Source organism: Trichosurus vulpecula, chromosome 4 (genome assembly GCF_011100635.1).
Source record: "Trichosurus vulpecula isolate mTriVul1 chromosome 4, mTriVul1.pri, whole genome shotgun sequence".
Lineage (NCBI taxonomy): Eukaryota > Metazoa > Chordata > Mammalia > Diprotodontia > Phalangeridae > Trichosurus > Trichosurus vulpecula.
The window spans coordinates 352999750-353071838 of NC_050576.1; the positions used below are offsets into that span (position 1 = coordinate 352999750).

General features: G+C 36.9%; 1 pseudogene; it reads right to left on the reverse strand.

Moving 5' to 3' along the window:
- Positions 1 to 4638: 4638 nt before the first annotated feature.
- On the reverse strand, positions 4639 to 16220 carry LOC118847235 (annotated as a pseudogene).
- Positions 16221 to 72089: the final 55869 nt, after the last annotated feature.

Consider the following 72089-nt stretch of genomic DNA (forward strand, 5'->3'; position numbering starts at 1 on the left):
AAACAGAGACAATATAAACAGAGCAAACACAGGGAGATCAACGGGCTGGCCTCTAATCTGCCTGATCAAATCACAATAGTTACCAGAGAGAGAGGTCCATTGCTACCCAGAGTCTCCACACCAACATTATTCCAGTGAGCTAGAGTCCCAAACAAAATGTTAACCTTTGAGTTTATCTACCCTTCTTAGGCTTCATACTGAATCAGCATAAGTGTGTGGGCCAGGGGCTTCACACCTAGTTAGCCAAAGGGTGTGGGCCTGAAGTTTTGCATGTAGTAAGATTTAATCAAAAGCATTTGATTACTTTTGTGTTCTAAAAGAGAAAACAGTTAAAAAAAAGTCCTACCTTAATTACCAATACACCATTATTGGCCAAACAGTGAGAGCCAGAGTGATTTGAGTTTTAGGCATAGTAAAGCAGCTCTATTTGAATCCCAATGGCCTTTATCAAAGCTTGATTTCCCAGAGCTCTAATTCAAGAAATCATAAATGAAACTACATAGGACAGAAGAGATAACTGATAATAGTACTAATGAAAGAATAAATAAATAGGAAAGAGGAAAAATAATCTAGCTTCCAAACACCAAGATATTTTGTGAGGTTTAAGTCATCAAAATTTATAGTCCTTTGGGAAGAGCAGCCAAATGTAAGAATATCATTACCCCTATAGACAGAGGGAAGGAAGGAAAGAAAGAAGGAAGGAAGGAAGGAAGGAAGGAAGGAAGGAAGGAAGGAAGGGAGGAAAGAAGGAAGGAAAGAAGGAAGGAAAGAAGGAAGGAAGGAAGGAAGGAAGGAAGGAAGGAAGGAAGGAAGGGAGGAAAGAAGGAAGGAAAGAAGGAAGGAAAGAAGGAAGGAAGGAAGGAAGGAAGGAAGGAAGGAAGGAAGGAAGGAAGGAAGGAAAGGAGTATTGTCCAACTAGCACTGCCTACTTGGGTGTAAAATAGGGCAGCTACTTCTACTTACAGGTGGTGGCTTGTCCTTCATTCTCAAAGAGGACGAATGACATCAGGGGTGTGATGTCTTGACTTGGTAGTGGATTAGATTTAAGTGAGGCAGGGCTGTTCAAAATCATCTTCCCAGAGTCATCAGAGGACAGTGGCAAGACATAGGTCAGGATGACTAGAGATGACCCCCATTAAGCATAAATTTCCTTGTTTATCTGTGTAATATTAGAAAGAGAAATTTAACAAATTAAAGAAACAGTAAATCTATTTTCAAGGGAAGTGGGCAATTTAAAAATGAAGAAATTTAGAAGGAAATTCTAGTGATACATGTTTTTTGTGAAAATAAAATAGATAAAGGAATTTTAACAGATTCATTCTGTGGCAAAATATTATCTTGATATATAAATCAGGGAGAGAAAAAGCAGGAAAAGAATATTATGCACAAAATTTTCTAATAAATATTGATGCAAATATTAAATTAAATACTAGCAAAGAGATAAAAGCAATATAACACAAAGATTATAAAGTATAACCAGGGTGGATTTAAACTATGAAGGCAGGGCTTGTTCAATTTTAGGAAAACTATAAATGTTTTCATTTATCTGTTTTCATTATCAAACTGTCAATAATCATTTTTTTCGATAGATGATGAAAAACCTTTTTTTTTTAAATTTTAAATGCAACACTTCATCCTGTGAAAAACACTAGAGAGTTTAGGAATAAATAAACGGTGTTTTCTTTTTTTTGTTTTAAAGATTAATTTATTTATTTTTAGTTTTCAACATTCATTTCCACAAGATTTTATGTTACACATTTTCTCCCCATTGCTCACCTCACCCCACCCCAAGACGGCATTTATTCTGATTGCCCTTTTCCCCAGTCTGCCCTCCCTTCTATCATTCCACTACCCTCCCACCTTTTCCCTTACTTTTTTATAGGGCAAGATAGATTTCTCTACATCATTACCGGTATGTCTTATTTCCCAGTTGCATGTACAAATAGTTTTTAACATTTGTTTTTACAACTCTGAGTTCCAAGTTCTTTCCCTTCTTCCTTCCACACACCCCCTCCATGAGAAGGCAAACAATTCAATGTAATTTATGTTTATCATTGTGCAAAACACGTTCATAATAGTTATGTTGAAAAGACTTACTATATTTGTGTCCTTCCTATCCCATCCCCCATTTATTCAATATTCTCCTTTGACACTCTCCCTTTTCAAAAATGTTTACTTTGACTCTTCTCTCCCCCAATCTATCCTCTCTTTTATCATGCCCTTCTTCTTCCCTCCCCCCTACTTTCCTGTAGGTTAAGATACATAATTGGGTGTATATGTTATTCCTTCCTTAAGCCAAATCCAATGAGAGTAAGATTCACTCATTCCCTTTCACCACCCCTCCCTTCCCTTGTATTATAACAGCTTTTTCTTGCCACTTTTATGGGGGATAATTTACCCCATTCTATCATTCCCTTTCTCCTTCTCCCAATATAATCTTCTCCCACCCTTTAATTTTTTTTTAGATACCCCTTCATATTCAACTCACCCTATGTTCTCTGTATATATACATATATATGTATATACATATGTGTGTGTGTGTGTGTGTGTGTGTGTGTGTGTGTGTGTGTGTGTATTCTCTTCACCACCCTAATACTGAGGAAGGTCTCATGAGTTACAAATATAATTTTTCCATGTAGGAATGTAAACAGTTCAACTTTAAAAAGTCCCTTATGATTTCTCTTTCCTGTTTACCTTTTCATGCTTCTATTGACTCTTGTATTTGAAAGTCAAATTTTCTCTTCAGCTCTGGTGTTTTCACCAAGAATGCTTAAAAATCCTCTATTTCATTGAAAATCCATTTTTCCCCTGAAGTATTATACTCAGTTTTGCTGGTAAGTGATTCTTGGTTTTAATCCTAGTTCCTTTGATCTCCAGGTGTATCATATTCCAAGTCTTTTGATCACTTAATGTAGAAGCCACTAGATCTTGTGTTTTCCTGTTTGTATTTCCACAATACTCAAATTGTTTCTTTCTGGCTGCTTGCAATATTTTTTCCTTGACCTAGGAACTCTGGAATTTGGCTACAATATTCTTAGGAATTTTCCTCTTGTGATCTTTTTTCTATAGGTGATTGGTAGATTCTTTCCATTTTTATTTTACCTTCTGGTTCTAGAATATCAGGGCAGTTTTTCTTGATAGTTTCTTGAGAGATGATATTTAGGATCTTTTTTGGATCATGGTTTTCAGGTAGCCCTATAATTTTAAAATTATCTCTCCTGGATCTATTTTCCAGGTCAGGGTTTTCTCAATGAGATATTTCACATTATCTTCCATTTTTTTTCATTCTTTTGATTCTGTTTTATAATTTCTTCATTTCTCATAAAGTCATTAACTTCCATTTACTTTATTCTAATTTTTAAGGAATTATTTTCTTCAGTGAACTTTTGGACCTCCTTTACCATTTGGCCAATTCTGTTTTTTAAGACATTCCTCTCCTAATTGGTTTTTGGACCCTTTTTTTCGACATTTCATTTAGTCTATCTTTTAAGGTCTTATTTCCTTCAGTATTTTTTGGGGGACTCATTTGACAAGGTATTAACTCACTTTTTCTTGATTTTATTATATCACTCTCATTGCTCTTCCCAATTTTTCCTCTACTTCTCTTACTTCATTTTCAAAATGCTTTTGAGCTCTTCCATGGCCAGAGACCAATTCATATTTTTGCTTGTAGGCTTTTGATGTAGGATCTTTGACTTTGTTGTCTTCTTCTGGATGTATGTTTTGATCTTCTTTGACCCCAAAGTAAGATTCTATAGTTTGTGTTTTTTAATCCTATCTGCTCATTTTTTCAGCCAATTACTTGACTTTTGAGTTCTTTTTCCAGGTAGGACTCTGTTTACAGAGGGGAGAGTACTCTGTCCCAAGATTCAGGGATTTTGCGCTGCTGTTTATGAACTACTTGTAGACATCTGTAAATTTTCAGTTCTTATGAGGTGATATGATCCAAGGAGAAGTGTTTACTTCTCTCCTGTCCTGTGCTCTGGTCTGTGAGTTACCTCAATCATTCTTTTCTGTCTTGGAACTTCTAGGAGAACCCCCTCTCCACACGCATCACAATCTCTTCCATACCAGTTCTCGTCTTCACCCCAAGACCACTAACCATGACTGCAACACAGATCCAAGCAGGGCAAAGCAAGAGAATCCTGCCTCAATGCCAGTAAAGAGATCACTGCGCTCCAGCTCTGATCAGCTGCTTGATTCCCCTCACTGACTGTGGGCCTGGAGCTCTGGAAGCAGCTGCTGCCACTGTTGCAACCACCTCCACTGCCTGGGCCTGGGACTGCATACTTCTTTCACCCAGGCCAAACAGAGTTTTCACACTGACTTACTAAGATTTCTTTGGTGTTTGTGGGTTGAGAAGTCTGAAAACTTCCACAGCTCGGTGATTCAGTCCCCTAAGGCCTGCTCTGCCCAGCCTGCTCTGGCCTGGTCTGTGTTGATGTGACCAATACTGGGTTGCACTCTCCTCCCAGCAAGGTGCAATAGACCCTTCCCAACAACCATCAAGGCTTTCTTGGGCTGAAGACTTTTTTCACTCTGTCGTTTTGTGGATTCTGTACCTCTAGAATTTATTTAGAGTCATTTTTTACAGATGTTTGGAGGGATTTGGGGGAGAGCTCAAGTAAGTCCCTGCTTTTACTCAGCCAACTTGGTTCCACCCCGGAATGGTGTTTTCCTTAAAAAGATGAGTAATATTCTTTAAAATTAAGAACCAACATAATATGTAAGGGAGACAAACTAAAATCTTATCCAGTAAGATGAAGAGTGAAGCAATTGTTTCAATTATCACCTTTATTATTCATTATTATACTGGGAATATCGGCTATAGCAATAAGATGAAAAAAGGAAGTAAAAGGAATAAGCATAGGCAAAGAAGAAACTAAACTATCACTTCTTTCAGTTAATATCAAGGTTTACTTAGAGAATTTTAATGATTCAACTGAAAAAGAAATAATATCATCTAAGTTGCAGGAAAGAAAATATACCCACATAAATTGTCCATGATTTGATATATTATTAAAAAAATGCAGCAGGAAGAGATGAAATGAAAATTTCCACTTAAAATGACTACATATGGTATGGTATAGTTGTAACTCTACCTGCCACCACACAGAGGAATTTTATGAACACAATTACAAATTGTATTTTACATAAATAAAAGTGTACCTAAATAATTGGAGAGATATTGATTGCTCATAAATAAGCTGACCCAATATAATAAAAATGAAAATACCCCCTAAATAATTTACTTTTCCAACTGTACATCGAAAATATATCAAAGAACTATGTTATTATGCTAAAATGATATCTGGAGGGAAAAAAAGCCAAGAATATCAAGGTAATCAGAGAACTACAATGGCAAGCAAAGGGCTCTAGGAGTATGTGCTATCAATCTATATTACAAAGCTATAAATGTTAACATAGTTTAGTTTTAGATAAGAAATAGATTAACCAATTGAATATATTAAAACATGTAAAAAAATTAGCACAGTAATCTAGAGCTTGCTAAACCTAATGATCCTAGCTATTGGGGAATGAATTCACCATTTGATAAAGTGTTTATAAAACTGGAAAACCATAGAGCAAAATATAAATGTAAGCCACCATTTTAACACCATATACTTAGATAAGCTGCAAATGAATGTGCCATTTAAACATGAAGGATTACATCAAATTAGAAGAGTATAAAATAAATTGCTTGTTAAAAATATGAATGAGGAAGAATTCATGACCAAATAAGAGACAGAAAGATATGGAGGAGAAAAAGTGGAAAAAAAATATATCATTGAATTTAAAAGGTTTTATAAGAACAAAACCAATGCAGGCAAAAATTCAAAGAGAAGAAAGTTATTGAGGAAAATCTTTGAAATCAGTTTCTCTGATAAAGATCTTCTTTATAAGAAACATGGGGAACTGAGTCAAATTTATTAAAAACAAAAAACAAACAAAAATTAAACCTTTCCTCAACTGATGAATCTTAACAAAAAATGCAAATAGGCAATTTTAAGAAGAATAACTTCAAACTACCATTTGCCACATGAAAAAATGCTCTAAATCATTAATAATTAGATAAATACAAATTGGAAATACTGTGAAGTATCAGTTCACACCCCTCAGATTTGCTGTCGACAAAAAACAGAAAATGATAAATGCTGGAGGGGTTGTGGGATACCAGATTCTTCAATTCAGCTTTGGTGGAGCTATGAACAGATCTGACCATATTGGAAAGTAATTTGGAGCTATGTCCCCAAAAGCTATTAAAATAGCCATATCATTTGTCCCAGCTATACCACTGCTAACCAATATTCACAAAAATATTTTAGTAGCTTTTTAAAAAGCAAATAATAGTAAACTGAGCAGATAGCCATCAATTGGGGAATGATTAAAAAACTATAATAAGAATGTGAATATTATTGAGCTGTAAAGAATGGTTTATCAAAGAGATGGTTTCAGAAAAAAAAAACTGGTAAGATCTGGTTGAATTGATAGAGAGTAAAGCAAGCAGAACCAGGAGAACAATTTATACAATAAAACTTTTGTAAGAAAAATTAGCTCTGAAAGATTTAGCAATGCTGATGAACACAATGACCAACCATAATTCCCAAAGAATCACAATGATATATGGTATCTTACACCATATGGAGAAATAATGGACTCAGAGTACAGAATGAAATGTATTCCTTTGCTTCCTTCTTATTTTTTGCATAAGGCTGATGTGGGAATTTGTTTTGCATGACCATATATATTGTATTAGGCTTTGTTTTTCTTTCCTTCTCAATGAGAGAGGATAAAGAGGGGTTGAGAGAGAATTTAAATTAGAAAATAAAGCTAAATCAAGCTGAAAAGTGAGTGTGTGTGTGTGTGTGTGTGTGTGTGTGTGTAGGGGAAAAAGAATTCTATAGGGAAGTTAGCCCTGGAAGGATGAAAAGATTCAAAGAATAAAATTCTGAAGGAAGAACAGAATCTCCCACCTCAAACACCACCAAACTATTTGAACAAATGAAATGGAGGAGTTGCTGAATGAGAGTGGCATCAGTGTAGAAAGAAGTCATTGACCAAATTATGTTATACTTATTTAAGGAAAAGAGAATTTTTTTTTGCTTTATATTTCAACTTGTAAATTATTTGTCCCAAAATTTTATATGTTTTCTATCATTCTTGTTTCTTTTCTCCTATCCTAGTCTTTATGGTGACTATGATGCTTTGGAAATAATCTGCTAGGCTGACAACAGGGAAGGCTTTTTTTTCTTGTTTACTGAGAAGGAATAATAACCAATTCAATGATGTAGAAGTGTATGTATGTAGATTTTCTATTATCTGCAAAGGGAAATGAATGAGCACAGAGTAAGAAACACGATAGAAGTATTTGCTCCATTACGGGCAGCAGCACAATTGTCACAATACTCAAAGCCTGAACTTCATGAAGAATGTTCTTAAAAGCCTTTGAGAGCACTTTGCTCTAGTATTTACAGACAAACAAAATCAAAGTGATGAGCTAATATATGAGGAAAAAATGACAAGTGAAATAACTGCATATAAATGTAGTGTAGATGTGTCATATGCATAGTTTTTATATTGCACACTTTGGTTATCTGCACAATTTTTTTTGACTAGCACATCTTGTAAAAAGATGTCTACACTCTCACTACAACCTCTTCTGCCTGGTGCAATGTATTTGGCATCTTTTCTTTCTTTAGATATTTGAAAATCAGTCTTTCAGTAGACTCAAAATTCTGTCAGCTGCAGCACTGATTTTCTTAGTGTTATAATTAAGTCAACCATTACTTATGAAGCACCTACTCTGTGTCAGGAAATGTGTTCATTAATAGGGATAGAATGGAAGCCAAAAACAGTTTGTGCACTCAAGGAGTTCACAATCAAATAAGGAAGATGAATTGCCAAAACACGTACAAACATAATATATACAGGACAAATAGAAAATGATCCTTGAAGGAAGGCACAGCAAGCATTTATGGGGCTTGAGAAAGGCTCTTTTTTTCAAAGGTGAATTTTAGCTGAGATTTAAGGATATCAGAGTAGTCTAGAGGCAGTGGTAAGGAGGTAGAAAATTCAGTCAAGGGGACAGGGAAAAGGCACAGATTTAGGAAATTGGGTGTTTTTACAGGCAACAGCCAGGAATCCAATGTCACCAGATCTTTGTATGTAGTAAGCATTAAAGTGTAAGAAGATTAAAAAGATTAAAAGAAGGCACAGGTTATGAAGGGATTTAAAAGGCAAACAGAAGATTTCAAATTTGATGTTACAGGTAATAGTTAGACACTGGGTTTTATTGAATCAGACAGTGGCATGTTCAGACCTATGAGTTACAAAGATGACTTTGATGGTCAAGTGGAGGGGGGGTTATATTAGGAAGGCAGAATTAATGATTTCAAAGAGAATCTCATATGTGCCTGAAAGGTTCGGAACCGCAAGATATAAAGAATTCTCTAGGCAGAAGGCAGGAGAACTAAAGTATGTATTTACACTCTACAGTAACAGGCCCACAAACCAGCGTCCCCATTTTGATATTTTGATCAAAAGCTTCCAGGCCCAATAAGTCCGCCTCACAAGAGTGAACAGGAGGCCACAGAGAAGCAAGATGGTATAAGGCAAAATCATATACATGCTTCCCCTCTACGGTAAGAAGATTACCCACTGGCCTCCGGTCCTTACTCAGCACTCCTCGCTCCACGTGGGTCAGCTCTGCTACTGGCAGCTCAGCTTTGGCTGTAGGCATCTCCGGCTCCAACTGGAAAAGGAAAAGGGATCTTCAAGCTGTCCTCTCCCCTCTTATAGAGTTTTTGACATCATCAAGCACCACCTGAATGACCAGAGCTGATTGGTTCTTGAGTTGGCCCCTCCCCCTAGCATAGACTAGGTTAACACCCAACAGGGCATGGCTCTGGAGTTAACACCTCCCCTCAGCCAGCCCCATGACTCATCACACAGGAAGTTCTCTGCTCGAAGGCCATGAGTCTCTGGACTTCCTGTCCCAGAAGAGGTCACACAGGAAGTTCTCTGCTCCCAGCTATGGCCCAGTGAGTCTCAATGAGGTAAGCTGAGTCACTCAAAGAAAACAAAGGCCACTCTGGCTACACTCCACCCCTCACAATGTTCTAGGATGCACAATCCAATCATAATTTAAATTAAATTATATATCCTACAACATTGTGAGCCAGTTACGCAGGAAACTAAAACATATCATTCACAATAAAGCAAAACATATCATTCAGTGACATTCCCAAATATTGGTTTACGATTCAAATGTGATCCACCCCTATGTCCCAGCAAGATAATCTCTTCAATCAATCATCCACAAAATAATTATTAATTCAAATGTCCACCCCTAGATCTTTGTAACATAGGATCAATAATATCATAACAATAAAACAATATAGAAAGGATAACACAAAATAAGTACTCAGAACACTATCATCATTCCCTCCCACCTCGAAAGATTGGGGCTCAAAATCTTCGGGTAAGGGGTGAAGGTCTCATTTTTCATAGCTTTTTCTTGCTGAAATTGGATGTAGAGGTATCCCTGCCCCAAAGAGTCCCATTCCAGAGGTCAGTTCTTTAGCGAGCTAGCAGGAATTCCGAGAATGCTACATGCTTAGGCAGTCACCGGAAACTGCAGGGTGCTTAAGCCTGCAGGAGACAGAACTAGAGATAAGGTTAACCAAAACAAAGAACAAAAAGAGTAGGCAAGTTTGGGCTATTATCCTTCAAATAAAATCATCTCTCAGTTTAGTTGAAATTTCGGTTATGCAGAGATCCAATATCAGAGCCAAACTCAGATGGGAAATGTTTCTTTTTAAACAGAACACAATGAGGAAACTAAGCCAAGAGTATCCCACCCTAGGTGGAGACTAGGATTGTCCTCCCAGCCTTTCCCCAGATGTACAAGGGAAACCAGGAGGATCTCATCCTAGTTGGAGACTAGGATTGTCCTCCCAGCCTTTCCCCAGATGTACAAGGGAAACCAGGAGGATCCCATCCTAGATACAGACTAGGATTGTCCTCCCTGACTTTCCCCAGATGTACAAGCTTTCATCCGTTAATCACACAAAGTCACCTTCCCTCTGAGTGGCTTGTGGCAATTACCAGCATCGGCCATACCTGTGGGGTCCGTGAATCTAATATTATAGCCCTATTCATAGTAAAATATATGGTTCAGGGGTACGATTTGGTAATTATCTTCCCCCGAATAAACCACTGTTACAGTGTTGTCCTTCCCATGGGCTATGACTTCTGCAGCCTTTGGAATATCATCTGGCTTCCATTTTACCCATACCTTAGCTCCCAACTTTATTCTATCAATGGAGCAAGCCCCTTTTGCCCTTCTAGTAGTTATTTTGGGAGGAGGGTCAGTTTTCACAAAGGGTATTTTTTCACAGGGAATAATAATCACTTGAACTATCCTATCATTCCTACCAAATTGTACAGGTTTTTTACCCAAATTCTGGAGTGTCACAACAATTTCTTTTTGATAATTTGAATCTATCACTCCAGCCAATACATGTACTCCTTGAGCTTCTAATCCTGGTTTAGGTAATATCCATCCAAAATGATTCTTGGGGATTCTCATACATACTCCAGTAGGGGTTTTTCTTATTTCTTTCCTATTCAACCTAAAATTCACTATACAATGTAAATCATATCCTGCCAAACCAGGTGTTCCTGGACATGGTAGGGGGACATCTTCCCTCACAGTCCAAAATTCAGTATTTTGGATCTGTTCTCTAATCTGCAAATTTGAGGTCATCGTTCTGGCTAGAGGTGTACTCCCCACTAAGGGCCTATTACTCAAATTATGTAAGGCAATAGACAAATTATCCTTCCAATGTCGATATGAATTATTAGAGCTTAATTTTCTCCGCTGTTCTTTCAACAATCCATTCATTCTTTCAATCAGCCCAGATGCTTGTGGGTAATATGGAATATGATATATCCATTCTATATTATTCAACACACAATATGTTTTCACTTCTTTGCCCTTGAAATGTGACCCACTGTCACTTTGAATCTACATTGGGGTTCCATATTATAAACTTACAATATCTAGGGTTTTACAGGTATTTTTCTGAGTTGCATCCTTATAAGGACAAGACACTAGTACACCTGAATAGGTGTCAACACACGTACATACATATTTACATCCTTTATCCTGGGGTAGTGGGCCAATATAATCTATCTGCCAAATTTGGGCTGGAACTTTTCCCCTCACTATTTCTCCAGTTACTATCCTAGGAAGAGTTTGTTCTTTTTCTAATTGACATATACGACACCCCTCTGTTATTTGTTTTAACAACGCATGAAAGATACTGATATCTCGATCCTGTGCCCATCGGTGGGTGGCCTGGACCCCTAAATGGCCGGCAGTCTGGTGGACCCATCTTGCTAAGGCTGGGTCATCAGATGGAGTTGGAGTAGAGACAATACATTCAGTGGCAATCTTTGCTAGTCGATCCACGTGTGCATTTTACTCACGTTCTGGTGTGGTCAGGGTCGCGTGAGCATCAACATGAAAAACTGACAAATCCTTAAACAAAGGCATGTCCCATATATTTTCCCATAACTCTTTACCCCAAACTTGTTTGCCATGAATCTCCCAATTCTGATTCCTCCATATAGGCATCCAAGTAGCTAATCCATTAGCTACCGCCCATGAGTCAGTAAATATATGACACTGTCCTCCCTTCTCCGTTCTGACGGCCTGATTCACTGCCATCAGTTCAGCATATTGGCTACTTCCCCCTATCCCAGAACTTTCCAGAGTTCACCTAGTACAGGGGTTATAGGCTACTGCTTTCCAATGTCTCTTCTGTCCTAAATATTTTGCTGTCCTGTCAGTAAACCAAGCATGTTTCTTCTGTTCTACATTTAGTCCATCATACCCATTATTCCATTTCACTAAGGATGGTACCATCTCTTGCTTAGATTCAAGGGGTTTTTCATTTCTCTCAGTGCCAATGTTTGCCACCAATTCATGTAAAGCAGAAACTCCACTTTTGCCTGCTGTGGACCTATTCTGAATATACCACTTCCATTTGATTATGCTTGCCTCTTGTGCATGTCCAATTCTGTGAGAAGCTGGGGTACTCATTACCCAAGTCATAATTGGAATTCCTGGTCTTAATATCACTTCATGACCCAGTGTTAGTTGCTCAGTTTCTACTAAAGCCCAATATGCAGCTAACAGCCACTTCTCAAAAGGTGTATACTGCGCTCCAGATGAGGGCAGATTCCTTGACCAAAAGCCTAAAGGTACCCTTCAGCTCTGTTGCTTTTGCCACAGACTCCAATTTGCATAGTCATCTTGTACAGTCACTTGTAACTCCACTGGCCCATTTTGCATAGGCCATAAGTCCAGAGCTAATTGTAGAGCAGCCTTTGCTTCCTCAAAAGCTCTACTTTGTTCAAGGCCCCAATCAAATTCATATTTCTTTCTGGTGACTTTATACAAGGGTTTTAAAATCTGTCCCAAATGTGTGATGTGGTGTCTCCAATAACCAAATAGCCCTATGAAGTTTTGGGCCTCTTTCTTATTAGTAGGGGTGGGAAAATCCTGGACTTTTTGTCGAGCTTGTGGGAAAATTTCTCGCAGTCCTCTATTCCACTGTATCCCCAAGACTTTTACGGTTTGAGCTGGCCCTTGAACCTTTGCGGGGTTGATTTCCCATCCTTTGCTTTTCATATGGTCAATTAATAATGCTAAACTCTCCTCCACTTCTTTTATATTCTTTCCCTGTATCATGATGTAATCTATGTAATGTGTAAGCTGTACACCAGGTAGCTTTAATTTATCCAAATGTTCAGCTACAATCCTGTGGCAAATAGTTGGGCTATGAATATATCCTTGTGGCAGGCGTGTAAATGTATACTGTCAGCCTTGCCAAGTAAAAGCAAACTGGTTCCATTGCTTGGGGTCTATTGGGATCATAAAGAAGACATTGGCCAAATCAATAACTGCATACCAAGTCCCTTCATGTTTTTGTATTCTCTCTATTAAAGTAACCGTGTCTGGAACAGCAGCATACAAGTGAGGAGTCACTTTGTTCAGCTGTCTATAATCCACTGTCATCCTCCATGTCCCATCTGACTTTTGGACCAGCCGGACAGGGTTGTTCCATTGAGTAGTTGTAGGGACTAACACTCCTGCTTCAACACATTCTCTTATAGTGTTGGCAATTTCTTCTTGCCCACCTGGCACACGATATTGCCTCAAAGTAATTACTTCAGAAGGTTCAGGCAAAGTGATTGGATCCATCTTGATTTTCCCCACTAAGACTACATTAATGCCTATTTTCCTCACAGCAAATTGGTATTTCCCTTCAGGTAAATTTAAGGTCATACCCTTCAAAATATCTATTCCAATGATGTATTCAGGAATAGGCACAATAACCACACTATATTCTTTCTTGGACAACTGTCCAATTTTCATCATCAATTTAACTTGTCTGGCTGATATTTCAGTTCCTCCTAGTCCTGTGATGGTAATAGGAGTTCCATGGCTGAACTTGTCTGGATTCCCATAGATAAGGATGACCTCAGCCCCAGTATCTATTAATGCCCTAGTTACCGTACTTGACCCATTTTTCCAATATATGGTCAAGTTAATGTGAGGTCTGCAATCCAGCTTGTGTATTTCCTTAATTTGGGCTGGGGCACGGCCTGTTTCCTAGTATTCCGTAGCATGTTATTCACTTGGGTATGAAGGTTCAATGTCTGTAGCATTTGCAGGAGGAGTTCTTATTTCCCTATCTCTCCTGTTATTGAGTTCTTTATCTCGGTACATTCTGTACAATTCATTGGTTGGAATGCCATCTATCATTTCAAAACCTACCCCTGCTCTCAATAGAGCAGTGAACATTTCTTTCCTTGTCACTCCATTTTGGCACCAAGTTTGCTGGCTATTCACCCTTCTCTCTCGAGGAGATCTATCCCTTCCCCAGTCTCCTAAGTCATGTAACTGTAAAATCTTATTTATCACCTCTGTAAGATGGCTCCCTACTTCCCCAAGTAACAGATCCAAAATTAGTTGTTTATAAGCAGGGGGAGCTGTCCTAATTATTAGATTCCTATGAGGGATTCCTATGGGATCATTGCAATATTTGTCTGCAGTTCCTGTCATGATAGCAGTCTTCATTACCTCCTCCTTTAGTCTCGTGATACAATCTTTAAGTGAATACCAGGGTCTGTGCTCAGTGGGCCACATAGAATCATTAGTTTAGCTCTTATTGCATCCCACAGCAGCTAACGCCAACAGAGTAGTCCTGCTAGCATCATCTCCTCGCTGTTGATGTTCCCTAAAAGCTTGCTGAATTAGAGGATCGTGGTTGATACCTATGAATCTCATACAGTCCCTCTTATCTACCAATATTCCACCGGCCCCTTGATCACTGAGCCTTACCATCCAAGATATTAATGGTTCTCCTACTCTTTGGTTGAATCTACTCAAAATATCTGTGACCTCTTGCGGTGAGAAATCTTCCTGAATTTCCCTCCTAACTAAATTGCCACCTCAGGTTTCTGTCCTCCTCCTTTCTATGGGATGAACGCTTGTCTGAGTATTTAACCATCTCCCATTCTCTGTGCGAGGGATGTCCTGAACCCTAATAGCATTTTCTGTCTCAGCCCCTAACATTGTCTCATTTTCCCCCCACTCACTTCCCCTGCCACCATGGCAAGGACAAATCAGGCAGTCAGGCTTGGTCTGGGCTGAGTTGGGATGCACTCTTGGCTTATTTGGCCTCCTGTTGCTCCTAGCCACATTAATAGAAAAGTTCTCATCTGAGTCAGTGGGTTCTTGAGCAGCAGTTTGCTCTCCTGCTATCTGAGATTCCCCTTCTTGCCGTGGGGTAGGAGTGCCCCCATCTCTTTCACTTAATCTCAATCTTTCATATACTAGCCGGTAGGCTGATAACACTATCCAGCTTTGCCTTGATAGTGATGTCCCTGACTGAATCCCAACCTCTTGTAAACACCTTTCCAAATCCTTAGGATCTCCTCTCCGTAGGCTTGGTTCCCAGTTTTCACAGGGTCCCGCTTTTTTAGCCAATTCCTTTGCTAGGGAGGAATAAAATGAATCCTCCCACCCTGGGATATTCATCTCTTCCTCTGAAGTTCTTCTGCTTCTGAATAGAGATCTTATACCTTGCAATCCCATCCACCTTGTCGCCAAATATATTAGGAAGGCAGAATTTATGATTTCAAAGAGAATCTCATATATGCCTGAAAGGTTCGGAACTGCAGGATATAAGGAATTCTCTAGGCAGAAGGCAGGAGAACTAAAGCATGTATTTACACTCTACAGTAACAGGCCCACAAACCAGCATCCCCATTTTGATATTTTCATCAAAAGCTTCCAGGCCCAATAAGTCTGCCTCACGAGAGTGAACAGAAGGCCACAGAGAAGCAAGATGGTATAAGGCAAAATCATATACATGCTTCCCCTCTACGGTAAGAAGATTACCCACTGGTCTCTGGTCCTTACTCAGCACTCCTTGCTCCACGTGGGTCAGCTCTGCTACCGGCAGCTCAGCTTTGGCTGTAGGCATCTCTGGCTCCAACTGGAAAAGGAAAAGGGATCTTCAAGCTGTCCTCTCCCCTCTTATAGAGTTTTTGACATCATTAAGCACCACCTGAATGACCAGAGCTGATTGGTTCTTGAGTTGGCCCCTCCCCCTAGCATAGACTAGGTTAGCACACCTCCCCTCAGCTAGGCCCAGGCAAACTGGATGTGTAGGGTACATCTCTTTCTTGCTGATATCAAATGCTTCTGATAAGCTCCTTGAGAATTATCTATTGTTTGTTTCTGGTCATCACTACACACTACTTCAGCAAGATAACCAAAGTATTCTCCCTTCATTTTCAGATATAAGACCTTGCTCTCTGGATTAGTCATATTGGCTATTAAAAATTTATCCAACAATTTCAGGATGGTGATGCACATGGATCTTAACTCATGCTCCACTTTTTCCTTGTAGTCCTTGATTAGCTGCATCTTCTTGTCCCTGGTGTCAGTTTTCTGCTCAGAGCTGGAAATGACCCTCCAGGCTGACCTTTGCCCCTGACTTGTAGGCCATGTAGATCAGGTTGTGCTCTTCCTTGTAGAACTCAGCCCTCTGCTCGATTACCACATTCATGCAGGTGGCCATGTCATCATAGCACTCAGTCTGCTCAGCCAGCTTGCCCTTCTGGATAATCTCAGTCTTCTCTATAGTGGACAGGTTTCGGGAGGGAGTGGGGACAGTGGTGGTGACAGAAACAATAGGGCTTCTGGGAGAGGGAGAAGAGCACTGAGGCTGGAGGCAGAAGAGAATCCACCCAGAGAGTCCTCGAAAGCTTTCACCTTCACCACCTTCAATCACCTCTACGTTGATCTGCTTTAGGCTTTAGCAAAGGAGCCTCCTCTCAAATAGTGATTTTTATTGTCATTCCATTAACTATAAAACAAACTTATTCTAAATCCCTGTGAAAAACATATACTTTGAACTTCAAATTACCTGAAACATTTTTTATCTTGCAACTTTAGCCATCACTAAAATGTAATTATCAATTTATCCTAGTTTCCTCAGGAAAGAATAGTAACTATTAATAGTAACATTTATATTGCACTTCAAGGTTTGCAATGCTTTTATATATGTTAACTTTTTTGATACATATAACAACCATGTTAGATAAGTCCTGTTGTCTACATTTTATAAATTAGGAAATTAATGCAGAGAAAGGTTAAGTGACTTGCCCAGAGCATCAACATAGCTAATAAATACATATATGAGGAAGGATTCAAATACAAGTCTTCATGACTCCAGGTCCACCTCTGGAACTTGTTTGTTACTGGGTGAAGAAATCACATTTGGAGTGATAGCAGTTAAATTAATATTCATTTACAGGCTATACAACTGTGTAATTGTTATTGCCCTGTAATTAAATTTTTACCATATTGCAATCACCACTATAGAAGTAGAAAGGGTCTCTAAGGGAAAGAGGTTTTTAGTTAGTTTATTTGTTTTGTTTTGTTTTTTTATCTGTATCACAGATTAGTATGGCACAAGAAATAATCATCTAATGGCCTTCCTACTGCTCAGTTAACCTTGTTCTTAAACAGTAGATATAGTTAATTGCTAGGAATATGCTTACTTCTTTTGCAATTTACTAGAATTGTCCAGAACATCTATCTGCTGGTATAATATTCAATAACCCAGGGTCAATTCTATGTTCTGATGACTGATGACAGATTTCATTATACAGAATATTATAAATATGCATTTTATTTATTCCATTAAATATATCCAAGTTAAATATTAAAAACATAGCATTCAATTTTAGAAATTTTGTGTTTCAAATTATCTCTCTCCAGGGGCAGCTAGGTGGTGCAGCGATTAGAGAACTGGCCCAGGAGTCAAGAGGACCTGAGTTCAAATCCAGCCTCAGACACTTGACACATGTACCAGCTGTGTGACCTTGGGCAATTCACTTAACCTGAATTGTCCTGCCAAAAAAAAGCCAAAAACGCAAATTATCTCTCTCCTTCCCACCTTTCCTTTGCCCCTTGAGAAGGCAAAGAATATGATTTAGAGTACGCATATGAAGTTATGCGAAACATATTTCAATTTTAGCCATGTGTAGTGCTAATGTGATACCCACAACAGCTGCACACCAGAAAGCCAAATCCATCATAGCGACAAAGAAATCTATACACATTATCAATGCAGAGATGGCTGCCATCCCCAAGCCTTCCATCCCTTGGGGTCTTCCCACAAATGAACTCCCTTAAGCAAAATCACTCCCTCTCTCACTCGTGCTAGCTCCTGTATTCTCTCTGCCTGCCTCCTCCCTCTCCAGCCTGCAACTCCCACATCTCTCTCCCAGCTCTGACTCACTTCAACTTCCTGCTCCACTGGTTTGGCAAGCTCCTTCTACCATAGACTTATGTGACTCAGGTAACTCACATGAGCCTATTAATGGATGGGAAAGATCTTCCCATTTTCATTAGCATAACACCATGTTGCAAAAGAAATTATACACTCAAAACAAAGAAAGATAAAGAAAGAAAGAAAAAAAAATAAAAATATGCTTCAATCTTCACTGAAAGATTACCAGAGCTCTCTCTGAAAGTAGATATGAATTTTCATCATGGGTTCTTTCAAATTTTCTTGGATCATTGTCTTGATCAGAGAAGACTGGTCTTTCACTGTTGATCATTCTTCCTTTATTACTTACATAAGCTATTTTAATAAATAAAACAGAGTTAACATTTAGAAAATATGAAAAAGGGTAAGTTGTGTTAAGGATTGACAAAATATTAATAAATTCATATGTAATTAAATATATGTCAGAAAAATGAAAGTAATTTTATGATATGCTGAATTTACTTTTGCTTTAGTTATTTCTCTGAATTTTGCTTCATATAATTAAAGGAACAAGAATTTTCCAATTTTCATGTCACATATCCATCATCACTCAATATTGCCAGTGCTTATTAATATATGCATATGTAAGGTTTCACATAAGCATACTTATATAATATAATGCTAACCTTCTGTATCCCAATATTATAGAGAAATCTGCAAGCTTCCTTTGCATCTAAGTGTATTAAACACAGTCTTTCCTCTTGGCCGTTTTCCAAGTGACATATTGAGGATACAATTTGGAATTAGCATGACAGTTTATGTTTAGTATCCATGTCATGCAATGAACTTTGCACAATTTTCTGCCATACTATTCCAAAGGAGAAGGATCAGTATAACTGGTGCCTGGAAAGAATAAAACAGAAAGATGATTCAACCAAGAAAGGGGTAAAGGATGGGGAGTAGAATTTCAATAAAACACCAAAATATTTGGATTTGTTAAATTTAAGGACAAGCACCAAGAAAAAAAAAGATAATCATCAAGTCATCGGGGACAAGGAAATGAATGGGAGGAGAAAGTATATTAAGAAAAGTTAAATAAGGTGACTGCTCATGTTAACAAAAAGTTTTGTATAGCAATTTTTCCCTTTTCAATTATGTTGTGCAAAGGGCAGAAGAGAAAGACAGAGACAGAGACAGAGAGAGAGATGCATAACAGTGGATTTATATATATACATACACAAATACATACAGACATATGCTTATACATATACATACATATGTGTATATGAATCTTTATGCATATGTATACATACAAATATATACATATATGTGTATATACAGATATGTGTGTGTGCATTTATATATGTATATATGTATACATGTATGTATGTATTCTAAAAGTCTAATCTACTCTGATTCAAATATACACCGTCATAATACTTTCACTCAATTGTTGAGGGAGATCAGCCCCTGAGGAAGCAAAGGTCATCAATGGACAACTGAAGCTTCAATTTCAATGTATTTTTAGTGTAAGAACTTGATAAAATTCCATATTTTTCATGAATGATATCTATTGATACAGGATGCAAAAAAAAATTGACTGAATAAAAAGGTGGGATGATCATATAGTGAGAATACAGGATGACAGATGAATAGCCTGTGACTGTGCAACTTTGATGCAGGAAAGGAAAGACATAAGCCAATCAAACTGATGTAAATCCCTTATGGAAGACTGGCTATAGGAAGAAAAGAGTTGCAGAGGATAAGGCAGGAATGGGCTATGATCTGTACCTATAAAATGAGAAGGGGCATGTGAATCAATGAGCTCATAGACCTATCAAAGAGTGGAACCAGCAGGAAAGAGAAAGAGTAATTTCATAGCAGGTGAAGAATGAAGGGAACAGCAGAAACCTATAAACCATCTTAATCACTTCTTAGAGGCCAAAACTTCATTGCTAAAGCAAATGACAGAACCTTACTACCTTTCATAAAATAAATATGGAGAAAATGTTATTTTCCACAGCCAATGAATGAAAAATAACTCATTGTTTAGCTTTACTTCTCTTACCTAAAAAAAAAAACTATATGAATTAGAATGAAAAAAGTTAAACTTTTTTATTTTATAACCTGTCCTTTGAATCTTGTAACACTTAAAAACCCATGTGCAAGAATTCATTAATTATAGTTGCAGTTAGAAAAGATCTTATGCACATCCTGAATCATACCTAAGATAAATGATGAATCCAATGAAAAGTTATGTGTTCACTGAAGGGGAGAATTTGGCTCACGGTGCTTGAATTCAAGATTTTGATTTAACTGAATGTTCTCAGCAAAAATTTCCTTCATGTTTCAGCAGGATGGTTCTTATTTGATTCCTAAAATAATTATTCTCTCCCCTTTCCTACCTATTAGATATTATATCATGGAGAAAGTGAAAGTGCATCTTTCTTGACACATTCTGCTGCTTCTGCAAGCATTTCAGATTATTTTCTTTGCAAAACTTGCCAAAAAACATGACAAGATTTGTTAGAGTAGTTAAAATAGGTACTATTTTCTTAGTAGAACCTGCTATCATGTTCATAGATGTATGAAATTCAGAACATTTGGAAAACATTTTAAGTATAAGCAATGGCTAGATGTAGGGGGGAAACTCATACTCATAAAGCAAGACCTAAAGAGAGCTTCTTCAGTAGTAGCTTAAAGCAAAAATGTCATGGGAAGGTTTCAGAGAGATGAAACAGCATAAGTGAAATTGCTGCTTGCAACATCATAAATCATAAGAAGAGCCATAGAAGAGATAGGGATTGGAAATTAAATCAAATAAAGGAGTACCAAAAATGGAAATCAATGATACAAGGTGGGGAGTGCTCAAGATCATGGAATTACTCTGAAGTCTTTTTAATCGGGCTCAAATATTTGAGTTTATTCATTTTCTCCACCTGAGAGCGGTAAAGCAGCCAATTCCCTTGTCTCCCATATCTCCTGGATTCATATTGCTAATGCCATTGCAATGGTTCAAAATATGTTTGTGTGATCTTGTCTGTTTTGGTGACAAGAAGGAGGTGAAGATGCATGACTTCTGGGAGAGAGCTGAAATGGCGGAATAAACAGTAAGTTGCTCTTGCTATCCAATAGTGACTTCTGAAAAAAAAAATAGTGTCTCAGGAAAAATCCTGGAACAGCAGAAAAGATGGTATCTCTTAGCCCAGGAAACTTAGGGGACCAATAAGAAAGGTCCATTTCACTTGGATAAAATGGTAGCATATTCCAAGGCAGGAAGCATCCCAGAAAGCCAGCAGCAGCAAGCCACAACTGAACAGGGATCTTAAGGGAGACATTAGCACCTAGGGTGGTGAAGCAGGGGAACACCAATACCATGACCCTCCTCCCACCCCCATGTGCCTTAGCATAGCAAGGGGAACCAGCAGACTCCAGCTTAGAGAAGCATGTATCCCCCAGCAGCCAGAAATCTTCATGCTCCAGCACAACCGCAGGCAGGCAGGTGCCCCCTGCAGCTGGCCTTCCCCATGCTACAGCACAGCTCGAGGTAGGCAGGTAGACATCCACATGCTTCAGCAAAGCCCAACATGAGGAGGCATCTTCTAGTAGCTAGACCTCCACATGCTTCTGAGTAGCCCAGGATAAGCACAAAGAAACCCCAACAGGTCTCAGCACACCACAGAAACCACCACTAGGAGCCCACTCAGCCCTGGGTAAGCTGAAAGACCCCTAAAGCCTTCAGTTTGCACCACCTAGCCCCAGCAAACAAAGCCAGTGACTGGGTACCTTGCCTCAGCACAAGAAGCTTGGGACAGTGTCCCCTGTACCCCAGAAGGAGGACTCAATTTTAAAAGCCAGGAAATAGGCAAACAAGATAAGTAAAAAGAGAAAATGAACAATGAACAGAGACTCTTTTATGAGGGCAGGGAAAATCAAAACAAAAACTCAGAAGAGAACAACATTGTTGATATACCTAAATCCACAACCTCAAAGGGCAATATGAACAGGTCTCAAGACCAGAAAGCCTTTTGGAAGAGCTCAAGAAGGATTTTAAAAGTCAGATAAGAGATGTAGAAAAGAAATTGTGAAAAGAAACGAGAGGCATGTAAGAGAGAGTCAAAAACTTGGAAAAGGAAGAAAAAATTGACTGTAGCAAACAAATCCTTTTTTATTTTTAGTTTATTACACTCACTTCCACAAGTTTTGGGGTTCCAAATTTTTCCCCCTCCTCTCCTCTCCCCCCCAAGATGGCAAGTAATCAGATATAAGTTCTACATATACCTTCACATCAAACTTATTTTCACAATAGTAGTGTTGTAAAGAAGAATTGTAACCAATGGAATGAACCATGAGAAAGAAGAAACAAAATGAGAGAGAGAGAGAGAGAGAGAGAGAGAGAAAGAGAGAGATATCGCAAATAGTTTGCTTTAACCTGAATTCAGAATCCATAATTCTTTCTCTCATGAGTCTTTTGGAACTGTCTTAGAACCTTGCATTGCTGAGAAGAATCAAGTCTATCAAACTTAGTCATCACAGATACCATGTGTGTGTTATTGTATGTAATGTTCTCCTGGTTCTGCTCTACTCAGCAATAAATCAGACAAGTCTTTTGAGGCTACTGTGAAGTTCAGCTGCTCCTCATTTCTTATAGCACAACAGTATTCCATTATATTCATATACCACAACTTACTTAGCCATTCCCCAATTAATGGGAATCTGCTTGATTTACAATTCTTTGCCACCACAAAAACAGCTGCTAGAAATGTTTTTGTACATATGAGTCCTTTTCCTGCTTGTATGATCTCTTTGGGATATAACCCTGGAAGTGGTATTGCTAGATTAAAAGGTATGCACATTTCTATAGCCTTTTGGGCATAGTTACGAATTTCTCTCCAGAATTGTTGGATCAGTTCACAACTCCACCAACAATGTAACAGTGTTCCTATTTTCCCACTTTCCTAGAATAAATCCCTACCTGGTCATAGTGTATTATTCTCATGATCAGTTGCTGTAATCCTTTTTACTAATATTTTATTTAAAATTTTTGCATTGATACTCATTAGGGAAATTGGTCTATAATTTTCTTTCTCTGTTTTAATTCTTCCTGGTTTAGGTATTAGTACCATATTTGTGTCATAAAAATCTGGGAGGACTCCTTCTTTGCCTATTTTCCCAAATAGTCTATAATAAAGTATTGGAATTAACTGTCCTGTAAATGTTTGGTAGAATTTGTTTATATGTCCATCTGGCCCTGGAGATTTTTTCTAGGGAGTTCATTGATGGCTTGTTCAATTACTTTTTCTGGGATGGTGTTATTAGGCATTTTACCTCTTCTTCTGTTAACCTGGGGAATTTACATATTTTTGTAAATATTCATCCATTTCCCTAACGTCATCAAATTTATGGGCATACAATTGGGCAAAATAATGCCTAATTATTGTTTTAATTCCTCAACTTTGGAAGTGAATTCACCCTTTTCGTTTTTGATACTGGTAATTTGATTTTCTTCTTTCTTTTTTTCATCAAATTGACCAAAGGTTTATCAATTTTATTGTTTTCTTTTTAATAAAACCAGCTCTTAGTTTTATTTATTAGTTCAATAGTTTCTATGGTTTCAGTTTTATTAATCTCTGCTTTGGTTTTCAGCATTTCTCATTTGATATCTAATCGGTGATTTTCAATTTGTTCTTTGGCTAGTTTTTTTCAGTTGCATGCCCAATTCACTGATCTCTTTTTTCTCTATTTTATTCATGTAAGCATTCAGAGACATAAAACTTCACCTAATAACTATTTTCACCACATCCCACTAGTTGGGTATATTGTCTCAATATTGTCATTCACTTCAATGAAGTTGTTGATTGTTTCTATGATTTGTTGTTTGACCCACTATTCTTTAGGGTTAGATTATTTAGTTCCCTGTTAATTTTTAGTTTATTTTTCCATGGTCCTATATTACAAATAATTTTTATTGCATCATGATATGAAAAAGAAGCTTTGACTATTTCTGCCTTTCTGCACTGGATTTTAAGGTTTTTCATCCTCTTACATGATCAGGTTTTGTGCATGCAGCATGTACTGCTGAGAAAAAGTTATATTCCTTTCTATCCCCATTCGGTTTTCCCCAGAGGTCTATCATATCTATGTTTTATAAAATTCTATTCAGCTCCTTAATGTCCTCCTTGTTTTTTTGAGGTTAGATTTATTAAGCTCAGAGCAGGGCAGGTTGAGGTCCCCACTAGTATAGTTTTGCTGTCTATTTCTTCCTGTAACTTCCTGAACTTCTCCTCTAGGAATTTGGATGCTGTACCACTTGGGGCATATATGTTAAACAATGATATTGCTTCATTATTTATGGTGCCTTTTAGCAGGATATAGTTTCCTTCCTTATCTCTTTTAATTAGATCTGTCTTTGCTTTTGTTTTGTCTGAGATTAGGATTGCTACCCCTGCTTTTTTTTTTTTGCTTCAGCTGACGCATAATATATTCTATTCCAGCCTTTAACCTTTACCCTGTGTATATCCCCCTGTTCCAAGTGTGGTTCTTGTAAACAACATATTGTAGGATTTGGGTTTTTAATCCATTATGCTCTCCACCTTTGTTTTATAGGAGAGTTCATCCCGTTCACATTCACTGTTATGATTACTGTCTGTGTCTGTATTCCATTTAGAGCATTTTTTCGTATGACCAGAGATAGTTTTAATGTCTTCATCTTACAACAGCCTGTTCATATCTTTTTGAACATTTATTAATTGGGGAATGACTTGTAATATTATAAATTTAACTCAGTTCCCTATATAATTTAGAAATGGGGCCTTTATCAGAGGCACTTGCTGTAAAGATTGTTTCCCAGCTTTCTGCTTCCCTCTACTTTTGTTTACATTGGCTTAGTTTCTGCAAAACACTTTTCAATCTAACCTACTCAAAATTATGCATTTTTCATTTTATAATGTTAATTTTCTCATGTTTGGTCATGAATTCTTTTCCTTCTTTCCCAAGTCTGACAGGTAAACTATTATTTCTTTTCCTAATTTGCCTTATATCTATATCACCCTTTATGTCTACATCATGTACTCATTCAGACCTTATCTTGTTATACCTTGTAAGATATTAATCTATGCCTAGTTTTTGCCATACCAGAGTCAATGGTATGTGAGCTGAGTTCTATTCAATTGGATGATGGTTAGGACTGTATAAAAAGAGAGCCCAGAACTGGAAACAGCAGAACTGGGAGCAGCAGAGAGTGGTAGGATTCAGAAGCAGAAATCAAGAAAATATTGAAACAGCAGACACAAATAGAGGCAACATTGAGAGAGACTGCAGAGTGGAAAGTGCTGAACAAGAGAGGGTTGTGGAGATCAAGGAACTCGGAGTCAGCAGAGCTGCAGGAGAGTGTTGAGTAGAGAGTTAGGATTCATGAGTGACCTTTTATAGGAAGGCTCTAGCAGCAGGGGAGGCTACAGTTTGGCCTGGTTCCTTGCTATAATATTTTGTTATAATTTCCTTGTTACTACAGTGAGGTGGGCTTACTAGTTTTGGAATATTATTGCTACCATATCAAATTTGGCTCATTGGTGCTTGTATTTGATCCTCTGGAGTCTAAATAAATATTATACTTCTGCCTTCTACCTAGAGAATTCTTTATATTTCATGATTCTGAGCCACTCAGGCAGGTCCATGGCCCTCTCTGAGGCCATGAATTTTGCCTTACTACTGTATGAGGAGATAAAGAAGGTAAAACCCATAATACATGCCCTAAATATACTTGCATTCTAGCAGAGCAGGTTCCTTCCTACTCTAAATCTATGAATGATGAACTCTGATATTTTACCCTATCAACACATCCTTGGGGAAATGAAGGGTAAGAACACTACATTTTTGGTTTTGATTCACTATTGTCTCCAATGGGTGAGACAGAGACACACTTTGTTTTGACTCAAATACACACAGCCAAAATTATAACATTTTGATCTCCCAGTGCTATGAACAGCCAAGAGCCTAATTCTAATGATGAATGATAATTAATTACAGAAATCAGTCTTAAGTACTATCATTAGAGAAATGAACCCCTGCCCATAGTGACAACCACAAGCCATCAAACTACTAGTAGGAGCAGCTGTCTGGGAACAAATAAAATTGTAAGTGTCCATGAAACTTCAGCAAGAACCATTAATTGCATCTAGGAGAGCAAAAATATTTAACTATAGAGTATAAATTAATGAAATTGGTTATTGGGTTATGTAAGTATACTACAATAATAGAAAGTTTTCAAAAACCCATTAAATATAATAGTAACCAACATTTATATGTTAACATATTCCATATCATGAGCCCAAACCCCTACTCAGATTTGGGATTATCTCAGCCCTAGGGAGGCTTTTCCAGAGCATGAGGGAAGCTTGTATGAAAGAAAGGGGGGCAGATGTTGGGTTGCACCACTTACTGTTAGTCAGTATACCATCTAGTGAACCAAATATAGGTTACAGCCCCTTAGCTACTTAATAACGTAACAGCCTGCTGCTCTTCCTAAAATGTAGAAAACAACAGACAATTCAGGTCTTGGTGAATGGACTTCTGACTGCAGGTGCCATTAAGACCCCTATTTTACAGGTGAGGAAACTGAGACAGACAGGGGTAAAGGGATTTTCCTAGGGTTATCTATCTAGCATATGAAGGGAGATTTGTACTCAGATATCTGTGCCTTGAAGCCCAGTGATCTATCTACTATGCCACCTACATGTCTCTTTTCAGTTGAATGATCAAAACCCAAAAGAGTAAGCATTAATACAGTATCACTATAGTTGGATGCCTGGAGTGGAGGGCTGCAAAGTATTAGTCTTTAAGGTGGTGTTGTTCAACATTTTTGTCTATGGCTTTGGTGAAGACACAAATGACAAGTTACTTATTTTAAATTTGCTGTATGAAATGAAGCGGTTTTACTGAAAGTTTTGCCAGCCACCAATATTCTGGTAGGTTCAACCAAAGTAGATTGACTTCAAGTATGATTTTGCTATAGATGCATATAAGTGGTGTGACACTGAACAATTCTTTACCTCTCAGACTCCCAGGCAATTCTTGAAAATTCTCAAGTTGCAAAAAAGATGCTGATTTGTATTGATGGAGGCAAGTTCGCCCTACCAATGAAATCATAGCTCCACGTTTATTTTTAGTGGTTTCTAGACCATGTTGCAACCAGGGGACCTCACTAGGCAAATTTGGAGAGGTGAACCATCACCAGGTTGGGCATACATGATACATTTCTAGCCCTCATGATCCAAGAAACATTTAAAGATCATAAAATACCTTCCATCTCTAAGTAGTAGTCCTTTTGTTTGTGCTTTGATGGAAGCTTAACTGCAGAAAACAGGTGAAGGGTGATAAGAATGACAGAGGTTTATATATCACTACTCTAAATGTGAAGTTGATCTTCAGAAACTAACAAAAACATTGATGCCCTACTTGAAAGATTGACTGGCATCAAAATTTACACTCTCGCTTGAAAAATATAGCATCCTATGTGGACTCACACTCCCAACCTACATTGGTATTAGCAGATTTGTTTCACAGAGCAGAGGCTCCAACCTTGGTTTCTAGGAATAACTTTGGGTTCTAGGTATCTATCTTCACAACACTGTTAAACTCTAGTGATATGTTGCCCCCCAAAAATCTCAGTGTAGACTCAATTAAGTTTATTTAAAAAAAGACATTTATTCAAAGAACCTTTTGAAACAGTAGTTAACAGGGCATTTCTCCCAAACTTAGTAATTATTTTGCTTAAATATACACAAAAGTAGTTCATGGAGGGAAGATTGGACCCAAATTTAAAATATAATGCTAATGATGCAAAATATGTAAGGTATAGATTTAGCTAAGGATACTCATAACTCTGAAAATTTAGCTTGTCAGTATATTTTCTTACTTCAGTGAAACCTCACAAGATATTCTGAGAGTCATGGAATGAATGATGGATAAGTCACTTCACTGCTGAGTTGGCTTAAATCATTGTAGTTCAATGACTTCTCAGTTAGGTCAATTTGCTGCTAGACTGGATCAAGAAGGTCATTGGGCTACAGGGCTGGCTTAATACTAAAATCTCTTGGTGGAATGGACTAAGTAGGTTACTTCACTGTTGTGTAGTTGTTCCAGACAAGGCCAGGAAAGTCACTGTCCCACTTAGCTGGATGGGGTATTCTGTTGGATTCTTTGGGCTGGATCTTGATGGACAGCTGAAGTCATCATGTCTTTAGGCATTTGGCTTAACTAAATAATACTATGCTTCCTTCAAAGCAATGGTATACTGCTATCTTCAGTTGGAGTGTTACTATTCTTTTTCTAAAAGGACAATAACCATTCTCTTAGGTTTGGGAGAGGTTTTTCTTCTTTAACTCCATTAGGGCCTCAGCCCTGAGTTGGTCACCAATGGGTGAAAGGTTGGAAATGTCTCTCCTCTTTGACAATTTTTCCTAATTCAGATCAAGTTCCTTCAGGGAGAGATTCCATCTTTATTTAAGGTCATTTGACAGTTATAGAGTTCTCAGATTCTTTTTGGAGTCTTATTCAAATGAGTAATTGAAGCACTTTTAACATTGGGGCAAGTTCGTTTTTCATGCTGGTAATTTTATGTTCTATTGAGCTTTATAAATCTCATTCCCTTTCCGGAGTGTATAATGCCCTCTTTACATCTACAAAGGTCTTCCTTTTAAATTTCAATGTCTGTTTTTGACTCACTCTAGTCTTTATCTTTGGGAATTTTAAAAGGGTGCATTTTTACAAAGGAAAAACACAAATATAAAGAATTTATAGCTGAATAGAAAGGTGGCCCATAGATTCTTCTAGGAGAATTAAGTGAGAGAATTGGTTATAATAATGTACTCAATGGAAACAAAATGCATCATTGAATGAAGCATATAACCATCTTTCTTTGAGGGCTATTTTTAACCTATGGAAGAGTATTTTTTTCGGAAAATGGTCCAATGCTGAGTCAATTTCTGATAGGCAATATGAAGAAAAAAAGAAATACTTTGGAGAATTACAAAAGTTTTTCCAAAACAAGTCAACATGTATGATAATATTCATTGACCTCAATGGCAAAGTATATATGAGAAAGATAGTGATAGATGTGTAGAAAATAAAATTGTATGATGACCTATAGATCAATCAAGACCCTCATGTATATTTCAAATACTTCCTTAAAGAAGGAAGTTATAAGGCAATGAACACGGTAAAAACTGAATAACAGTTGAATTTGTTATATCTTAACATGCTAGATGTGAGTGGAAGTCACTTAGAAATCAACTATTTTTGTGCAGTTATAATATAATCTGATTAGTACAAAAGCTAAAATTAACATCAAAATAAAAGAAATGAGAAATACGAAATAACACTCACTGTGAAAATTATAAGAGCTTCCAATCGAATAGTTTAAATGACCTATTGAGTTTGTAGTACAAAAAAAAAAGAATAGCTAAAATTAAATATATTATAATTATTTATTTACATTTCTTAGAGAAATTAAACCATTCTAAACTAAGGAACACAATTAGAAAGTCTAAACATCTCAAAAACCATGTTAGGCAACAAATATTGGCCATTTTGCTAAATGAAGAGACCTGTCAGCCAAAAGCAATGCCAGTTTACTATACAAATTTTTTGGTTGCACATTACGAAGATGATGGCAAGGGTTGGGTTGGGGAAGAAAATAAGTATTTAATAGCATGCTTTGTGCCAGGCATTTTGTTATGAGCTCTACAAATTTCTCATTTGCTCTTTGAAATAACTATTTTTAAGGTAGGTGCTAATATGATTCTTGTTTTACAGAAGAGGAAACTGAGGTAAACAGAGGTAAAGTGACTTCACAAGGAACATAGGTAGTAAGGGTCTGTAATATTAATTAAGGTGGGACTTTTTTGCTGTTTTCTCTTTTGGAGCACTTATTTAATTAAGTTCACTTGATGAGTCTGGCCTTTGTTTCTTTGATTAAATTAGGAGTCTTTGATGACCTCCTTGCCTCAAAGGAAAGCCTAGTTTGCATGAGTTTGAGTGATATGTTTGTGGTGCCAGAGGCTTTTAGGCCACATGGGTTTGAGTCCCAGGTTTCTGACCCTTTTGGGTCATGTGCGTTTGAGTCACACATTGTGACGCCCTTTGACCCTTAACAAGATATATAAACTCAGAAATTGGCATTCTCCCTTGGGGCTCTCAGTCACTGGAAAAGTGGCGTGGGACTCTGAGCAATCACTTTAAAAGCACCCTGACTTGTAAACCCAGATGTTGATGCTTTTCTGTTAACTATGAATTGTGATTTGGTCTGTTTATATTATGTATACTTGCAATTTGTTTGTATTTGCTCTGAAGTTCAGGGTGCTGGCTTTTCCTCCTGAACTAAGTGAATGATATTTGTATGTTGGATTAAAGTAAGATTGTTAATTGTTTAACATTGTTTTCTTTAATAGAGCAAATCAAATAACCTGTGTTAGTGGTATTCTGTGTGCTGGTTGTTATTGGTTTTACACAGCCACAGTAGCTGCTAGCCAAATTGTTGCTACAGGGTCTAAGGCTGATATGATATGAAGAGAAGTTTTATTAAAAATAACAGTAATAATTACATTCTCACAGCTAGTTTCAGAACCTAGAAAAACTACCTTTAAAGTTACAGTAATTAAATCTTATATGATTGGCCCAAGAAGACTGATCAGTCATAAAGACCAGTTGTCATTTGTTTTGCTCTGCCTCCTAAGTATCCCAAGAATTTTTGGTATGAATACATCACAAGTTGAAATTTACTTTACTTTTTGCCAGAGCCCTTGAGTTAAGCACAGCCCCCCTCCCCCTTTTCAGGCTCTTAAAATGTTTTTGTGGGGCTCTATGATCTTTGTTACCTTAAAGTTCAGTTATCAGCAGCCAAAGATACAGTTGTGACATTTTTCTCCCCAAGCTATGACAGTAAGTAATTTGAGTACTCTATTTGTGCTCAGTTTAGAAAATGAGTGATTTGTGATTTGTCTAATCTGTTCTACATAAGGCAAGACAGATAAATAAAACGGAAAAAGCATTTCTGTTGCTGCAACAGTTTCTATAAAATTATTCACTTAATGAGCAGTGACTCATTCAGGTTTTTCTTGACTTCAGCACCAGCAGTCTATTTACTGCACTACATAGATTCTAAAAGATTATTAGCTCCCAATTAAATACATAGAAAGACAAAAAACTCAATATTATGGACCCAGTCACTGTAACAACAATGATGCTTCCCCTACTGTGGCTTTGTAAGGCCAATAACACCAGCACAAAGGAGGGCTGCTAGCACAGGTTCTTTGGTCTGCTTTTCTAAGGAAAGCAACTTTAAGGGGTTAACAATTTCACTTTAATTAACTATACATATGTCCTTCACTTAGTTCAGGGGAAAAGCCAGCACTTTGAACTTTAGAAATTACAAATATAAACAGACCAAATCAAATATATAATTATCAGAGAAGAACCAACATCTGGGTTTTTTCAAAGCTGGGGTGGGACTCCAGCAGCTACCCAGTCTCCACATCAACACTCTTCCAGTGAGGAAGAGTTCCAAACAAAATGCTAACTTCTGAGTTTGCATAACCTTCTTAGGCCCCAAATGGCTTCACACCTAAACAGCAAAAGGCTGTGGTCCTGGGGATGTACACCTAATCAGCAAAAGGGTGTGGGCCTGGGGCTTTGCACCTAGTAAGACTTGATCAAAGGCCCTTGACCACTTTATCATTCTGAAAGAGAAAACTGTTAAAAAAAGTCCCACCATAATTACCCATACAGTCACACACATATATGATTTTGGTGTCTATCTAAACCCCTCAACACTGGACCTGCCTTTTTATAATGCAAGGATAAATAAGGGGTCAAAATGATGTCATCTCTGTCAGGGCATGTCAACACTGTTACTGTACATTAAAATAGATCCATAGATATTGGCAAGACAAGTTAGTTGCAAACTGATTTTTACCAGTCAGAAGTTGAGAGGCAGTGAATTACTGCTGCTCTCCACAAATACCCCTCCCTTCTTTAATTTTCATTCTCTACACACTTCCTAAATTGAGCCTTATACTCATGATGAAAGCTACTCTTTCCGGGATATGTGCTCTGACAAATTCTTCATAAGGTTCTGGAGTTTTAGTCAAATATATCTTCAAACTGGCCATGGAGAGATGCCTGAACCACAGTCCCACTGGCATCCCTTGACATTTCATCACTTTCCATGCAATTCTATGATTTTCAAATTCTTTTTTTATGATGTAATAACAAAAATAGTTAAAAAGAAGTAGGTGAATAATTCACAATGGCTGGATTGTAACTCACAGCTTCATGAAAAATTGAGTTGTTTAATCAGGTCAAATTGCATTGGACACTTTGCAAATGAATATTATGTATGGCACTGCTGGACTGAAGCTTCTAGTGAAGAAAGTGATCAATTGTGAATATAATTAAAATACTTGCACAACATGCTTTACTTAGAAAAGCTAGGAATATGTAATTTGAAGGAGAGATTTAGGGGGGCATGAAAGCTGTCTTCAATTTTGCAAGGCTGGCACATGGAAGAAAGTTTAGACATGTGGTTGGACTGGGAAAGTGAAAGTAGGAACAGTGCTTTTGAAGTTATAGAAAAGCAGATATCAGTTCAATGTCAGAAAAAAAAAAAACTTCATGCAATATATGGTATAAAAAGGCAGAATGTCTGCCCACAAGTAATAGTAGGTTCTCCTTAAGGGTACTCATTAAATGCTGGGTGTATGGTCACTGATCAAGGATGGTTCATAAAGATTTTGTTAGGTATGGATTTGACTTACAAAATTTCTAAGATAGAATAACTTAACTGTCTCTTACCATTAAGTCTAATTACATTTTTAGTGTATGTGAATTGGAAGCTCAGTTATTACCGTATTCTTCTCCAAATGAAAATAATTCTTTAATATGTTGGCTTATTTCACACTCTCTAGTTAAGTACATTTTGAATGTGTGTGTGCACATATGTACATATATAAATGCACATATGTGCTAATAGGTATACATACACATATTGGATTTATGCATGTGTGTTGTACCTTTGTACATATATACACACATATGAAACTTAATTGAAAAGAGTATTATAAATTGCAAAAAACAAAAAGTATATTGTATATGAAATCAGTAACTTCTATTATATACAGCTTTTAAAATGTATTTTAATAGATTTACAATCATTTTATTTCCTTCTGAAGTCTTTAATTTCTTCTCTTTATTTAAATAATATGTATTTTATTGATGTTTTTTTATTTCTTTTTTACATTTCCCTCACTACCCACTAACTCTACTCTTCCTTGAAAGCCTTCTCCTGAAAAAAAAAAAAAAAAAAAAAACCCTTTTCATAAGCCATTTTTTCCGCCTCGTAATGTGGTGGTATTGTTTCATCTGGTTAGAACATCAGTCAGTCAATAAACGATTATCGAGTGCCTACTGTGTGCCAGCTGTTGTATCATGTCAGCACCACCCCTCTTTCTCTGTCTCTCTGTCTCTCCCCCTTCTGTCTCTCTCTGTCTCTCTGTCTTTGCCTCTCTGTCTCTGTCTCTCTGTTTCTTTCTTTTTCTGTCTCTGTCTCTCTGTCTCTCTGTCTCTCTCTGTCTCTCTCTGTCTCTCTGTCTCTCTGTCTCTCTCTCTCTCTCTCTCTCTCTCTCTCTCCCTCTCTCTATCTGCCCTCAATTCCTGGTCCTTTTTTCAGTCTCTGATCCCTTTAGGTGTAATGTGTAAAAGAGCTGTGGTCCTTTTTTTCTTTATGTGAATATTTCTAGCATTTTTTTCAACTTCATAAAATATAGGTTAACCTTGAAGCAGGCATATAAAACAACTTGAAACTGAGTCATAAGAATTCAAGCTGACAAGAAAAATTTGAAATTTATTTTATTTGAAAAATAAAGAGGACATTTCCTTGTTGGCCAAATTGAAGACCTTCTTGCCAAGGAGGGATAAGAATAAAATCTATAGTTTCATCCTATTCATAAAAAGAAATGCAAATCCCCACAACAATTAAGGTGAAGAAATAGCAATGTAAAAATATGATTTTCTTTTGTTTAGAACTTATTTCTTTGGATTTTAAATATTTCCTATTTCCTCTGTATTCTAAACAAGATAAATATAGAAACTACCAATAAGAATTCACTTTATTCATGCTTTTAGATGATAAGGATCAAAATTCAGTCTCTTCATTTCTTAAGGCAACCTCAATTTCATTTTGTCCATTATTTTTTACCCTAGTAGAAGACCCAAAGATTGTTTCATATTTCTGTTATTAAGAAAATCTGAATAAGAATGGATTTCATTTATTTTTCCTCAGTATTTTTATGCCTTTCTGTCAAATCATCTTTTTAATGACACTTTCATTGAACAGGACTTTTACATTCCCTATCAGCTAATGTGAAAAATAGGAGAAATATTATATTAAAAACCATATAATCCTATCTTTCCCTAGTGAAGTCTTGAGATTCTTTCCAAGGTTGATATTGTCAACATTTTCTGTTAATGGATATAATGGGCAGTGACAACTTAAACAAATTATAACCATCTCAGTCAACCCTCAAGCAGGTATATAATACAACTTGAAATTGAGTCATATAAATTACTGAAGTTTCTTTTCATAGGGATATTAAAAAGGGCATTTTCTGGTCTGTCAAATTGCTGATGGCAATCTTGTGACAAGGTAGAAGAGAACATTAGCTCTTTAGTTTCATTTGATTCAGAGAAAAAAATCCTAGATATTAGTCCTTTGGAGTTTTAAACCAATAATGTGATCATCCTTTATTTAGAACACATTTCATTGTTTTATTTGCCTGAAGCCTTGGGAATTAGATAATTATCTTCAGCACGCTGATTATTTATCTACCCATTCCCTATTTCTAGTCCCTACATATGATGACTGTGTTTGCTGTCTTCCTTTCTTGACTGCTCCATAAGTAGTTTAAAGGCAGTAGTCATGGCTATTGGATAAGTTGAATTATATTATTATTATTAGTAGTAATATTTGTAGTAGTAGTGTTGTGGTTATTATTATTATTATTATTATTTGCTATGAGTGCATCTCTCAATACTTAATGTTTTATATCTAAGGATGAAAATGTACTTTATTTTTTTCAGCTTTCACATACTTTACTATTTATTATTTTTTTTTAGTTTTCAGCATGGATTTCCACTAGATTTTGAGTTACAAATTTTCTCCCCACTTCTACCCTCCCCCCTACTCCAAGATGGCATGTATTCTGATTGCCCCATTCACCAGTCAGCCCTTCCTTCTGTCTCCACACTCCTCCTCCCCCTGATCCCCTTTTCCCTTACTTTCTTGTAGGGCAAGATAGATTTCTATGCTACATTGCCTGTATATCTTATTTCCCAGTTGCATGCAAAAACTAATTTTTTAACATCTGCTTTTAAAACTTTGATTTCCAAATTCTCTCCCCTCTTCGCTCTCCACCCGCCTTCCCTAAGAAGACAAGCAATTCAATGTAGGCCACATGTGTATCATTATGCAGAACCCTTCCACAACACTTATGTTGTGAAAGACTAACTATATTTTGCTCCTTCCTATTCTATTACCCTTTATTCAAGTTTCTCCCTTGACCTGTCCAAAAGTGTTTGCTTTTGATTGCTTCTTCCCCCTATCTGCCCTCCCTTCTATCATCACCCCTTTTTTATCCCCTTCTCCCTACTTTCCTGTGGAGTAAGATGCCTAATTGAGTGTGTATGTTATTTTCTTCTCATGTCAAATCCAATGAGAGCAAGATTCACTTATTCGCCTTCACTTTCCCACTCTTCCCTTCCAATGAACTACTTTTTCTTGACACTTCTGTGAGATAATTTACCCCATTCTATCTCTCCCTTTCTCCCTTTCTCAATATATTCCTCTCTCATCCTTTAATTTGATTTTATTATTTTTTTAGATATCATCCCTTCATAATCAACTCACCCTATGTCCCCTGTCCATATATATATATATATATGTATATTCCCTTCAACTACCCTAATATTAAGAAAGGTCTCATAAATTACACCTATCATATTTCCATGTAGGAATGTAAACCAAACAGTTCCACTTTAGTAAGTCCCTTATGATTTCTCTGTCTTCTTTACCTGTTCATGCTTCTCTTGATTCTTGTGTTTGAGAGTCAAATTTTCTATTCAGTTCTTGTCTTTTCACTGAGAAAGCTTGAAAGTCCTCTATCTTATTGAAAATCCATATTTTTCTTGGAGCATTGCTCTCAGTTCTGCTGGGTAGGTGATTCTTGGTTTTAATCCTAACTCCTTTGACTTCTGGAATATCATATTCCAAGCCCTTCCACCCCTTAATGTAGAAGCTGCTAGATCTTGTATTATCCTGATTATGTTTCCACAATACTCAAATTGTTACTTTCTGGCTGCTTGCAATATTTTCTTCTTGACCTAGGAACTCTGGAATTTGGCTACAATATTCCTAAGAGTTTTCTTTTTGGAATCATTTTCAAAAGGCAATTGGTGGATTCTTTCAGTTTCTATTTTACCCTCTGGCTCTAGAATATCAGAGAAGTTCTCCTTGATAATTTTTTGAAAGATGACATCTAGACTCTTTTTTTGATCATGGCTTTCAGGTAGTCCAATAATTTTTAAATTATCTCTCCTGGATTTGTTTTTCAGGTCAGTGGTTTTTTCCAATGAGATATTTCACAACGTCTCCCATTTTTTCATTGCTTTGGTTCTGTTTTATAGTATCTTGATTTCTCATAAATTCACTGTGTTCCACTTGCTCCAATCTAATTTTTAAGGTAGTATTTTCTTCAGTGGTCTTTTGGACCTCTTTTTCCATTTGGCTAATTCTGCCTTTCATGGCATTCTTCTCCTCATTGGCTTTTTGGCCATTTGAGTTAGTCTATTTTTAAGGTGTTATTTTCTTCAGTATTTTTGGGGGGTCTCCTTTAGCAAGTCATTGACTTGTTTTTCATGATACTCTTGCATCACTCTCATTTCTCTTCCCAATTTTTCTTCTCCTTCTCTTACTTGCTTTTCCAAATCCTTTTTGAGTTCTTCCATGGCCTGAGCCCAATTCATATTTTTCTTGGAGGCTTTTGATGTAGGCTCTTTGACTTTGCTGACTTCTTCTGGCTGTATGTTTTGCTCTTCTGAATCTGAGTCTGTATCCTTTTTCACTACCTGGCCATGGTCCCTGCCAACAACTTGACCCTTGAGCTTTATGTCAGTGTATGACTGCTTGTAGAGTAGAGAGTACTTTGTCTCAAGCTTTAGGGGCCAAGTGCTACTGTTTTCAGAGCTACCTTTACACAGCAAACTCTGCTGTGTAAAAGCACTCCTCCTCCCCCCAGAACTGCTAACCCAGATTGCGACCCAGAAGCAAGCAGGCTCTGCACTCTTGCTCTGATCTGCTACTTAATTCCTCCCACCAGGTGGGCCTGGGGCCAGAAGCAACCACTGCTGGTGCTCTGAAAGCAGCCCCAGAGCTGTACCACTTCTGTGCCCCCAGGGGTAGGGCAGACCACTAATTCTTTTCACTCCTTTCCAGTAGTCTTTCCATTAACCTTCTCTGTTTCCTTTGGTGTGTGTGGGTTGAGAATTCTGGCAACTGCCACATCTCACTGGTTGAGGGTGCAACACCCTTTTCTGCCTTGTTCCCTATCTGGTTGGCCCTGGCGCACCCACGCTGGGCTCTGCTCTGCTCCCAGCTCCATGCGATAGACCTTTCCCAGTGACCATCCAGGTTTTCCTGGGCTGCAGCCCTGCTTCCCTCTGCTATTTTTGTGGATTCTGTAGCTCTAGAATTTGTTCAGAGCCATTTTTGCAGGTGTTTGGAGGGATCTGGGGGCTAGCTTGACAAATGTACTTTAAAAAATAAAGACAACTTGAAGAGCATATTAGCATGTTTAATTATTTTAATTAATTTTATTCCTCAATTTATAAGGTACAAACACCAAAATTATAATATTCCAAATAAAAAATTATAGGAAGATTCTCTGTTGTGCAATGTAATTAATAGTGACATCTTTTTTATATCCTCTCTTCCTTCTTTCATTCCTTCCTTCCTTCCTGCCTGCCTGCCTGCCTGCCTGCCTACCTTTTTCTTTTTTCCCCTTCCTCTTAATATTAAGTCTTTTGGGGGGGTGGAGCCAAGATGGTAGAGTAAAAGCAGGGAGTAGCTTCAGTTCTTCCCCAAACCCCTCCAAATACCAGTAAAAAAAGACTCTAAACAAATTCTAGAGCAGCAGAACCCACAAAATGACAGCAAAAGAAATTTCAAGCCCACAACAACTGGGAAGGTAGATAGAAAATGTCTATTGCATGGGGCTGGGAGATTAGCACAGTCCAATGCTGGCCATGTTGACGCTGACCAGCCCACCAGCAAACCTAGAGCAGGCCTCAGGGGACTGAATAACTGGCAGTTGTGGTGATTTCCAGGCTTCTCAACCAACAATTGATGAAGACAACTTAGAATGTCAGTAGGAAACTTCTGTTGGACATGAGTGAGAGAGAAGCCCCAGGGCAGCAGCTGTAGCAGCTTCCACAGTTATAGGCCCACAGACAGTGTGGAGATTGAGTGGCTGATCATAGGGGTTTTCAGAGATCTGTTTGCTGACTCTGATGAAAGTTTCTCTTGGGTTGCCCTTGCTTAAATCTGGATTGCAGTCCTGGGTGGTGGTTCTGGGCTAAGAGGAGTGCTAACATGGCAGAGCTTTTGGCCATGGTGGAGAGGGAATCCTCCTCACAGTTCCAAGGCAGAAAAGAGTGCTTGTGGTCACTCACACATTAGAGAACAGGCCAGGAGAGGAGTAAACACTTCTTTGGTCACACCACCTTGGAAGAACTAAAAATTTACAGATACCTAGAAGTGTCTCTGAAAAGAGCTGAACAAAATCCCTGAAGATTGAGGCAGTACACCTTTTACACTGGAAGCAGACTCTTACCTTTACAAAGAGTTAAGAAGTCAAATAATTGCCTGGGAAAATGGGCAAATAGCATAAAAAGCTCATACTATAGAATCTTACTTTGGGGACAAAAGTTCAAAACACACAACCAGAAGAAAAAAAAGTCATAGCTCCTTTAACCAAAGCCTCCAAGAAAAATACAAATTGGTTGCAGGTCATGGAAGAGCTCAAAAAGGATTTTGAAAATCAAGTAAGAGAAGTAGAGTTAAAATTGGGAAGAGAAATGAGAGTGATGCGAGAAAATTATGAAAAACAAGTCAGCACCTTGTGAAGAAGAACCAAAAAAATGCTGAAGGCAATAACACCTTAAAAATAGACTAACTCAAATGGCAAAAGAGGTGAAAAAGACAATGAGGAGAAGAAGGCCTTAAAAAGCAAAATCGGCCAAATGGAAAAAAGGAGGTTCAAAAGAATATAATTCCTTAAAAATTTGAATGAAGCAAATGGAAGCTAGTGACTCTATGAGAAATCAAGAAATTATAAAAGAGAACTAAAAGAACGAAAACAGATAGGAGACAATGTAAAATATCTCATTGGGAAAATACCTGACCTGGAAAATATATGTGGGAGGGATAATTTAAAAATTATTGGACTACATGAAAGCCATGATAAAAAAAAAGAACCTGGATATAATCTTTCAAGAAATTATCTAGGATAACTGCCCTGATATTCTAGAAACAGAAGGTAAAATAGAAATTGAAAGAATCCATGGATCGCCACCTGAAAGAGATCCCAAAATGAAAACTACTCAAAATATTGTAGCTGAATTCCAGTGTTCCCAGGTCAAGGAGAAAATATTGTAAGCAGCAAGAAAGAAAAAAATTCAAGTGCTGTGAAAACACAATCAGAACAATGCAAAATTTAGCAGCTTCTTCTTTAAGGGATCAGGGGCTTGGACTATCATATTCTGGAAGTCAAAGGAGCTAGGATTAAAACCAAGAATCAACAACCCAGCAAAACTGAGTATAATCCTTGAGGAGGAAAAATGATATTCAGTGAAATGGAGGACTTTTAAGCATTATTGATGAAAAGACCAGAACTAAATAGAAAATTTTACTTTCAAATACAAGACTCAAGAGAATCATGAAAAGATAAACTAGAAAGGGAAATAATAAGGGACTTATTAAATTTAAACTTTTTACATTCCTACATGGAAAGATGATATCTACAACTCACGAGACCTTTCTCAGTATTAGGTTAGTTAGAGGGAATACACACACACACACACACACACACACACACACACATACACACACATATACATTTATACAAATAAATGTTTGCATGTATATATACATATACATATACACACATATATGTTTGTGTGTATATATACACACATGTATGTATATCTATATGTTTGTTTGTTTATATATGTATATGTGTATAAGTATAATATACATACACACATAAAGTATATGTATACACATATACATATATGTATGTATGCAGATATATGTTTGGCTGTGTCTGTGTGTATGTGAGTATATGTATTTACATATACATATATATACACATACACACACATATATACACATACATGTTTGTGCTATTTCTCTGGTGACTATGTATGTATTACTCTGTTCAGACAGGAGCCCTATCTGTTGATCTGTGCTAATTTCTCTGCTTGTAATTTCTCTGCTTGTAATTTATCTGCTTGTATTTTCTCTGCTTATATTTTCTCTACATTCAGGGTGCTGAACTTTCCCATGAATTAAGTGAATGATACATATGTTTAATTAAAGTAAGATTGATGAGCCCTTTAAAAGCTATTTTTCCTTTAACAACAGATCAAAGAATCTGTGCTAGCAGGCAATCCTGGGTATGCTAGGGTCCTTGCTTTATACCTTCCCAAGAAAGCAATCTGATATAGGATATACATTTACAATCATATTAAACATATTTCCTCATTAGTCCTCTAGTGAAAGAAGAATAAGAACTAAATGGAAAAAACATGAGAAGGAAAAAAAAATAAAAATAGTATGCAATGATCATCATTCAGACTCAATAGTTCTTTCTTTGGATGGGGATAGCATTTTTCATAATGTGTCCTTTGGAATTGTCTTAGATCATTGCATTCCTGAGAAGAGTTAAGCCTATGATTGTTGATCATCACACAATATTGCTGTTACTGTGCACAATGGTCTTTCTACTCACTTCTTTCAACATCAGACCATGTAAGTCTTTCCAGGTTTTTCTGATATCTGCCTGCTCATCATTTCTTATAGAACAACACTATTCCGTTACATTCATACACCACAACTTGTTCAGTCATTCCCCAATTGATGGGTATCTCCTCAATTTCCAGTTCTTAGCCACCACAAAAAGAGCAGCTACAAACATTTTTGTACATGTGGGTCTTTTCTCTTTTTTATGATCTGTTTGGGATACAGGCCTAGTAGTGGTATTATTGGATCAATGGCTATGCACAATTTTATAGCCCTTTGAGCATAGTTCCAAATTGCTCTCCAGAATGATTAGAAAAGTTCACAACTCCACCAATAATGAATTAGTGTTCCTGTTTCCCCACATCCCCAACATTTATCATTTTCCTTTTTTTCATGGTAACCAATCAGATAGGTATTTTAATTTGCATTTCTCTAGTTAACAGTGATTTGGAGCATATTTTTCATGTGGCTATAGATAGCTTTCATTTATTCATCTGAAAACTGCCTGTTCATTTTATTTGGATGGACATAATCTTGATCTTGCTATCACTCATAAATGTTTCACCTCCGTTTTCAAGAATTCTCAAATAACCTCATTATAACATTGGCTTTTCAACTTTCCCTCTGGAGTCCCTATGGAACTCAACTTTTCATCTGCACAATGACCTCCAATCCCCTGATTCCTCAATTCTCTCCCAGTCCATTTCCATTTATACTACTTACTCTCTCATCCTTTCCCCATTCTGTTACCTTGGTGAACCAATTCAAATCTACACTGTACTTTCCCTTCATCCATATTCATATTACTGACTGTGCCCTGCCAAGCTGCAGCCCTGGATCACCTCCACTATTTACTACCTTCATTCTTATGCACCTCCTTCTCAATGAAGGTGGAGAAAGTCACACAATAGTTCTGACAGTTTCCAATACAAACTTATGCTACACAACCTCAATTAATCCCCTACTGCTTCTAGACAATTTACTTCTCTTATCAACTCATTATCTCTCTCTCCACAGCAGCTCTTCCAAATCTTTTTATCAATCCTCAAACTTCCTGTGCCTTTCCCTTCCTCCACTCTTTCTTCTGAGATACTTGTATCATATTTTACAAAAAAATAGTCCATTTCTTCTTCCTCATTTCCTATCACTGAAATGACTTCTGCTGTTATCTATTCCTTCACTCCTGTCACACATGATGAAGTAGCCTTATTCCTTGCCCTCTACCTATTTAAGTGATCTCATTCCATCCTGTCTCCTCTGAAAGAATGCCCCCTCTATCATCTCCACTGTATTACTTTTAAGCTCATACCCAACTACCTTCACATTTTCTAGTATCTCCTCATCCTGAAAAATTCTTCACTTGATCCTCCCATCCCTGCTAACTATTGCTATACATCTCTTCCTCTATTTGTAGCTAAACTTGTAGAAAAATCAGGCTATAATAGGAATGTCCACTATCTTCTCATCTCTTTTTAACTCTTTAAAATCTGACTTCTGACCTTGTCATTCCAACAAAACTTCTGCCTCCAAAGCTTTGGGTGTTTTTTTCTTTGCCTGTTGCCTCTTCCATTATACTGTAAGCTCTATATTTTGCCTTATTTTGTAGTCCAGTGCTTAGTGCAGTATATAACACACAGAAGGAATTTAATGAATGCTTATTAATTGATAAAACATCAGGTAATTGAATATCCACACTTCCCAGTATTCAGGTTTTACAGCCAGGTCAGAATCAATACTTAGAGGAATGAAAAGTAACATTTAGTACTGACGTTTGAAACACAACTCAGTGGAAGCTGGGCAGATAACTCTTTAATTGGAGATGCCAACCTGTGAGACTGTTTTTTTCAAATAAATCTTTTTAGAAAGTTAGCTATAACCACTAACTCTTCTGTAGTTTCTAGTTCCAGTTTATGAAGTCCCGGACCAAAAAAAATAGATATGATGGAAACTGTCATGAAGAATGAGGTTGGCACAGGAAACACAAATAAGACAAGAGTTAAAGGAAATCTTTGTTTCCAAAGATTGATTTCTGGAGTTACAGGAGGTGTTATTTTCTTTCTAATGCACAAATAGCTCTGAAAGCATACTAGTTTATAAATCTTTAATCCCAAATGCATAATGATACTAGTGCCTTACCAGTCTTCCATCATAGAGAGCTTACATCCACAGAGCTAGGCTTTTCTCTGATAGCTCAGGAATTTCTTTAAATTTGTCAGACAGCACATTAGTTTTTATTGTCTTTTTCTCCCTATTCCTTTGGACAATCAAACTAAGTAGACAGATTAAACTCTCTTTTGTTTTCCTTTTTCTTCAGACAAAAACTTCTGTATCCAAAAACATATTAAAGAATGATGTGACAGCTATGTAAAGTTCCTGAGATCCACTGAGGAAATGATTCCCTTATATATAAATCATTATCATTTGAATTATTATTTCAAAAATGATGCACTGTAACATTGGAGAAAAGCAGATAATAAGATTTCTTGAAACTGTCATGAGGTTGATGTTTTTTTTTTGCAATTATAAGAGCATTAGAAAACCCATTTAATATTAATTAGAACTTGCTTTTCTCTATAGATGTCAAAAGTACAAAGACTTAGCTGTTTTATGTGTAAACATATTGGAACAAATTGTACTTCCACAGAGGAATACCTGACAAGACTTCATAGCAGTTTTGACTCAAACATTCTTTTTATTGAAAGTATTTTTAAGGGAGCATGTCTTCTACTATGAAGTGACATAATTAACACATTAGGTACCCTAGAATATTTTATTAAATTCTTCTCAATACAAGACATTCAAGTGACATTTTGTACTAACACCACTATAATAACTTAATTATCATGCAATGAAAATATACTGACTAGCTAAAATGAAAACATAGAAATTTTATGCATTTTTTAAAAGAAGAAAAATGGAATGGGAGAAGATGCATTTACATCCAAGAACACAGAATCACAGAGATTCAAGATGGGAAGTAACTTAGGGATTTTCTGTTCCATTCTCCTCATTTTACAGATGAGTAAACTTACCTCAGAAAGGTAAGTCTCAAAGAAATTAAATTTATTTCTCAGTCACACATCTAGTAAAAATTTATTAGGAGTTCTACTTGTGCATGTATAGTAATTTAAAGCTGAATTTATAATAACAATATATTTATTGTAACAATAGGAACTACTTAATTTTATGGTTTTCAAAATGCTTTACATATCACAGAGTAGTATGTAATCAATTTGATGAATTCACTAATCAACCAGATGAGGGTAGTATCTGCAATTCTTGCCTCGTGGGGTAGTTGGAAAGAAAGTCTATTGTATAAACATTAAACCAACATTTAAGTACATACATGAATGTATAAATAAATACATCTTTTGTGTATGGTGTTTTGTTTAATGGAACATGCAATCTCCACATTAACTAGGGATCAAATTCATGGAAGCTAAAGACTATTGGACAAATAGACAAAACTGGGAAAAGAATAGCTACTCAAGAATATGATGACTGAAAGGGGGATTTGTCTTTCTGGATTACAGCTTAAAATAAAGAATGATGTGCCTTTGAGAGGAATTGAATACATCAGAAAAGCACCAGTAAAGTTTTATTTCTCCAGAGTCTTTCAAATCTAATAAACAGTGCTTTAGTAAAAATTAAGAGGCAAAGAAAAAAATACTACCCAATTATAGCCAGTAGGCTATATACCATAGAGTGGTTGAAGTGTAGTGGTGGAAATGAAAAATTCACAACATACAAAATCTAAGAAGGAGCTATTAATAAAACCTATAGCTTTAGTTGAGGCATTATGGTATAGTACAAATTCATTCTGGACTTTGAGTCAAGTGATCTAGGTTTAAATCTTATTTCTGATATTTTATATACATATATGTATATATGTATATATATATGAATATATATACATATATATAAATATATATCACATATATATATATGTGTGTGTGTGACTTAGTATCATCATTTGACCTCTTTTATCTCAGTTTTCTCATCTTGGAGACCTGACTTCTATGGTCGCAGATCTAAATTTATTAATATGAGTGTCATGCTACAGCCCTTTCTAGTCTAAGAACTGCATTCATCTATGTATATGAACTAGTTCTTAAAGCTACAAATGAGGGGAAAAAACTACTACTGCTCCAATCATTTTTTTTTAATTAAGATTTTTAATTTTAAGTTTACAATACTCAGTTCCTCATGATTCTGAGTTCCTGATTCCACCCCCCAGTCCTGCTCCAAGACGGCATGGAATCCAATATATCTTCTACATATAACTTCACATTGAACTTATTTGCACAATAGTCAAGTTATAAAGAAGAATTATGACCAATGGAATGAATCATGAGAAAGAAGAAACAAAACAAAACAAAAAAAAAGTAAAGAGAAAAAAAAGAAAGAAAAAAAGGAGAGCAAACAGTTTGCCTCAATCTGCATTCAGTCTCCATAGTTCTTCCTCTGGATGTAGATAGCTCTCTCCATCTTGAGTCCTTTGGAGTTATCTTTGAATTGCTGAGAAGAGCTAAGTCTATCAGGGTTAGTCATCACAGAAACCATATATCTGTGGTTGTGTATAATGTTTTCCTAGTTCTGCTCCACTCACTCAGCATTATATAGTGTAGGTTTTTCCAGGTTATTATGAAGTCCATATCTTCCCCTTTACTGAGAGCACAATAGTAGACCATTATATTCATATACCACAAATTGTTCAGCCATTGCCCAATTGATAGGCATCCCCTTGATTTTCAAATTCTTTGCTACTGCAAAAAAAGAGCAGCTATAAATATTTTTATACATATGGGTCCTTTTCCCACTCATGTGGTCTCTTTGGGATACAAGCCTCAAAGTGGTATTGCTGGTTCAAAGGGTGTGAACATTTGTATAGCCCTTTGGACATGGTTCCAAATTGCTCTCCAGAATGGCTAGATCAGTTCACAACTCCACCAGCAGTATAACAGTGTTCCAGTTTTCCCACATCCTCTCCAGCATTTATCATTTCCCTGTTTTGTCATTTTAGCCAATCTGAGAGGAGAGATGTGGTACCTAAGAGCTGTTTTGATTTACATTTCTCTAATCAGTAGTGATTTTAAGTATTTTTCATATGCCTACAGATATCTTTAATTTCTTCCTCTGGAAACTGCCTGCTCATATCCTTTGACCATTTCTCAATTGGGGAATGACTTGTATTCCTATAAATTTGGCTCAGTTCCCTGTATATTTTAGAGATGAAGCCTTTTTCAGAGACACTACTTATAAAGATTTTCCCCCAATTTTCTGTTTCACTTCTAATCTTTGTTGCTTTGGCTTTTTTATACAAAATCTTTTCAATTTAACATAATCAAAATTATGCATTTTGCATTTTACAATACTCTTTATCTCTTGTTGTGTCATGAATTCTTTGCTTTCCCATAAATCCAGTAGATAAACTATTCTTTGCTCTCCCAATTTGCATATAGTATCAGACTTTATTCCTAAATCATGAATGCATTTTGACTTTACTTATTTTGATATATAGTATACTGTCCTACCATTTTCCAATTTTCTCAGCAGTTTTTGTGAAATTGTGAATTCTTAGCCCAGAAGCTGGATTCTTTGGGTTTATCAAAGAGTAAATTGCTATAGTCATTGACTACTGCATGTTGTGTATGTAACCTATTCCACTGATCTATGACTCTGTTTCTTAGCCAGTACCAGGTAGTTTTAATGACTGCTCCTTTAGAGTACAGTTTAACATCTGGTATGGCTAGGCCACCTTTCCTAGCATTTATTTCATTAATTCCCTAGATATCCTAGACCTCTTTTTCTTCCAGATGAATTTTGTTATTATTTTATCCAGCTCTGTACAACAATTTTTTGGTAGTTCAATGGGTATGGCACTAAATAAATAAATTAATTTAGGTAAAATTGTCATTTTTATTATATTAGCTTGGCCTAACCATGAGCAACTGATATTTTTCCATTTATTTAGATCTGACTCTATTTGTGTGAAAAGTGTTTCATAATTATGTTCACATAGGCCCTGGGTTTATCTTGGCAGATAGACTCCCAAATATGTGTCTATAGTAACTTTAAATGGAATTTCTCTTTCTATCTCTTGCTGTTGGGCTTTCTTAGTATTGTATAGGAATGCTGAGGATTTATTTGAGTTTATTTTATATCCTGCAATTTTGCTGAAGTTGTTTATTATTTCAAGTATTTTTTTACTTGATTCTTTAGGATTCTCTAAGTAAATCATCATATCTTCTGCAAAAAAAATGATAATTTAGTTTCTTCTTTGCTTATTCTAATTCCTTCAATTTATTTTTTCTTCTCTTATTTCTACAGCTATCATTTCTAGTACCAAATGGAATAGTAGGGGTGATAATGGACATCCTTGTTTCACCCCTGATCTTATGCGGAATGTATCCAGCTCATCCCAATTACAGATAATGCTTGTTGATGGTTTTAGTTAGATGCTATTTATAATTTTAAGGAAGACCACATTTATTCCTATGCTTTCTAGTTTTTTTAATAAGAATGTGTGTTGCATTTTGTCAAAGGCTTTTTCTGCATCTATTGAGGTGATCATAAGGTTTCTGCTGGTTTTGTTGTTGATATGATCAATCATGCTGATAGTTTTCCTAATATTGAACCAGTCTTGCATTCCTGGAATAAATCCTACCTGGGCATAGTGTATTATACTCATGATAAGTTGCTGCAATCTTTTGCTAATATTTCACTTAAAATTTTTTGCATCTGTATTCATTAGGGAAATTGGTCTATAAATTTCCTTCTCTGTTTTGACTCTTCTTGGTTTAGGTATTAATACCATATTTGTGTCATAAAAAAAAATTTGGTAGGACTTCTTCTTCACCTATTTTCCCAAATTGTCTATAAAGTATAGGAATTAATTGTTCTTTGAATGTTGATAAAATTCACATGTAAAACCATCTGGCCCAGGAGATTTTCTCCTAGGGAGTTCATTGATGGCTTGCTCAATTTCTTTTTCTGAGATGGGATTATAAAGGTATTTTACTTCCTCTTCTGTTAACCTGGGCGATTTATATGTTTGTAGATATTCATCCATTTCACTGAGGTTATCAAATTTATGGGCATGCAATTGGGAGAATTAATTCCTAATATATATATATTTTTAATTTCCTCTTCATTTCAGATGAATTCACCATTTTCATTTTTGATACTGGCAACTTGGTTTTCTTCTTTCTTTTTTTAAATTGAATTAGCCAAAGGTTTACCAAATTTGTTGTTGGTTTTTTTTTTTTCATAAAACCAGCTCTTGGTTTATTTATTAATTTAATATTTTTTTGATTTCAGTTTTATTAATCACTCCTATGATTTTCAGTAGTTCTAATTTGGTATTTAATTGAGAATTTTCAATTTATTCCTTTTCCAGTTTTTTTTTCAGTTGCAAGCCCAATTCATTTATCTCTTTTTTCTCTATTTTATTCATGTAAGCATTTAGAGATATAAAACTTCCCCTAAGAACTGCTTTTGCTGCATCCCATAAGTTTTGATATGTTGTCTCATTATTGTCATTCTCTTGAATGAAGCTATTAATTGTTTCTATGATTTGTTCTTTTTCCCACTCATTCTTTAGAATTAGATTATTTATTTTCCAATTAATTTTTAACTTATTTTTCCATGGCTTTTATTACCAATAATTTTTATTATATCATGATCTGAAAAGGATGATTTGACTACTTCTGCTTTTCTGCACGGGATTGTGAGGTTTTTATGCCCTAGTACATAGTCAATTTTTGAGTATGTGCCACATACCACTGAGAAAAATGTGTATTCCTTTTTATCCTCATTCAGTTTTCTCCAGATATCTGTCATATCTGTCTTTTCTAAAATTCTATTCACCCTTTTAACTTCTTTCTCATTTATTTTGAGGTTAGATTTATCAACTTCAGAGAGGGGGAGGTTGAGGTCTTCCACTAGTATGGTTTTACTGTCTATTTCTTCCTGTAACTCCCTTAACTTCTCCTCTAAGAATTTGCTTGCTATACCACTTGGTGCATTTATGTTAAACAATGATATTGCTTCATTGTTTATGGTGACTTTTAGCAGGATTCAGTGTCTTTCCTTATCTCTTTTAATTAGATCTATCTTTGCTTTTGCTTTGTCTGAGATTAGGATTGCTTCCCCTCCTTTTTTTTACTTTAGCTGAATCACAACATAGTCTGCTCCAACCTTTTACCTTTACCCTCTGTGTATCCCCCTATTTCAAATGTGTTTCTTGTAAACAGCATATTGGAAAATTATGGTTTTTAATCCATTCTGCTATCTGCTTCCGTTTTATGGGAGAGTTCATTCCATTCACATTCACAGTTATGATTACTATCTGTATCTTTTTTCCATCCTATTTCCCCCCTGTTTATGCTTTTATTTCTCCCTTTCCCCTTCCACTCCACAACAGAGCTTTGCTTTTGACTGCTGCCTTCCTCAGTTTACCCTCCCTCTTGATTCCCCTCCCTTATCTTACCATTTTCCCCTTGCTATTTCTTCCCTCTCTTCTGATCACCCACCTCCGTTTTTCCCCTTTCCCCTCCTACTGCCTGTAGGACATGTTAGATTTCTACACTTATGAGGTTATGTTATTCCCTTCTTGAAACAAATCCAATGACAGTAAAGCTCAAATACTGCTCTTCTCCCTCCCTTTTTGCCCTCTACTACAATATGTTTTTGTGCCGCTTCATGTGATTTAATTTACCCTTTCTTACTACCTCCTTACCTCTTCTCCCAGAACCATCGCTTTGTATTTCTATAATTATATTATTATCATTATATTGGTTATTTTATACTGACATCCACAGTCTATGAATAGCCCTTTCACTTGTCATAATAAGTATACTATTCTCAAATTGACATATATAAAACTTATATAAAAGAAACATGTAACTAATTAGCCTTATTGGTTAACTAGGGTTTTCCCCCCATTTACCTTTTTATGTTTCTCTTGAGTTTTGTATTTGGAGATCAGTTTTTCCTTTGAACTCTGGCCTTTTCATTAGGAAGGTCTGGAATTCCCTTATTTCATTGAATGTCTATCTCCTTGCATGGAAAATTATGCTCAGTTTTGCTGGGTAGTTGATCCTTGGTTGTAGTCCAATCTCCTTTGCCTTTCAGAATATCATATTCCAATTTCTCCTGTCATTTAATGTAGAAGCTGAAGGATCCTACATGATCCTGATTGTAGTTCCGTGATATTTGAATTGTTTCTTTCTAGCTGCTTGACCTGGTAGTTCTGAAATTTGGCTATAATATTTCTCGGAGTTTTCAATTTCAGATATTTTTCAGGGGGGCAATCTATGGATTCTTTCTATGAAAATTTTACCCTCTGATTCTAGGACCTTTGGGCAATTTTCCTCAAGGATTTCATGGAAGATACTGTCCAGGCTCTTTTTTTATCATAGCTTCCAGGTAGACTAATAACCTTAGATTGTCTCTCCTGAATCTATTTCCAGGTCATTTGTTTTTCCAATCAGATATTTCATGTTTTCTTCTATTTTTTTTCTTTCTTTAGATTTTGTTTGACTGATTCTTGAAGTCTCACAGATTCATTAGCTTCTACTTGCCCAATTCTAATTTTTAATATTTTATTTTCTTCCTTTATCTTCTCTATTTCCTTTTCCATTTGGTTGATTTTACTTTTCAATGAGACATTTTCTCCATTTATATTCTGATTTTCCTTAAATATTTCCCTGATTGGGTCAAGGGAGAAAATTCAATAAAGCGGGATGGGTTGGGAAGGAGCAAAATGTAGTTAGCCTTTCACAACATGAGTATTGTGGAAGGGTTATACATAATAATACATGTGTGGCCTAGGTTGAATTGCTCAACTTCTTAGGGAGGGTGGGTGGGAAGGGAAGAGGGAAGAGAATTTGGAACTCAAAGTTTTAAAATCAGATGTTCAAAAACAAAAAAAGTTTTGGCATGCAACTAAAAAATAAGATACACAGGCAATGGGGCGTAGAAATTTATCTTGCCCTACAAGAAAGGAAGGGAAAAGGGGATGAGAGGGGAGGGGGGTGATAGAGGGGAGGGCTGACTGGGGAACAGGGCAACCAGAATATAAGCCATCTTGGAGTGGGGGGGAGGGTAGAAATGGGGAGAAAATTTGTAATTCAAAATGTTGTGAAAATCAATGCTGAAAACCAAATATGTTAAATAAATAAATTGCATTTAAAAAAAATATTTCCCTGATTTTACCTTTTAAATATTTGTTTTCCTCATTGAATTTTTTCCCATTTTTCAAAATTTTTTTTTACCTCCTTAATTTGGTTTTTAAAGTCCTCCTTGAGTTCTTCCAGGAATGCTTTTTGGTCTGGAGACCAGTTCACTTTCCCTTTTGAGGTTTCAGATATGGGTGTAGTATCCATGCTGTCCTCTTCTGAATTGGTGTTTTGGTCTTCACTGTCTCCATAGTACAAATCAATTGTCTTTGGCTTCTTAGTGTGTTTTTTCATGGTGTTTTTTCCCTTCCTGGTTTTTGAAGTGGATCTCTGTTTCTGAGGGCCAGGGGGCTCTGTCTCAAGTTTCTTGTCTTGGAATCTGTGGGTCTGCTTACTGGCTTTATGTTCGATGGTCTCTGTTTTCTTGAGATGTGGGAGAGGGGTGGTCTGGCTGCTGGGGGTCTCCTCCTCCCCAGGACTGATCTACAGAGTAGGTGGTCTTATCTCTTGTCTGTGCCGGTGTTTGCCCCTTCCCCTGGCTGTGCAAATCCCCATCTGGGTTCCTGGTGTTGACTTTAGTTAGCTCCATCCCCTGGGGCTCAATTGCTCTTATTTTTCTGCTGAGGTGAGGGCTGCTGGGACATCTCTCTTCCTGCGTAGTCCCCTTCTGCCACTACAGGAACGGCCCTCTCCCCTACTTCTCTTGCTACTGAAGCCACTGTTCTGGCTCCAATGTTTCTCCTGAGGTATTATTCTCTGGGTTTATTCAGGGAGGGATAAGAGCAGTTTTACCTGTACTTCATGGCTCCTGGAAGTTCAAGAGGGTGAGTTTCAAACCTTGAGACTTTGGGTTGGAGGCCTCCGGGCTACCTACTCCTATGGCCACAGGCTCTGTGCTCTGCTCCTACAGACTCCTGTCCTTGGCTGAGAGATCTGGGGCTTGATCGTGGCTGTAGCCGGTACTTCTGCCCTGGGCCTGTTCCTGCTCCAGCATTTTGCTTACCCAGTGCTCTCCCAGACCTGCACACTGACTGGATTCCTTTGCTGAACCTGGTTGTTTTGGTCAGGTGCCATTCTGCATTCCCGGTGCTCCTACCCCTCTCAGTCTACTAGCGGCTTCTGACTCTCTCAGATTGGCTCAGATTCACTTTTTTAGACATATCTGATAGAATTTGTAAGAGAGCTCTGGTAGTTCCTTCCTTTAACAGCACCATCTTTGCTCCACCTACTGTTCCAACCTTAAGGGTACCTCTAATGGGCAGGAATTTTCCCTTACATGAAAACTTGATGTCCTCTGCAACTATCATCCATACTTTCTGCTTCTATCCCTGAGGCTAAAAAGAACAAATATAACTATTATTCACGAATGACAGCCTGTCAAAACTTGAAGACAGTCTTATTCTTGTTCTATGTCTGGTTCCTTCAATTGCTCCTTTCAATATAGTACCAATGAAGGACCTATCTAGTTAAACACAGAAGCTCATCAGCAATATAACCTAAACCAATCAATGGATATTGAGCTGTGGTGATGAGCAAGCAGGTCTATGAAACCTAACCAAGTGACCTACAATATATTCTAGCACAGACATTATGTCTAGTGAAGAGAGGAGCATGAATACAATCCAAGCTGAAAAAGAACACTGGGGCCCTGCATAAGTAGAGACAGAAACTGCCTTGTCTACGTGTTCCCAAATTGTGTGCTGTTTTACTAGAATAGCCAATACATATGTCCACTTTTCTCAATGAAACTCTCTGTATTTGGGAGAGGGAGCACCTGATTTATCAGAGGCTTTTTGTTTGTTTGTTTGTTGCTGTTGTTCTGGTTTCTTTTTTTGTTATAGTTTGTTCTGGTTTGATTAGTATCATTTGTGTTGGTCAGGTAATTTGAGCAAATTGTTTTATTTCAAATTAGTTATGTCAATAGACTGATGATTAAAGACAATTCCATGGGTGTTTGTAGCTGTATTTTTAGGAGTGCAATATCATAGGGTACCTTGTACCTTAGATAATTGCCCTCTAGAGGACTCAAATCATAGTGCAAGTTGAGGATATTGCCCAGAGGACAACAGTACATTCCCATGGTTCTTGTGAGAGTCAAATGAGATCATGTTTGGGAAGTGCTTTGAATAATAACTGGCATACATTAGGCACTTCACAAGTGCCTCTTTCTTCCTCTCCACATCCACCATTTTTTTCCATTAATAATAATACTTGGAGTTGAGAAAGCCTCACACATTGGAGAAAATTATTTGGACTGTTTTCCAGAAATCTTTGCAAGAAATCCACAGAATAGAGATGTCCAAAATAACTTCTGATTGGCTAGGTAGGCTTCAGGTACATACATTTTTAAAAATATGATGGAGTAATTTTGGTTATTTGCCAAAAAGTCAGTAGTTTTTTTTTTTAAATTAATGAATTTATTTGTAATTTTCAACATTCATTTCCACAAAACTTTGAGTTCTACATTTTTTACCCACCTCTCTTCCCCACCCCAAGATGGTATGAATTCCAAATACCTCTTCCCCCAGTCTGCCATCTCTTCTATCATGCCCCCATTTATCCCCTTCCCCTTTACTTTCTCGTAGAGCATGATAGAGTTCTATATGTCATTGCCTGTCTACCTTATTTGCAAGTTGCATGTAAAAGCAATTTTTAAATTTGATTTTAAAACTTTGAGTTCCAGATTCTCTCCCTTCCTCCCTCCCTACCCACACTCCTTGAGAAGGCAAGCAATTCAGCATAGGTTATACCTGCATGGTTATGCAAAACACTTCCATATTAGTCATGTTGTGAAAGATTTCCTATATTTCTCTCCATCTAATCCTGCCCCCCATTCATTCTATTTTCTCCTTTGACCCTGTCCTTTTTCAAAAGTGTTTGCTTCTGACTATCCCCTCCCCAAGCCACCTGCCTTTCTACCACCCTTCTGCCTCTTATGCCCTTCCCTCTAAATTTCTTGTAGGGAAAGAAGCTCAATTGAGTATGTATGTTATTCCCTCCTTAAGCCAAATCTTATACAAGCAAGGTTGATTCTTTCCCTACCACTTCCCCCCTCTTCCCCTCTGTTGTAACAGCTTTTTCTTGCCTCTTGTAAGTGTGATATATTACCCCCTTCTATCACTCCCCTTTTCCTTGTCCCAATATATTCCTCTCTCACACCTTCATTTATTTTTTTAGATATCATCCCTTCATATTCAAGTCACACTGTGTTATCTGTCCACATATCTATATGTCAATATCTACACATTTATATCTATGTACTTGTACATACATAGATATAGATATATAAATATATTCCATTCACCTACCCTAGTACTGAGAAACGTCTCATGAGTTACAAATATCATTCTTCCATGTAGGAATGTAAACAGTTCAACCTTAATAAGTCCCTCATGATTTCTCTTTCCTGTTTACCTTTACATGTTTCTCTTGATTCTTGTATTGGAAAGTCAAATTTTCTATTCAGCTTTGGTCTTTTCATCAAGAATTCTTGAAAGTACTTTATTTCATTGAATACCCATTTTTTGCCCTGAAGTATTATACTCAGTTTTGTTGGGTAGGTGATTCTTGGTTTTAATCCTAGCTCCTCTGACCTCTGGAATATCATATTTCAATCCTTTCAATCTCTTAATGCAGAAGCTGCTAGATATTGTGTTATCCTGATTGTGTTTCCACAATACTCAAATTGTTTGTTTTTTCTGGCTGCTTGCAATATTTTCTCCTTGACCTAGGAACTCTGGAATTTGGCTACAACATTCTCAGGAGTTTTCTTTTGGGGATCATTTTCAAGAGGTGATCAGTGGATTCTTTCAATTTTTATTTTACCCTCTGCTTCTAGAATGTCAGGGCAGTTATCCTGGGTAATTTCTTGAAAGATGATGTCTAAGCTCTTGTTTTGATCATGGTTTTCAAGTAGTTCAATAATATTTAAATTATCTTCCCTGCATCCATTTTTCTGGTCAGTGGTTTTTCCAATGAGATATCTCACATTACCTTCTATTTTTCATTCTCTTGATTCTGTTTTATGATTTCTTGTTTCATCATACTGTCCTTAGCCTCCATTTGCTCCATTCTATTTTTTAAGGAATTATTTTCTTCAGGGAACTTTTGGGCCTCCTTTTCCATTTGGCTAATTCTGCTTTTTTTAGGCATTCTTCTCCTCATTGGCTTTTTGACCTCTTTTGCCATTTGGGTTAGTCTATTTTGCTAAAGTGTTATTTTCTTCAGGATTTTTTCCTCTCCTTTAGCAAGCTATTGACTTTTTTTCATGATTTTCTTGCATCACTCTCATCTCTTTTCCAAATATTTCCTCCACTTCTCTTACTTGATTTTGAAAAAAAAATTTGAGCTCTTCCATGGCCTGTGATCAATTCATGTTTTTCTTGGACGCTTTGGATATAGGATCTTTTACTTTGTTGTCTTCTTCAAATTGTATGTTTTGATCATTTCTGTCACCAAAGTAAGATTCTATAGCCTGAGGTTTTTTTTTTTAATGCTGTCTGCTCCTTTTCCCAATTACTTCACTTTTGAGCTCTTTGTCAAGGTAGGACTCTGTTTCCAGAGTAGCGAGTTCTCTGTCCCAAGTTTCAGGGGTTTTATGCAGCAGTTTTCTGAGCTACTTGTAGGCACCTGCAAATTTTCAGTTCTTCTGAGCTAGTATGATCCAAGGAGAGGTGTTTACTCTTCTCCTGGCCTACGCTCTGGTCTGTGAGTGACCTCAAGCACTCTTCTCTGCCCTGGAACTGCAAGGAGGATTCCCTCTCCACAGCCATGACAGCAACACTTCTCCTCACTCCAGGACCACTGTCCAGGACTGTGACCCAGATCCAAGCAGGGCAAAGCAAGAGAATCCTGCTTCAGGGCCAGCAGAGATCCCTGCACTCCTGCTTTGATCAGACACTTGATGCCCCCACCATCTGTGGGCTTGGAGATTTAGAAGCAGCTGCTGCTGGTGTTGCCACTGCCACCACACCCTCCACCACCCTAGGTCTGGGGCTGGACTACCCTTTTCTCCCATCCAGGTCAGACAGAGATTTCCCACTGACCTTCTACATTGTCTTAAATTCTTGTGGGTTGAGAAGTCTGGAAACCACCACAGCTGCCAGATATTCAGTCCCCTGAGGCCTGCTCCAGTCCTGTCTATGCTTCTCTATGCTGGGGTTGCCCATGTTGGTGTGACCAACCTGGTGTGATAGACCTGTCCTGCCAACCTTCCAAGTTGTCTTGGGCTGGAGAATTGTTTCATTTTTTTATTTTGTGGGTGCTGTGGCTCTAAAATTTCTTTACAGTCATTTTTACAGGTATTTGGAAGGGTTTAGGGAGAGCTCAAGCATGTCCCTGTTTTTTCCCCACCGTCTTGGCCTGCCCCTTGAAAAGTCAGTACTGTCAAGACTATTACTATAACAAGATGGAAAGGAAAGTCACTGAGTTGTACTCTGTTCTCATTTCAGTCTTATTAGACTGATGAGTCTCTCTCCTTTGTGTTGTGGAAACCAAAGAGTTAACCAGATTAAGCATGGGGTTAATTAATTCTTCTTGCAGTCATTTAAGAATGGGTTCTCAGAACATTTAATATCTGATTCATTTCTTTGCTGTTTACTTTGTATGTGCTTTGCGTGGTCTGTGACAGTGTGCAAGATGGCTATGTTGTTTTTTAATGTCTTGCTCTGCTTTCAAGAATAAGTTTTGGGCAAAAACTTTGAATTTGGATTATACACACACACATATACGTGTGTGTGTGTGTGTGTGTGTGTGTGTATCTGGATATAACTAAGAGAATTACCACATGGGGATAGAAGTGGAGAAGACTACCCTGTATTTACTTTCCTTTGTGCACATAGAATATAACATTCTTGAAAGGAAGGATTGTTTAATTTTTGGTTTTTAGATCACCAATACCTAGTAATATCCTAAACTTTAGAGGACTGTAATACAATTATATTAAATCAATTCACCTTTCCAATTACAACTAGCAAATCACTGAAGAAATTGATTAATTCCCTTTTTTTATTTCTAATGGTATGGACATATAGGTACCTACAGTCCTTGGTATGTATATCTCTGTAAAACTACTGTTATGAAGCATAACAATAATAGTACTTTCCTCACAGAACTGTTGCAAGAATAAAAGGAGATAATATTTACCAAGCATTTTGCAAATTCTAAAGCACTATGTAGATTTTGGTTATTATTAATTTGATGTGTTGGAAATGTACAATTGATTCTAGTAAAGAAAACTTTCCCATTGGGAAGGGGATCTTCAAATCCAACTAAATGGTTTTCCTTTTTCACAATATAAGTGCCACAGAATAATTATTTTTCATGTTGATAACACTGTATTAAAAAAAACACTCCTGGAATTTAAAAAAAAGCTTAATATTTATAAGCTAATTAACATCAGAAAAACTCTTAAAAATAAACCACTCCATTTATTATTCATTTGTGAAGACAACTCTGAATAGGTAGGTGTATTTACTAATGTAATGTCTCATTAGCTTTAAAAGAAGGTATTGTTATACCAATCAAGCTGAGAATATTTCTTGAAAGTATTCATTCAATCAACAGCAATTAAAATATTATTAAATAAGTGCAATCAACAATGAATTTCAAATTGTCCATCTTACCAGGTTTTTTTCTTTTTTTTTATGAATCACCTGATGAAGTTCTATTAGTTGTTTTATTTTGTTTGTGAGTTAATAGCTCACTTTGAAAGAACAATAAAGGAAATTCTCCAGATACTTTGTGATTTTGCTTAACTTCACTTTAAGTGAGTAATAGCTTTTATAGACATATATTTGTCAATTATATTAAAAGTCATTTCAACATTTAATTGTTACAAGAAATTATGCTTTTTTTCTTTAATCTATAGTCTGTATTAGAACCAGGATATAGCAAAATTACAAAATTGTTAGCCACATGATTTCTAGACATTAGAGTTAGCTTAGCAGAATGAACATAGGACTCGGGGTTCTGAGAACCTGTAGTGAACTCCTGGTTCCAGTACTTACTCAATCTGTAGGAAAATAATGTGAGCTCATAGTGCTTCATATTTCTCATCTGTTAAAGACAAGAGTGGAGGTGGAGCCAGATGATGGAGTAAAGGCATGGACTTACCTGGGCTCTCCTCCAAACCTCTCCAAACACCTTTACATAATGACTTTAAACAAATTATAGAGTGGCAGAATGCACAAAAAGTCAGAATGAAATATTTTTCAGCCTAAGGCAACTTAGAAGGTTAGCAGGAAAGTTATGTTGCACCTGGGTTGAGAGTAGAACACAGTCCAGGTCAGATTGTATTGGCACAGACTCACCCACAACAAAATGGGAGCAGGCCTGGGGAGACACTAAATCATTAGCAGCAGCAGTTATTTCCAGAGCTATCAGCCCACAGATTGTGAGGAGTAGCTGAAAACTTACAGGCCCCTAGAAGTATCTCTGGACACAGTTGCACAAAACACCTAAAGATGAGGACAATGTGCTCTCCACTCTGGAAGCAGAGTCCTAATATAACAAAGAGTTAAAAATCAAGTAATAGGCTTTGAAAACAAACAGACAGACAAAAGAAAAAATCCTGACTATTGAAAGTTGCTATGGTGATAAGGAAAATGCAAATGCACATCAGAAGATAAGAATGTCAAAGCTCATATATCCAAAGACTCCAAGAAAAACATGAATTGGCTTCAAGCCACGGAAGAGCTCAAAAAGGAGTTTGAAAATCAAGTAAGAGAGGTAGAGGGAAAAAATGGAAGAGAAATGAAAATGATGCAAGAAAATCATGAAAAAAAAAGAATCAGCAGCTTGGTTAAAGGAGACACACACACACAGACACACACACACACACACACACACACACACAGAGACACACACTGAAGAAAATAACACCTTAAAAACAGAGTAGGTGAAATGGTAAAAAAAAAAAAAAAAGTTACTAAAAGCCATTGGCGAGAAGAGTGCCTTAAAAAACAGAATTGTCCAAATGGAAAAGGAGGTACAAAAGCTCACCAAAGAAAATAATTCTTAAAAATAAGAATTGAGCAAATGGAAGCTAATGACTTCATGAGAAATCAATAAAAAAATTAAACAAAACCAAAAGAATGATGAAACATACAAGAAAATATGAAATAGCTCATTGGAAAAAATGGATCTGGAAAGCAGATCCAGGAAAGATAATAAAAAATGGACTACCTGAAAACCACGATCAAAAAGAGTCTAGATATCATCTTTCAAGAACTTATCAAGGAAAACTGTCCTGATATTTTAGAACCAGAGTGTAAAATTAAAAAAAAATCAAAGAATCCACTAATCACCTCCTGAAAGATATCCCAAAAGGAAAACTCCAAGGAATATTATAGCTAAATTCTAGAGCTCCCAGGACAAGGAGAAGATAGTGCAAGCAGCTAGAAAGGAACAATTCAAATATTATGGAGCCACAGTCAGGATAACAGAAGATTTAGCAGCTTCTACCTTAAAAGATCAGAGAGTTTGGAATATGATATTCAGGAGCACAAAGGAGCTAGGGTTACAACCAAGAGTCACCTACATAACAAAACTGAGTATAATCTATTAGTGGGAAAATTGTCATTCAATGAAATAGAGAACTTTCGAGCATTCTTAATGAAAAGACTAGAGCTGATTAGAAAATTTGACTTTCAAATACAAAACTCAAAAGAAGCATAAAAAGGTAAACCAGAAAGGGAAATCATAAGGAACTTAATACGGTTAAACTGTTTATGTTCCTACATGGGAAGATGATACTTGTAACTCATACGAACTTTCTTATTAATACAACAGATAGAAGGAGATAGATAGAGGACACAGATGTGAGTTGTATAAGAAAGGATGATATCTAAAATTTTAAAAATAAATTAAGGGGTGAGAAAAGAATGTACTAGGAAAAAGGGAAAGGGAAGGGTAGAATGGGGTAAATTATTTCATATGAAAATGTAGAAAAATATCTTTTACAGTGGAGGAGAAGAAGAAAGAGATGAGAGGGAGGAGGGAACTTTACTCTCATCAGAATTTCCCCAAAGAGGAAAAAAACAATATACACAGTCAGTTGGGCATAGAAGTCTGTATATTACCCTACAGGAAAGTAGAAGGAAAGGGCTAAGAGAAGTGGTGGGTGACAGAAGGGAGGGCAGATTGGGGGAAGGGTTAGTCAGAAGCAAAACATTTTTTAGGAAGGACAGGATGAAAGGAGAAAGAGTACAGAATAAATGGGGGAGATAGGATGGAGGGAAGTAAAGTTAGCAATAGTATCTGTGGGGAAAAAAAATTGAAGCAATTTTCTCTGATAAAAGCATCTTTTGTCCAACATAGAGAGAACTGAGTCAAATTTATGGTAAAAAAACAACCATTCCCCAATTGATAAATGATGAAAAAATATGAACAATTTTCAAATGAAAGTAATCAAAACTATCTATGGTCATTTGAAAAAAATGTACTAACTCACTATTGATTGGAAAAATACAGGTTAAACAATTCTGAGATTCTACCTTATACCTATTAGATTGGCTAATAGGATAGAAAAGAAAAATGGCAGATGTTGGAATGGATGTGGAGAAAATGAGACATCATAGCACTGTTGGCAGAATTGTGAACCGATTCATCCATTCGGTAGAGCAATTTGGAACTTTGCCAAAAAAGGTATGAAACCATGCAAACCTTTTGACCAAGCAATACTACTACTAGGTCTGTACCCCAAAAGAGATTTTTGAAAAGGGAAAAAGACTTACATGTACAAATATATTAACAGCAGCTCTTTTCTGGTGGCAATGAATTTGGAATTCAGGGGATGGCCATCAGTTGGGGAATGGATGTCCAAATTCTTTTATGAGATTACGATGGAATCCTATTCTGCCATATGAAATTAAGAGCAGGATGCTCTCAGAGAAACCTGGAAAGACTTACATAAGCTAAGGCAAAGTGAAATGTACAATATACACACTAACAGCCATAGTAGAAGATGATCAGCTGTGGATGACACTACTATTCTCAGCGAGACCATTGATCCAAGACAACTCTGAAGGACTTAGTATTAAAAAATGCTATGTAGGCGGGGCAGAGCCAAGATGGCGGCTGGTAAGCAGGGACTAGAGTGAGCTCAGTACCCGAGTCCCTCCAAAAACCTATAAAAAATGGCTCTGAACCAATTCTAGAATGGCAGAACCCACAGAACAGCAGAGGGAAGCAGGGCTCCAGCCCAGGACAGCCTGGATGGTCTCTGGGTGAGGTTTATTCCACACGGAGCTGGGAGCTGGGAGCTGGGAACAGAGTGGAGCAGAGCCCAGCCTGAGCGGCGTGGACCATCCAGACCAGAAGCCAGGCAGAGGGGGCCCTAGCGCCCTGAATATGTGAGCTGCGGCAGTTACCAGACCCCTCGACCCACAAACACCAAAGACTGCGGAGAAGGTTAGTGGGAAAAGCTGCGGGAGTGGAAGGAGTTTGCGGTTCGGCTTCCAGCCCCGGGGGCAGCGGAGGTGGGGCAGCTACAGCTGTTGTTACTTCCGGCTCCAGGCCCACCTGGTGGGAGGAATTAAGTGGCGGATCAGAGCAGGAGTGCAACAGCCTGCTGAAGATCTAAGCCCAGTCTGGACTGGGGGTTCTTGGAGAAGGAGTAGTGCGGGTCTGACAGAGCTGGCACCTCCCCCCCAAACGTGGAACATAGAACTCATTAGTCTACAAGCAGTCATACCCCACTGTATTAGGAGGGCAGAGTTTATAATCTCAAAGAGGATCATAAACATGTCTGAAAGGTTCGGAACCGCCGGATATAAGAAATTCTCAAAGTAGAAGGCAGAAGAATCAAAACATATATTTAGGCTCCACAGTAACCAACCCATGAACCAGCAACCCCATTTTGATATATTGATCAAAAGCTTCCAGGCCCAATAAGTACGCCTTGAAAGAGTAACCAGGAGGCTACAGAGAAGCATGATTGCGTAAAGCAAAATCATACTTCCCCCTCTATGGTAAAAAGATTACCCACTGGCCTGAAGTCTTTGTTCAGCTTCCTCCCGTAGGTCAGCTCTGCTACTGGCAGCTCCTGCTTCAGCTGTGGCTGTGGCTGTGGCTATAGCTGTGGCTGTGGCTGTAGCTGTAGCAGCCTCTGGCTCCAACAGGAGCTGCTTTTAACCATCCGGCTTTTGCGGGGGTGTAAGGTACGCCGGGGAAAGCACAGGTTCTTTCAATCTGCTTAAGCAAGGTGAAGGGGTTGACCGGGAAAGCACAGGTTCTTTCCATCAGCTTAAGCAAGGGAAGCAAGGTGAAGGGGCCGACAAGCTTACTCCAGTCCAAGATACAAACAGCATTCAGTTCAGGGGAAAAAGCCAAACTAGTCAAGGGCACTTGTTGACGAAGTGCTAAGGAGCCCATTTTTGGTTGCCAATACACCCACTGAAAAACTCAAGGGTCAAGTTAGTGGGTTGGGAATATGGCCAGGCAGCAAAAACGTGCCCAGATTCAGTCTCAGACTTTGGATTCTTTCTTTGGTAACAAAGGAGACCAAAACATACAGCCTAAAGAAGACAACAAAGTCATAGAGCCTACACCAACAGCCTCCAAGAAAAACATGAACTGGCCCCAGGCCATAGGAAAACTCAAAAAGGATTTGGAAAAGCAAGTTAGAGAAGTAGAGGAAAAATTGGGAAGAGAAATGAGAAGGATGCGAGAAAACCATGAAAAACAAGTCAATGACTTGCTAAAGGAGACCCAAAAAAATACTGAAAAATACACTGAAGAAAACAACACCTTAAAAAACAGACTAACTCAAATGGCAAAAGAGCTCCAAAAAGCCAATGAGGAGAAGAATGCCTTGAAAGGCAGAATTAGCCAAATGGAAAAGGAGGTCCAAAAGACCACTGAAGAAAATACTACTTTAAAAATTAGATTGTAGCAAGTGGAAGCTAGTGACTTTATGAGAAATCAGGATATTATAAAACAGAACGAAAGGAATGAAAAAATGGAAGGCAATGTGAAATATCTCCTTGGAAAAACCAATGACCTGGAAAATAGATCCAGGAGAGATAATTTAAAAATTACTGGACTACCTGAAAGCCATGATCAAAAAAAGAGCCTAGATACCATCTTTCAAGAAATTATCAAGGAGAACTGCCCTGATATTCTAGAGCCACAGGGCAAAATAGAAATTGAAAGAATCCATTGATTGCCTCCTCAAATAGATCCCAAAAGGAAATCTCCTAGGAATATTGTCACCAAATTCCAGAGCTCCCAGATCAAGGAGAAAATACTGCAAGCAGCCAGAAAGAAACAATTTGAGTATTGTGGAAACCCAATCAGAATAACCCAAGATCTGGCAGCTTCTACATTAAGAGATCGAAGGGCTTGGAATGCGATATTCCAGAGGTCAATGGAGCTAGGATTAAAACCTAGAACCACCTACCCAGCAAAACTGAGTATCATGTTCCAAGGCAAAATATGGATTTTCAATAACATAGAGGACTTTCAAGCTTTCTCAGTGAAAAGACCAGAACTGAATAGAAAATTTGACTTTCAAACACAAGAATCAAGAGAAGCATGAAAAGGTAATCAAGAAAGGGAAATTGCAAGGGACTTACTAAAGTTGAACTGTCTTGTTTACATTCCTACATGGAAAGATGATGTGTATGATTCATGAGACCTCAGTATTAGGGTAGTTGAAGGGAATAGGCATATATATATATATATATATATATATATATATATATATATATATATATATATATATATATATATATATATATATGTAAGTGAATGTGTATGTATGTATATATCTATGTGTATATGTATGTATGTGTATGTATGTGTATATATACATATGTGTTTATATATGTATATGTATATATATATGTAAAAGAGAGAGAGCAGACACAGGGTGAGTTGAAGATGAAGGGAAGATATCTAAAAGAAATTAAATGAAATTAAGGGATGAGAGAGCAACTTACTGAGAGAGGGAGATAGGGAGAGATAGAACGGGGTGGATTATCTCGCATAAAGGTGGCAAGAGGAAGCAGTTCTGTGGGAGGAGGGGAGAGGGCAGGTGAGGGGGGAATGAGTGAACCTTGCTGTCATCAGATTTGGCCTGAGGGGGAATACCATACATACTCAGTTGGGTATCTTACCCCACAGGAAAGAAGAGGGAGGAAGATAAAAAAAATAAAAGGGGGGGGGGATGATGGAGGGGTGGGCAGATGGAGGTGGAGGTAATCAAAACAAACACTTTGGAAAGGGGCAGGGTCAAGGGCGAAAATTCAATAAAGCGGGATGGGTTGGGAAGGAGCAAAATGTAGTTAGCCTTTCGCAACATGAGTATTGTGGAAGGGTTATACATAATGATACATGTGTGGCCTAGGTTGAATTGCTCGACTTCTTAGGGAGGGTGGGAGGGAAGGGAAGAGGGGTGAGAATTTGGAACTCAAAGTTTTAAAATCAGATGTTCAAAAACAAAAAAAGTTTTGGCATGCAACTAAAAAATAAGATACACAGGCAATGGGGCGTAGAAATTTATCTTGCCCTACAAGAAAGGAAGGGAAAAGGGGATGAGAGGGGAGGGGGGTGATAGAGGGGAGGGCTGACTGGGGAACAGGGCAATCAGAATATAAGCCATCTTGGAGTGGGGGGGAGGGTAGAAATGGGGAGAAAATTTGTAATTCAAACTGTTGTGAAAATCAATGCTGAAAACCAAATATGTTAAATAAATAAATTTAAATTTAAAAAAAATGCTATGTATTCCCAGAGAAAGAACTGATGGTGTCTGAATATAGATTGAAGCATACCTTTTTTAAACTTCATTTTTCTTGAATTTTTTGTTTGTTGGTTTGTAGTTCATGTTTTCCTTCACAACATGACTATTAGGGAAATATTTTGCATGACAACACATATGTAACCTGTATAAATTCCTATCTTCTCAATGAAAAGGGATAAAGGAAGAGTAAGGGAGGGCATATGGAACTCATTTTTAAAAAATGAATGTTAAAAATTATTTTTACATGTAACTGGTGAAAATAGAATATTAAATAAAAAATAAAAAAATAAATATGACTCAGTTTTCCCTGTATTTAAGTAATTAGCCCTTTTCAAAGACACTTGCAGTAATTAATCAGTCCCTGGTTTCTATTCCTTTCAATCTTGGCTACATTGTTTTTATTTGTGCAAACTCTTTTAAATTTAATGTAACCAGGTTATCCATTTTACATCACTTAATCCTCTCTAACAGTTGTTTGGTCCTAATTTTTTTTTATCCATAATTCTGAGAAGTAAGCTATTCCATGCTCCCCTAATTTACTTATGGTATTGAACTGTATGTCTAAATCATGTACATTATCTTGGTATGTAGTGAAACATGTTGACCTATACCTAGTCTCTTCCATACTTCTTTCCAGTTTTCCCAGCAATTTTTGTCAAATAGTGAGTTTTTCTCCCGAAAGCTTAGATATTTGGATTTATCAAAACTAGATTGTCATGGACATTTGATGTTGCATATTATGTACCTAATCAATTCCACTGATGCACCAATCTATTCCTTAACTAATACAAGATTGTTTTATTAGCACTCTGTAGTACAGTTTGAGCTCTGGTATGAGTAAACTACCTTCTTTCACATTATTGTTCATTAATTTCCTTGCCCTCCTTTTCCATTTTTCCCTTCAAAATAAATTTTTATTACTTTTTCTGGCTGTATAAATAAAGAAATTGGTAATTTTATTAGCATGGCATTGAGTAGGTAAATTAATTTATGTAGAAATATTATATTTATTATATCAGTTTGGCCTTCCCATGAACAATTTACATTTTCCAGTTGTTAGATCTGATTTTGTGTGAAAAGTGCTTTGTAATTCTATTGATATAGTTCCTGGATTTGTCTTGTTATGTAGACTCCCAAGTATTTTATATTTTGTATGTATATTTTAAAAGAAATTTCTCTATCTCTTTTTGCTGGGCTTTGTTGGTAGTATATAGGAATACTGATGATTTAGGATGATTTATTTTATATCCTTTAACTTTGCCAAGTGTTCATTAATTCAACTGCTTTTTATTTGATTTTCTAGGATTCTCCAGGTAGACCATCATATCTTCTGCAAAGAATGACAGTTTTGTTTCCTCATTATCTAATCTAATTCTTTTAATTTATTTTTCTTCTCCAAGGCTAGCATTTCTTTTTTGTTTGTTTGTTAGTTTGTTTTTATTTGTTTCCAATTTCTTTTAATTTATGGAATAAAAGAAGCATTTCTATTCAACAGTGCAGATTTTTTCCATAAAAAAATCATTACACATGAAATTGCTAATCTACTATGTATAAATCAGTATATGTAATGAACGTGTACATTCTAAAATAAACATCAGTATATACAATAGAATTATCATGTAAATTTCTTTTTTAGCATTTTTTTCTTCCCTCTTACCCCACCCTAGAGATGGCTAGTATATGTCAAATTATCATACACAAATTTCTATTTGTCACTTCTTTCTATGGATACATATAGTGTCTTTCTCTAACGTCCTTTATAGTTAATTTGAGTATTTATAATAGGCAAAACGTTTATTCACTCAAAATCATTCTTAAAACATTATTGTGGTTACTATATACAATGTTCTCTTAGTCATGCTCATTTTGCTCTTCATGACTCTGTGTAAGTCTTTCCATGCTTTTCTAAAATCATTGAGTTCATCATTTCCTGTATCAGAGTAGTATTCTATAACAATCATACACCACAACTTGTTTAGCCAGCCATTCTCTAATTGATGGACATCCCTACAATTTCCAGTTCTTTGTCAACAGAAAGAGAGATAATATAAATATTTTAGAATGTACAGGGTTTTTTTTTTCCTTTTTCCCTAATCATCTTTGGTAATAGACCAAGCAGTGAAAGGCTAACATTTCTACTGCAATAATGAATAATAGTGGTGATAATGTGTATCTTTACTTCACCCTGAATCTTATTGGAAAGGTTTCAAGCTTATCCTTTGTACAAGTAACATTTGCTGATTATTTTAGTTAGACATTGCTTATCATTTTTAAGCAAGGCTCCACTTATTCCTATACTTTCTATGGTTTTTTAATAGGAGTGCATTTTGTACTTTGTTAAAAAGCCTTTTCTGGATCTATCGAGGTAATCATATGATTTTTGTTGTTTTTCCTGTTGACATAGTCAATTATGTTAATAGTTTTCCTAATATTGAACCAGCTTTACCTTCCTGGTATACATACTACCTAATCATAGTTTATAATCTCAGTGATATATTGCTTTAATTTCCTTGCTTTATTTTATTTAAAATTTTTGCATCAGTATTCATTAGGCAAATTGGTCTGTAGTTTCCTTTCTCTGTTTTTGCTATTCCTTGTTTAGGTATCAAAAAACTATTTGAGCCATAAAAGGAAATTGGTAGGACTATGTTTTTGTCTATTTTTTCCATATGATTCATGTAGTATCAGAATTAATTTGCCTTTAAATGATCAGTAGAATTCATTTGTGAATCCAGCTGGTCCTGTGATTTTTTTTTTCCTTAAGGAGCATACTGATGGCTGGTTCAATTTATTTTTCTAAGATTTGGTCATTTAAATATTATATTTCCTCTTCTGTTAATCTAGGCAATTAACGTTGTTAAGAGTATTCATCAATTTCACTATGATCATCTATTTGTTGGCATATAATTGGACAAAATAGCTCCTAATAATTATTTAATGTGGTCATTATCGATAATCTCCCCCATACCATTTTGATAATGGTAATTTTGTTTTCTTCTTCCTTTGGTTAATCAAATTGATCAGTTTTATCTATTTCATTTTTTTCCCACAAAACCAGCTTTAGTTTTATTTATTTCTGCAATGGTTTTCATTACTTTCAATTTTACTAATGTCCCCTTTGATTATCAAGATTTTAAATTTGATGCTTTATTGACCATTTAAAATACATTCTATTTTCCTACCTTTTTAGACTACATGAACAAATTATTGATCTGCTTTTGCTATGTTTTATTGATGTTAGATTTTAGAGATAGAAATTTTCCCCTAACCAGTGAGTGCTTTGGTTGCAACCCATGAATTTTAATATGTTGTCTCATGGTTGTCATTCTCTTTAGTGGTATTATTTCTTTTTTCTATGATTCATTCTGTAACCAGTCATTCTTTTTGATAAAGTATTTAGTTTCCAGTTAGTTTTAATCTATATTTCCATGCCCCTTTATTAAATGTATTTTTTTTTGCTTTATGATCTGAAAATTATTCATTTAATATGTCTACTTTTCTGCATTCGGTTGAGGTTTTTATGCCCCAATATAGGGTCATTTTTTTGTGTAGATGCCATGTACTGATGAGAACAAGGTATGTTTCTTTCTATTTTCGTTCCATTTTCTTGATAGATCTCTCATATCTAATTTTTCTAAAGTTCTGTTCATTTTCTTAACTGCTTTCAGTTTTAGTTTTTTTGGTTGATTTTCTCTAGTTAAGGGGGGACAGTTGAGGTCCCCAATTAGTAGTTTTACTGTTTATTTCCTTCTATAATTTATTTAACTTTTCTTTTAAGAATTTGGATTTGTATCAATAATTAATATAAGTAATTAAGACATTTTTGCTGTTTTTTTTTTTCTTCTGAGAATGCTAAAGTAATCAAGTGCTTAGTCCCACACCCTTCTGCTGATTAGGTGAGAAGCCTTCAGCCCCGAACAGGGTATATAAACTCAGAGGTTAGCATTTTGTTTAGGGCTCTTTTATTTCTCTCTGTCCCTACTTAAAAGTGTTTTGTTCCTGACCACTGCCTTCCAAGTCTCCTCTCCCTTCTATCACCCGCCCCTTCTCCTACTCATTTCCCTATACTGTGTAAATTATTCCCAATTTAAGCCAATTCCAATGAGAGTAAGGATCAAGCCCTGCCTGCCACCCACTATCTTCTCTTCTACTATAAAAGCTCTTTTGATGCCCACTATCTTCTCTTCTACTATAAAAGCTCTTTTGCCCCTCTTTTATGTGACATAACTTACCCCACTCTACCTTTATCCCACCCCTCTCTTGTAGCATCTTCATTGCTTCTTATTTTTTACTATGTCATTCCTTAAGAGTCAACATATACCCACACCAACTTTCTATGTTTATCCCTTCTAACTGCATTAATAGGGATAAAATTCTTAGGAGTTACAAGTATTATCTTCCCATGTTGAAATAGTAGCAGTTTAACCTTATTTACTACCTTATGGTTTCCCTTTCCTGTTTGCCTTTTTATGCTTCTCTTGCCTCATATTTGAAAGTCAACTTTCTATTCTCCTCTGATATTTTCATGAAGAATGGTTAAACATGGGGGCAGAGCCAAAATGGCCACTGGAAAGCAGGTACTTGCCTGAGTTCCCATCCAGGTCCCTCCAAAAACCTATAAAAATGGCTCTGAACAAATTGTAGAGCTGCAGAACCCATGAAATAGCATAGAGAAGCAGGGCTCCAGTCCAGGACAGCCTAGGTGGCTGCTGGGTAAAGTCTATCCCATGGAACTGGGAGCAGAGCCCAGCTTGGGCTGCACCCAGACCAACCACCCCAGGAATTGGGTGGAACATGCCCTAGTGCTCTGAATCAGAGAGCTGTGGCAGTTACCATACTTCTCAACCCACAAACACCAAAGACAACAGAGAAGGTTAGTGGGAAAAGCTGCAGGGGACAGAGTGAAAGGAGTTCGTAGTTCGTCCACTGCTCTGGGGGCAGTGGAGGAGGTGCAGCTATAGAACTACAGCTGCAGTTGCTTCTGGCCCCAGGCCCACCTGGTGGTATGAATTAAGTAGCAGATCAGAGCAGGAGTGCAGAGCCTGCTTAGGGATCTGAGTCAGGTCCAGGTTGGTGGTTCTTCTGGAAGGAGGAGTGCTGGTGTGGCAGAGCTGGCTGTATAAAAATAGCTCTGAAAACAACAGTGAATCCCTTCAAGCTTGGAATAAAGTACTCTTTACTCTACAAGCAGTCATACCCCAAGGAAAAACTCAAGGGTCAAGTAAGTGGGATGGGAAGATGGCCAGGCACCGAAAATGGACTCAGACACCCTAACACCCTAAAAAATAGACTAATTTGAATGGCAAAAGAGCTCCAAAAAGCCAATGAGGATAAGAATGCCTTGAAAGGCAGAATTAGCCAAATAGAAAAGGAGATCCAAAAGACCACTGAAGAAAATATTACCTTAAAAATTAGACTGGAGCAAGTGGAAGCTAGTGACTTGATGAGAAATGAAGATATTATAAAACAGAACCAAAGGAATGAAAAAATGGAAGACAATGTTAAATATCTCATTGGAAAAGCCACTGACCTGGAGAATAGATCCAGGAGAGATAATTTAAAAACTGTTGCACTACCTGAAAGCCATGATCAAAAAAAGAGCCTAGATATCATCTTTCAAGAAATTAGCAAGGAGAACTGCCCTGACATTCTAGAGCCCAAGGGTAAAATAGAAATTGAAAGAATCCATAGATCGCCTCCTCAAAAAGATCCCCAAAAGAAAACCCCTAGGAATATTGTTGCCAAATTCCAGAGCTCCCAGATCAAGGAGAACATACTGCAAGCAGCCAGAAAGAAACAATTTGAGTATTGTGGAAACACAATCAGAATAACACAAGATCTAGCAGGTTCTACATTAAGGGATCAAAGGGCTTGGAATATGATGTTCCAGAGGCCAATGGAGCTAGGATTAAAACCAAGAATCACCTACTCAACAAAAGTGGGTATCATGCTCCAAGGCAAAATATGGATTTTCAATAAAATAGAGGACTTTCAAGCTTTCTCAGTGAAAAGACCAGAGCTGAATAGAAAATTTGACTTTCAAACACAACAATCAAGAGAAGCATAAAAAGGTAATCAAGAAAGAGAAATCATAAGGGACTTACTAAAGTTGAATTGTTATGTTTACATTCCTACATGGAAAGATGATGTGTATGATTCATGAGACCTCAGTATTAGGGTAGCTGAAGGGAATATACATACATACATACATCTATATCTATATCTATATCTATATCTATATCTATATCTATATATGTATATACACACACACATATATACATAAGAGTGAATCTTGCTCTCATTGGATTTGACCTGAGGAGGGAATAACATGTACACTCAATTTGGTGTCTTACCCCACAGGAAAGAAGGAGGAAGGAGATAAAAAAGGGGGAATGATAGAAGGGAGGGCAGATAGGGGGAGAAGGTAATCAAAAGCAAACATCTTTGAAAAGGGACAGCACCAAGGGAGAAAATTGGATAAAGGGGGATAGGATAGGAAGGAACAAAACATAGTTAGTCTTTCACAACATGACTATTGTGGAAGGGTTTTGCATAATGATACACACGTGACCTGTTGAATTGCCTGACTTTTTAGGAAGGGTGGGTGATGAGGGAAGAGGGGAGAGAATTTGGAACTCAAAGTTTTAAAAGCAGATGTTCAATAAAAAGTTTTTGCATGCAACTACGAAATAAGATATACAGGCAATGGTGTACAGAAATCTATCTTGCCCTATGAGAAAGTAAGGCAAAAGGGGATGGGGGGGAGTATGGTGACAGAAGGGAGGGTTGAGTGGGGAATGGTGCAATCAGAATATGTGCCATCTTGGAGTGGGGGGTAGGATAGAAATGGGGAAAAAATTTGTAATTCAAACTCTTGTGAAAATTAATGCTGAAAACTAAAAATGTTAAATAAATAATGATTTTTAAAAAAGAATGGTTTAACATCCTCAATATATTTAAATGTCTGCTTTTCCCCTCTGCATAGGTTATTATTAATTTTATTCCTCCCTCCTTTGATCTACAGAATATCATATTTAAAACCCTCTGATTCTTTAATATATTAGCTGCTAAATCTTGGGTTATACTACGGACTCTTGATATTCGAATTGTTTCTTTCTGGCTTCCTTCCAGTATTTTCTCCTTGAACCATAGGAATTTTCCTATAATATTCCTGGGAC